Source organism: Astyanax mexicanus, chromosome 19 (genome assembly GCF_023375975.1).
Source record: "Astyanax mexicanus isolate ESR-SI-001 chromosome 19, AstMex3_surface, whole genome shotgun sequence".
Taxonomy (NCBI): domain Eukaryota; kingdom Metazoa; phylum Chordata; class Actinopteri; order Characiformes; family Acestrorhamphidae; genus Astyanax; species Astyanax mexicanus.
This window is the reverse complement of record NC_064426.1, coordinates 12,009,777-12,081,865: the sequence shown is the minus strand read 5'-3', so window position 1 is coordinate 12,081,865 and position 72,089 is coordinate 12,009,777.

Below are 72,089 nucleotides of genomic sequence, written 5' to 3'. Positions count from 1 at the left end.
TTTTTTTTGCCCAAAATGTTTCAAAGTTTTTTTGGGTCAAAATTTTTTTTGACCAAATTTTTTTCAAAATTATTTTGGGTCCCAAATTTTTTCGAAGTTTTTTTGGGTGAAAATTTTTCATTTCTCAAAATTTTTTTAATTTTTTTTGGGTGCTAAAATTTTTTGTTTCCCAAAATTTTTCGAAGATTTTTTGTGTAAAAATGTTTTGGGTCCAAAAATTTTCGAAGATTTTTTGAGGTCAAAATATTTTTGGGTCCCAAAATTTTTCGAAGAATCTTTTGGGTCCCAAAATTTTTCAAGTTTTTTTGGGTCCCAAAATTTTTCGATGTTATTTTAGGTCCTAAAATATTTCGAAGTTGTTTTTGGGTCAAAATTATTTTGTGTCCCAAAATTTTCGAAGATTGTTTTGGGTCCCAAAATTTTTTCGAAGTTTTTTTGGGTCCCAAACTTTTTCAAAGTTATTTTAGGTCCCAAAATATTTCGAAGTTTTTTTGGATCAAAATTTTTTGGGTCCCAAAATATTTTGGGTCCCAAAATTTTTCAAAGATTTTTTTGGGTCTCAAAATTTTTCAGTTTCATGGGTCAAAATTTTCAAGTTTTTTTGGGTCTCAAAATTTTTCAAAGATTTTTTGGGTCAAAATTTTTTAGGGTCTCAAAATTTTTCAAATTTGTTTCGCATCTCAAAATTTTTTTGGGTCCCAAAATTTTTCGAAGTTTTTTGGGTCAAAATTATTTTGGATCCCAAATTTTTTAGAAGTTTTTTTGGGTCAAAATTTTTTTTGGCCAAAGATTTTTCAAAATTATTTTGGGTCCCAAATTTTTTCGAAGTTTTTTTGGGTCAAAATTTTTTCGTTTCTCAAATTTTTTTAATTTTTTTTTGGGTCCCAAAATGTTTTGGGTCTCAAAATTTTTCGAAGATTTTTTGTATAAAATTTTTTTGGGTCCAACAATTTTCGAAGAGTTTTTGAGGTCAAAATATTTTTGGATCCCAAAATTTTTCGAAGTTTTTTTGGGTCAAAATTATTTTAGGTCCCGAAATTTTTCGATGTTTTTTGGGTCAAAATTTTTTAATTGTTGTTCTAAAGCTGAGATAAGAGATCTTTGATATCATTGTTTGCATTCTTTATGCACATTTCTCCCCGTTTAGATAGACTTTTCCACCTAAGAATGTCTTAACAATCTGGACAGACCAAAAGACCCTTACCCAAAAACAAAAAATTTTCGAAGTTTTTTTGGGTCACAAAAATTTTCGAAGTTTTTTTGGGTCAAAATTTTTCTACGTTTTTTCGCATCTCAAAATTTTTTTACGCCTTTTTCAAAGTTTTTTTGGGTCCCAAAATTTTCAAAAAAATTTTCGGTCAAAATTTTTTTGGGTCCCAAAATTTTTCAAAGATTTTTTTGGGTCAAAATTTTTCTACATTTTTTCGCATCTCAAAATTTTTTTACGCCTTTTTCAAAGTTTTTTTGGGTCAAAAATTTTTCGGGTTTCAAAATTTTTCAAAGTTATTTTGGATCCCAAAATTTTTTGGGTCCCAAAATTTTCACGTTTTTTTGGGTCAAAATGTTTTTGGGCATATTTTTTCAGTTTTTTTGGGTCCCAAAATTTTTCAAAGATTTTTGGTGGTCCCGAAAATTTTCAATGTTTTTTTGGGTCAACATTTTTAAAAGTTTTTTGGGTCCTAAAATTTTTTGTTTCCCAAAATTTTTCGAAGATTTTTTGTATAAAAATGTTTTGGGTCCAAAAATTTTCGAAGATTTTTTGAGGTCAAAATATTTTTGGGTCCCAAAATTTTTCGAAGAATCTTTTGGGTCCCAAAATTTTTCAAAGTTTTTTTGCGTCCCAAAGTTTTTCGATGTTATTTTAGGTCCCAAAATATTTCGAAGTTGTTTTTGGGTCAAAATTATTTTGGGTCCCAAATTTTTTCGAAGATTGTTTTGGGTCCCAAAATTTTTTCGATTTTTTTTTGGGTCCCAAAATTTTTCAAAGTTATTTTAGGTCCCAAAATATTTCGAAGTTTTTTTGGATCAAAATTTTTTGGGTCCCAAAATATTTTGGATCCCAATATTTTTCAAAGATTTTTTTGGGTCTCAAAATTTTTCAGTTTCATGGGTCAAAATTTTCAAGTTTTTTTTGGGTCTCAAAATTTTTCAAAGATTTTTTGGGTCAAATTTTTTTAGGGTCTCAAAATTTTTCAAATTTGTTTCGCGTCTCAAAAATTTTTTGGGCCCAAAATTTTTCAAAGATTTTTTGGGTCCCAAAATTTTTCGAAGTTTTTTGGGTCAAAATTATTTTGGGTCCCAAATTTTTTCGAAGTTTTTTTGGGTCAAAATTTTTTCGTTTCTCAAAATTTTTTAAACTTTTTTTGGGTCCTAAAATGTTTTGGGTCTCAAAATTTTTAGAATATTTTTTGTATAAAAACTTTTTGGGTCCAAAAATTTTCGAAGAGTTTTCGAGGTCAAAACATTTTTGGATCCCAAAATTTTTCGAAGATTTTTTTGGGTCCCAAAATTTTTCGAAGTTTTTCTGGGTCAAAATTATTTTAGGTCCCAAATTTTTTCGAAGTTTTTGTTGGTCAAAATTATTTTAGGTCCCGAAATTTTTCGATGTTTTTTGGGTCAAATTTTTTTAATTGTTGTTCTAAAGCTGAGATAAGAGATCTTTGATATCATTGTTTGCATTCTTTATGCACTTTTCTCCCCGTTTAGATAGACTTTTCCACCTAAGAATGTCTTAACAATCTGGACAGACAAAAAAGACCCTTACCCAAAAACAAAAAATGTTCGAAGTTTTTTTGGGTCACAAAATTTTTCGAAGTTTTTTTGGGTCAAAATTTTTTTGGGTCCCAAAATTTTTCAAAGATTTTTTTCGGTCAAAATTTTTCTACATTTTTTCGCATCTCAAAAATTTTTTACGCATTTTTCAAAGTTTTTTTGGGTCAAAAATTTTTCGGGTTTCAAAATTTTTCAAAGTTATTTTGGATCCCAAAATTTTTTGGGTCCCAAAATTTTCACGTTTTTTTTGGGTCAAAATGTTTTTGGGCATAATTTTTCAGTTTTTTTGGGTCCCAACATTTTTCAAAGATTTTTGTGGGTCCCGAAAATTTTCAATGTTTTTTTGGGTCAAAATTTTTTAGGGTCTCAAAATTTTTCTACAATTTTTCAGGTCTCCATTTAGAAGTCGCAATGAATAAAAAAGAAGAAATGAACTCCACTCTAAATTTACGATCATGTAATGATTGTGTTTTTCTGGTGAACTCTACAGGAGGCTGGACTGCGAGCAATTTTTGGCCGACAATGTTTGTTTTTCTGTCTATATACCACTTTTTGCTGTGATTTGGTGAATCCAGCCATATAATCACCGACTGTCGAGTCACATAAAGACAAACACTATGTTGGTGTTCTGGAAAAAAGCCATCAATCATCTAAAACGTTTTTAATCTCATGCCTGAGAACAACTTCTGGTCTTCTGAAAGGATAGGGTCCTTCACCTGTGTGATAGCAAAAATCACACCATTGAATTGTTCACTGTTCTGGTATTATTGGTATTAGTGCAAAAACCTCTGTTGTAAATTCTGAGTTTTTTTGTGTCAAAATTTTTTGGGTCTCAAAATTTTTTTGGCCACAAATTTTTTTGAAGAGTTTTTTGGGTCAAATTTTTTAATTGCTGTTCTAAAAGCTGAGAGAAGAGATCTTTGATATCATTGTTTTAATCCTTTATGCACTTTTCTCCCCGTTTAGATAGACTTTTCCACCTAAGAATGTCTTAACAATCTGGACAGGCACATGTGTAGTTCCATCATATATATGTACAATAGACTTTTTTCTCTTTTGCAACCTGTTGTTGCATCCGAGTGGTAATATACAGGAAACAACTGTAGTGCTCGCACTTTGTTACTGGACCACCATTAAAGGCTTTCAGTGGCTAGGTTGTGCGTATCGCACTTTGTTTAGAAGCAGTGCCAAAGACCCTTACCCACTCAGATATTCAGATTTGGTAGTGATTCATAGTATTTTTGGGCCAAAATTTTTTCAAAGTTTTTCTTGGGTCCCAAAATTAGGTAAATGTGTGTTTTCAGACGGTTTAAGCTGAGAAATGCCGTTTGCTCGTAGTTTTGAGCTCCTCTCTCACTCCTAACAGAGATAAACTGCTTCAAGTGTTGTTTTGAACTGAAAACATCTTTTTCGATCAGAAATGATTTTTTACGTAGGAAAACACATTTTAGCTGTGTAAAAATGCACTAACATCGTGTAATAAACTTTTCTTAGTTGTTTTGGTTCACCTGTGTGTTGAATGTAGTAAAGTGTGTTTTGAGACGGTTTAAGCTGAGAAAAGCCGTTTGCGTATAGTTTTGAGCTCCTCTCTCACTCCTAACAGCGATAAACTGCTTCAAGTGTTGTTTTGAACTGAAAACATCTTTATCGATCAGAAGAAATGAGTTTTTACGAAGGAAAACACATTTTAGCTGTGTAAAATGCACTAACATCGTTTCTGAAGTGGTTAGGTTCACCCGTGTGTTAAATGTAGCAAAGTGTGTTTTCAGACGGTTTAAGCTGAGAAAAGCCGTTTGCGTATAGTTTTGAGCTCCTTTCTCACTCCTAACAGCGATAAACTGCTTCAAGTGTTGTTTTGAACTGAAAACATCTTTTTCAATCAGAAATGAGTTTTTACGAAGGAAAACACATTTTAGCTGTGTAAAATGCACTACCATCGTGTAATAAACCTTTCTTAGTTGTTTTGGTTCACCTGTGTGTTAAATGTAGTAAAGTGTGTTTTCAGACGGTTTAAGCTGAGAAAATTCGTTTTCGTATAGTTTTGAGCTCCTCTCTCACTCCTAACAGAGATAAACTGTTTCAAGTGTTGTTTTGAACTGAAAACATCTTTTTCGATCAGAAATGATTTTTTACGTAGGAAAACACATTTTAGCTGTGTAAAAATGCACTAACATCGTGTAATAAACTTTTCTTAGTTGTTTTGGTTCACCTGTGTGTTGAATGTAGTAAAGTGTGTTTTGAGACGGTTTAAGCTGAGAAAACCCGTTTGCGTATAGTTTTGAGCTCCTCTCTCACTCCTAACAGCGATAAACTGCTTCAAGTGTTGTTTTGAACTGAAAACATCTTTTTCGATCAGAAATGAGTTTTTACGAAGGAAAACACGTTTTAGCTGTGCACAATGCACTAACATCGTTTCTGAAGCGGTTAGGTTCACCCGTGTGTTAAATGTAGCAAAGTGTGTTTTCAGACGGTTTAAGCTGAGAAAAGCCGTTTTCGTATAGTTTTGAGCTCCTCTCTCACTCCCAACACCGATAAACTGCTTCAAGTGTTGTTTTGAACTAAAAACTTCTTTTTCAATCAGCAATAAGTTTTTACGAAGGAAAACACATTTTAGCTGTGTATAATGTACTACCATCGTGTAATAAACTTTTCTTAGTTGTTTTGGTTCACCCGTGTGTTAAATGTAGTAAAGTGTGTTTTCAGACGGTTTAAGCTGAGAAAATTCGTTTGCGTGTAGTTTTGAACTGAAAACATCTTTTTCGATCAGAAATGAGTTTTTACGAAAGAAAACACGTTTTAGCTGTGTAAAATGAACTAAGATCGTTTCTGAAGTGGTTAGGTTCACCCGTGTGTTAAATGTAGCAAAGTGTGTTTTCAGACGGTTTAAGCTGAGAAAATTCGTTTGCGTATAGTTTTGAGCTTCTCTCCGATAAACTGCTTCAAGTGTTGTTTTGAACTGAAAACATCTTTTTCGATCAGAAATTAGTTTTTACGAAGGAAAACACATTTTAGCTGTGTAAAATGCACTGCCATCGTGTAATAATTTTTTCTTAGTTTTTTTGGTTCACCTGTGTGTTGAATTTAGTAAAGTGTGTTTTCAGACGGCTTAAACTGAGAAAAGCCGTTTGCGTATAGTTTTGAGCTCCTCTCTCACTCCTAACAGCGATAAACTGCTTCAAGTGTTGTTTTGAACTGAAAACATCTTTTTCGATCAGAAATGAGTTTTTACGAAGGAAAACATGTTTTAGCTTTGTAAAATGCGCTAACATCGTGTAATAAACGTTTGTGAAGTGTTTTGGTTCACTCTTGTGTTAAAGTGTGTTTTCAGACGGTTTAAACTGAGTACAGTTTTGAGCTCCCATTTTACTTTTTACAGCGATAAACTGCTTAAACTGTGTTAGGAACTGAAAGCATCTTTTTTTTCTTCTGAGTCATTAAATGGCACTTTTGTGAAGTACTTTAATGGAACTACACATGTGCCTGTCCAAAAGTCTATATAAAAGGGGAGAAAAGTGCATAAAGAATGCAAACAATGATATCAAAGATCTCCTCTATCAGTCTTCTCAGCTTTAAAAAAAGCTCCCAAAACAACTTGAAAATAATTTGACTCAAAAAAACATCGAAATATTTTAGGACCCAAAAAAATCGTCAAAAAAATTTGGGCCCAAAAAAACTTTGAAAAATGTTTCGACCCAAACAATTTTGACACAAAATTAGTTTGAAAAATTTGTAGACCCGAAAAAAATTTGACACAAAAAAACATTGAAAAATTTCGGATCCCAAAAAAATCTTCGAAAAATTTTGGGACCCAAATAAATTTTGACCTAAAACAATTTTGACTTCAAAATAACTTTGGAAAATTTTGGGCCCTAAAAAAGTTTGACCCAAAAAAACATCAAAATATTTTGGGACCCAAAAAAATCTTCGAAGAAATTTGGGACCAAAAAAAACTTTGAAAAAGTTTGGGCCCGATAAAATTTTGACACAAAACATTTTTGAAAAATTTTAAACCCAAAAATTTTTGACACAAAAAACTTAGAATAGACAACAGAGGTTTTTGCACTTAAACCAATAATACCCGAACACTGAAAAATTCAATGGGCTGTATGGGTGTGATTTTTGCTATCACACAGGTGAAGAACCCTATCCTTTCAGAAGACCAGAACTTGTTCTCAGGCAAAATCTGAGGGATCTGAGAAAAAACAGTTTGACCACCAGCTACTCCATAACAGCCAGTCATGGGTGTAAAAGGCCAATCTGTATTGATGAGATTAAAAACGTTTTAGATGATTGATGGCTTTTTTTCCAGAGAAAAAAACATCGAAAAATTTCGGATCCCAAAAGAATCTTCGAAAATTTTTGAGACCCAAAGAAATTTTGACCTAGAATAACTTTGACTTCAAAATATCTTCGAAGAAGCTTGGGATCCAAAATAACTTTGAAAAATTTTGGGCCCTAAAAAAGTTTGACCCAAAAAAACTTCAAAAAATTTTGGGACCCAAAAAAACGTTGAAAAATTTTGGGACCCGAAAAACTTTGAAAAATTTTAAGACCAAAAAAAGTTTGACCCAAAAAAACTTCAAAAAAATTTTACACAAAATTACTTCGAAGAAATTTTGACACAAAAAAACTTAGAATAGACAACAGAGGTTTTTGCACTTAAACCAATAATACCCGAACACTGAACAATTCAATGGGCTGTGTGGGTGTGATTTTTGCTATCTCACAGGTGAAGAACCCTATCCTTTCAGAAGACCAGAACTTGTTCTCAGGCAAAATCTGAGGCATCTGAGAAAAAACAGTATGACCACCAGCTACTCCAGAACAGCCAGTCATGGGTGTAAAAGGCCAATCTGTATTGATGAGATTAAAAACGTTTTAGATGATTGATGGCTTTTTTCCAGAGAAAAAAACATAGAAAAATTTCGGATCCCAAAAGAATCTTCGAAAATTTTTGGGACCCAAAAAAATTTTGACCTAGTATAACTTTGACTTCAAAATATCTTCGAAGAAGTTTGGGATCCAAAAAAACTTCAAAAAATTTTGGGACCCAAAAAAACTTTGAAAAATTTTGGGACCCGAAAAACTTTGAAAAATTTTAAGACCAAAAAAAGTTTGACCCAAAAAAACTTCAAAAATTTTTTACACAAAATTACTTCGAAAAAATTTTGACCCAAAAAAACATCGAAATATTTTGGGACCCAAAAAAATCTTCAAAGAAATTTGGGACCAAAAAAAACTTTGAAAAAGTTTGGGCCCGATAAAATTTTGACACAAAACATTTTCGAAAAATTTTGAGACCCGAAAAAATTTTGACACAAAAAAAACATCAAAAAATTTCGGATCCCAAAAAAATCTTCGAAAAATTTTGGGACCCAAAAAAATTTTGACCTAAAATAACTTTGACCTCTAAATATCTTCGAAAAATTTTGGGACCCAATAACTTTGAAAAATTTTGGGCCCAAAAAAAGTTTGACCCAAAAAATTTTGACACAAAATTAGTTCGAAAAAATTTCAAACCCGAAAAAATTTTGACACAAAAAAACATCGAAAAATTTCGGATCCCAAAAAAATCTTCAAAACATTTTGGGACCCAAAAAATTTTTGACCTAAAATAACTTTGACTTCAAAATATCTTCGAAAAAGTTTTAGACCCAAACAAATTTTGACACAAAAAAACATAGAAAAATTTCGGAACCCAAAAAAACTTCGAAAAATTTTAGGTCCCAAAAAAACTTAGAAAAATGTTGATACCCAAAAATACTTTGAAAAATTTTGGGCCCAAAAAAACTTTGAAAAATTTTGGGCTCAAAAAAATTTGGAAAAAAAATTTCACCCAAAACATTTTGACACAAAAATACTCAGAATAGACAACAGAGGTTTTTGCACTAATACCAATAATACCCGAACATTGAACAATTCAATGGGCTGTATGGGTGTGATTTTTGCTATCACACAGGTGAAGGACCCTTTCCTTTCAGAAGACCAGAACTTGTTCTCAGGCAAAATCTGAGGCATCTGAGACAAAACAGTATGACCACCAGCTACTCCAGATCAGCCAGTCATGAGTGTAAAAGGCCAATCTGTATTGGTTAGATTAAAACGTTTTGGATGATTGATGGCTTTTTTTCCAGAGTACCAACATAGTGTTTGTCTTGATGTGTCTTGACAGTCGATGATTATATGGCTGGATTTATCAAATCACAGCAAAAAGTTGTATATAGACAGAAAAACAAACACTGTTGGCCAAAAATTGCTCGCAGTCCAGCCTCCTGTAGAGGTCACCAGAACACCGCAATCGTTACATAATCGTAAATTTAGAGTGGAGGTAATTTCTTCTTTTCTATTCATTGCAACTTCTAAATGGTTTTCTAATGAAGAAGTTCTGTAATCATTTCTTTCTTTCAGTTTTTGCTATGCACATGCTTCTTAAAGAAAATGTGAAACTATTAACATTACATAGTTTCACATTTTCTTGAAGAAGCATGTGCATAGCAAAAACTATTCCAGTACTACAAAAAAGATTCCAGTACTTCTTAATTGGAACACCATTTAGAAGTGGTAATGAATAGAAAAGAAGAACTGACCTCTACTCTGAAGCTTTCCAAAATGTACAATCATGTTATAATCGTGGTGTTCTGGTGAACTCTACAGGAGGCTGGATTGCAAGCAATTTTTGGACAAAAATGTCTTTTTTTCTACCTATATATCACTTTTTGCTGTGATTTGGTGAATCCCGTCATATAATCACCGACCGTCGAGGTAAACACTATGTTGGTACTCTGGAAAAAAGGCATCAATCAACCAAAACGTTTTTAATTTCATCAACACAGATTGGCCTTTTACACTCATGACTGGCTGTTCTGGAGTAGCTGGTGGTAATACTGTTTTGTCTCAGATGCCTCAGATTTTGCCTGAGAACAAGTTCTGGTCTTCTGAAAGGATTTGGGTCCCAAAAATTTTCAGAAGATTTTTTAAGGTCAAAATTTTTTTGGGTCCCAAAATTTGTTGAAGATTTTTTTGGGTCCCGAAATTTTTCGATGTTTTTTGGGTCAAGATTTTTTCGGGGATCAAAATTTTTCAACGTTTTTTTGGGTCCCAAATTTTTTCAAATTTTTTTTGGGTCCCAAAATTTTCCAAAGTTTTTTGGGTCAAAAATTTTTAGGGTCCCAAAATTTTCAAGTTTTTTTGGGTCAAAATGTTTTTGGGCCCAAAATTTTTCAAAGCTTTTTTGGGTCAAAATTTTTTCGAAGTTTTTTTTGGGTCAAAATTATTTTGGGTCCTAATTTTTTTCGAAATTTATTTCGGTCAAAATAGTTTTGGGCCAAATTTTTTTCAAAGTTTTTTTTGGGTCAAAATTTTTCTAAATTTTTTCGCGTCTCAAAATTTTTTTGGGCTCAAAATTTTTTGAAGTTTATTTGGGTCAAAATTATTTTGGGTTCCAAATTTTTTTGAAGTTTTTTGGGTCCCAAAATTTTTCAAAGATTTTTTGGGTCAAAATTTTTTAGGGTCTCAAAATTTTTCTACATTTTTTCGCGTCTCAAAATTTTTTGGGTCCCAAAATTTTTCGAATTTATTCGGGTCTCAAAATTTTTCAGTTTCATGGGTCAAAATTTTCAATTTTTTTGGGTCCCAAAATTTTTCAAAGATTTTTTGGGTCCCAAAATTTTTCAAAGATTTTTTGGGTCAAAATTTTTCAAAATTCATGTCTCAATATTTTTTTTTTGCCCAAAATGTTTCAAAGTTTTTTTGGGTCAAAATTTTTTTTGACCAAATTTTTTTCAAAATTATTTTGGATCCCAAATTTTTTAGAAGTTTTTTTGGGTGAAAATTTTTCATTTCTCAAAATTTTTTAAAGTTTTTTTGGGTGCTAAAAGTTTTTGTTTCCCAAAATTTTTCGAAGATTTTTTGTGTAAAAATGTTTTGGGTCCAAAAATTTTCGAAGATTTTTTGAGGTCAAAATATTTTTGGGTCCCAAAATTTTTCGAAGAATCTTTTGGGTCCCAAAATTTTTCAAGTTTTTTTGGGTCCCAAAAGTTTTCGATGTTATTTTAGGTCCTAAAATATTTCGAAGTTGTTTTTGGGTCAAAAATATTTTGGGTCCCAAAATTTTCGAAGATTGTTTTGGGTCCCAAAATTTTTTCGAAGTTTTTTTGGGTCCCAAACTTTTTCAAAGTTATTTTAGGTGCCAAAATATTTCGAAGTTTTTTTGGATCAAAATTTTTTTGGTCCCAAAATATTTTGGGTCCCAAAATATTTTGGGTCCCAAAATTTTTCAAAGATTTTTTTGGGTCTCAAAATTTTTCAGTTTCATGGGTCAAAATTTTCAAGTTTTTTTTGGGTCTCAAAATTTTTCAAAGATTTTTTGGGTCAAAATTTTTTAGGGTCTCAAAATTTTTCAAATTTGTTTCGCATCTCAAAATTTTTTTGGGTCCCAAAATTTTTCGAAGTTTTTTGGGTCCCAAAATTTTCCAAAGTTTTTTGGGTCAAAAATTTTTCGGGTTTCAAAAATTTTCAAAGTTATTTTGGGTCCCAAAATTTTTAGGGTCCCAAAATGTTCAAGTTTTTTTTGGGTCAAAATGTTTTTGGGCCCAAAATTTTTCAAAGTTTTTTTGGGTCAAAATTTTTCGAAGTTTTTTTTGGGTCAAAATTATTTTGGGTCCTAATTTTTTTCGAAATTTATTTCGGTCAAAATAGTTTTGGGCCAAAATTTTTTCAAATTTTTTTTTGGGTCAAAATTTTTCTAAATTTTTTCGCGTCTCAAAATTTTTTGGGCTCAAAATTTTTTGAAGTTTATTTGGGTCAAAATTATTTTGGGTTCCAAATTTTTTCGAAGTTTTTTGGGTCCCAAAATTTTTCAAAGATTTTTTGGGTCAAAATTTTTTAGGGTCTCAAAATTTTTCTACATTTTTTCGCGTCTCAAAATTTTTTGGGTCCCAAAATTTTTCGAATTTTTTTGGGTCAAAATTTTTTCGTTTCTCAAAATTTTTTTACTTTTTTTTTGGGTCCCAAAATTTTCAATGTTTTTTGGGGTCGAAATTTATTCGGGTCTCAAAATTTTTCAGTTTCATGGGTCAAAATTTTCAATTTTTTTTGGGTCCCAAAATTTTTCAAAGATTTTTTGGGTCCCAAAATTTTTCAAAGATTTTTTGGGTCAAAATTTTTCAAAATTGTTTCACGTCTCAATATTTTTTTTTTGCCCAAAATGTTTCAAAGTTTTTTTGGGTCAACATTTTTTTTGACCAAATTTTTTTCAAAATTATTTTGGGTCCCAAATTTTTTAGAAGTTTTTTTGGGTGAAAATTTTTCATTTCTCAAAATTTTTTAAGGTTTTTTGGGTGCTAAAATTTTTTGTTTCCCAAAATTTTTCGAAGATTTTTTGTGTAAAAATGTTTTGGGTCCAAAAATTTTCTAAGATTTTTTGAGGTCAAAATATTTTTGGGTCCCAAAATTTTTCGAAGAATCTTTTGGGTCCCAAAATTTTTCAAGTTTTTTTGGGTCCCAAAAGTTTTCGATGTTATTTTAGGTCCTAAAATATTTCGAAGTTGTTTTTGGGTCAAAATTATTTTGGGTCCCAAAATTTTCGAAGATTGTTTTGGGTCCCAAAATTTTTTCGAAGTTTTTTTGGGTCCCAAACTTTTTCAAAGTTATTTTAGGTGCCAAAATATTTCGAAGTTTTTTTGGATCAAAATTTTTTGGGTCCCAAAATATTTTGGGTCCCAAAATTTTTCAAAGATTTTTTTGGGTCTCAAAATTTTTCAGTTTCATGGGTCAAAATTTTCAAGTTTTTTTTGGGTCTCAAAATTTTTCAAAGATTTTTTGGGTCAAAATTTTTTAGGGTCTCAAAATTTTTAAAATTTGTTTCGCATCTCAAAATTTTTTTGGGTCCCAAAATTTTTCGAAGTTTTTTGGGTCCCAAAATTTTCCAAAGTTTTTTGGGTCAAAAATTTTTCGGGTTTCAAAAATTTTCAAAGTTATTTTGGGTCCCAAAATTTTTAGGGTCCCAAAATGTTCAAGTTTTTTTTGGGTCAAAATGTTTTTGGGCCCAAAATTTTTCAAAGTTTTTTTGGGTCAAAATTTTTCGAAGTTTTTTTTGGGTCAAAATTATTTTGGGTCCTAATTTTTTTCGAAATTTATTTCGGTCAAAATTGTTTTGGGCCAAAATTTTTTCAAATTTTTTTTTGGGTCAAAATTTTTCTAAATTTTTTCGCGTCTCAAAATTTTTTTGGGCTCAAAATTTTTTGAAGTTTATTTGGGTCAAAATTATTTTGGGTTCCAAATTTTTTCGAAGTTTTTTGGGTCCCAAAATTTTTCAAAGATTTTTTGGGTCAAAATTTTTTAGGGTCTCAAAATTTTTCTACATTTTTTCGCGTCTCAAAATTTTTTGGGTCCCAAAATTTTTCGAATTTTTTTGGGTCAAAATTTTTTCGTTTCTCAAAATTTTTTTACTTTTTTTTTGGGTCCCAAAATTTTCAATGTTTTTTGGGGTCGAAATTTATTCGGGTCTCAAAATTTTTCAGTTTCATGGGTCAAAATTTTCAATTTTTTTTGGGTCCCAAAATTTTTCAAAGATTTTTTGGGTCCCAAAATTTTTCAAAGATTTTTTGGGTCCCAAAATTTTTCAAAATTGTTTCACGTCTCAATATTTTTTTTTTGCCCAAAATGTTTCAAAGTTTTTTTGGGTCAAAAATTTTTTTGACCAAATTTTTTTCAAAATTATTTTGGGTCCCAAATTTTTTCGAAGTTTTTTTGGGTGAAAATTTTTCATTTCTCAAAATTTTTTAAATTTTTTTTGGGTGCTAAAATTTTTTGTTTCCCAAAATTTTTCTAAGATTTTTTGTGTAAAAATGTTTTGGGTCCAAAAATTTTCGAAGATTTTTTGAGGTCAAAATATTTTTGGGTCCCAAAATTTTTCGAAGAATCTTTTGGGTCCCAAAATTTTTCAAGTTTTTTTGGGTCCCAAAATTTTTCGATGTTATTTTAGGTCCTAAAATATTTCGAAGTTGTTTTTGGGTCAAAATTATTTTGGGTCCCAAAATTTTCAAAGATTGTTTTGGGTCCCAAAATTTTTTCGAAGTTTTTTTGGGTCCCAAACTTTTTCAAAGTTATTTTAGGTCCCAAAATATTTCGAAGTTTTTTTGGATCAAAATTTTTTGGGTCCCAAAATATTTTGGGTCCCAAAATTTTTCAAAGATTTTTTTGGGTCTCAAAATTTTTCAGTTTCATGGGTCAAAATTTTCAAGTTTTTTTTGGGTCTCAAAATTTTTAAAAGATTTTTTGGGTCAAAATTTTTTAGGGTCTCAAAATTTTTCAAATTTGTTTCGCATCTCAAAATTTTTTTGGGTCCCAAAATTTTTCGAAGTTTTTTGGGTCAAAATTATTTTGGATCCCAAATTTTTTAGAAGTTTTTTTGGGTCAAAATTTTTTTTGGCCAAAGATTTTTCAAAATTATTTTGGGTCCCAAATTTTTTCGAAGTTTTTTTGGGTCAAAATTTTTTCGTTTCTCAAATTTTTTTAATTTTTTTTTGGGTCCCAAAATGTTTTGGGTCTCAAAATTTTTCGAAGATTTTTTGTATAAAATTTTTTTGGGTCCAACAATTTTCGAAGAGTTTTTGAGGTCAAAATATTTTTGGATCCCAAAATTTTTCGAAGTTTTTTTGGGTCAAAATTATTTTAGGTCCCGAAATTTTTCGATGTTTTTTGGGTCAAAATTTTTTAATTGTTGTTCTAAAGCTGAGATAAGAGATCTTTGATATCATTGTTTGCATTCTTTATGCACATTTCTCCCCGTTTAGATAGACTTTTCCACCTAAGAATGTCTTAACAATCTGGACAGACCAAAAGACCCTTACCCAAAAACAAAAAATTTTCGAAGTTTTTTTGGGTCACAAAAATTTTCGAAGTTTTTTTGGGTCAAAATTTTTCTACGTTTTTTCGCATCTCAAAATTTTTTTACGCCTTTTTCAAAGTTTTTTTGGGTCCCAAAATTTTCAAAAAAAATTTCGGTCAAAATTTTTTTGGGTCCCAAAATTTTTCAAAGATTTTTTTGGGTCAAAATTTTTCTACATTTTTTCGCATCTCAAAATTTTTTTACGCCTTTTTCAAAGTTTTTTTGGGTCAAAAATTTTTCGGGTTTCAAAATTTTTCAAAGTTATTTTGGATCCCAAAATTTTTTGGGTCCCAAAATTTTCACGTTTTTTTTGGGTCAAAATGTTTTTGGGCATATTTTTTCAGTTTTTTTGGGTCCCAAAATTTTTCAAAGATTTTTGGTGGTCCCGAAAATTTTCAATGTTTTTTTTGGGTCAACATTTTTAAAAGTTTTTTGGGTCCTAAAATTTTTTGTTTCCCAAAATTTTTCGAAGATTTTTTGTATAAAAATGTTTTGGGTCCAAAAATTTTCGAAGATTTTTTGAGGTCAAAATATTTTTGGGTCCCAAAATTTTTCGAAGAATCTTTTGGGTCCCAAAATTTTTCAAAGTTTTTTTGCGTCCCAACGTTTTTCGATGTTATTTTAGGTCCCAAAATATTTCGAAGTTGTTTTTGGGTCAAAATTATTTTGGGTCCCAAATTTTTTCGAAGATTGTTTTGGGTCCCAAAATTTTTTCGATTTTTTTTTGGGTCCCAAAATTTTTCAAAGTTATTTTAGGTCCCAAAATATTTCGAAGTTTTTTTGGATCAAAATTTTTTGGGTCCCAAAATATTTTGGATCCCAAAATTTTTCAAAGATTTTTTTGGGTCTCAAAATTTTTCAGTTTCATGGGTCAAAATTTTCAAGTTTTTTTTGGGTCTCAAAATTTTTCAAAGATTTTTTGGGTCAAATTTTTTTAGGGTCTCAAAATTTTTCAAATTTGTTTCGCGTCTCAAAAATTTTTTGGGCCCAAAATTTTTCAAAGATTTTTTGGGTCCCAAAATTTTTCGAAGTTTTTTGGGTCAAAATTAATTTGGATCCCAAATTTTTTCGAAGTTTTTTTGGGTCAAAATTTTTTTGGGCCAAAGATTTTTCAAAATTATTTTGGGTCCCAAATTTTTTCGAAGTTTTTTTGGGTCAAAATTTTTTCGTTTCTCAAAATTTTTTAAACTTTTTTTGGGTCCTAAAATGTTTTGGGTCTCAAAATTTTTAGAATATTTTTTGTATAAAAACTTTTTGGGTCCAAAAATTTTCGAAGAGTTTTCGAGGTCAAAACATTTTTGGATCCCAAAATTTTTCGAAGATTTTTTTGGGTCCCAAAATTTTTCGAAGTTTTTCTGGGTCAAAATTATTTTAGGTCCCAAATTTTTTCGAAGTTTTTGTTGGTCAAAATTATTTTAGGTCCCGAAATTTTTCGATGTTTTTTGGGTCAAATTTTTTTAATTGTTGTTCTAAAGCTGAGATAAGAGATCTTTGATATCATTGTTTGCATTCTTTATGCACTTTTCTCCCCGTTTAGATAGACTTTTCCACCTAAGAATGTCTTAACAATCTGGACAGACAAAAAAGACCCTTACCCAAAAACAAAAAATGTTCGAAGTTTTTTTGGGTCACAAAATTTTTCGAAGTTTTTTTGGGTCAAAATTTTTTTGGGTCCCAAAATTTTTCAAAGATTTTTTTCGGTCAAAAATTTTCTACATTTTTTCGCATCTCAAAAATTTTTTACGCATTTTTCAAAGTTTTTTTGGGTCAAAAATTTTTCGGGTTTCAAAATTTTTCAAAGTTATTTTGGATCCCAAAATTTTTTGGGTCCCAAAATTTTCACGTTTTTTTTGGGTCAAAATGTTTTTGGGCATAATTTTTCAGTTTTTTTGGGTCCCAACATTTTTCAAAGATTTTTGTGGGTCCCGAAAATTTTCAATGTTTTTTTGGGTCAAAATTTTTTAGGGTCTCAAAATTTTTCTACAATTTTTCAGGTCTCCATTTAGAAGTCGCAATGAATAAAAAAGAAGAAATGAACTCCACTCTAAATTTACGATCATGTAATGATTGTGTTTTTCTGGTGAACTCTACAGGAGGCTGGACTGCGAGCAATTTTTGGCCAACAATGTTTGTTTTTCTGTCTATATACCACTTTTTGCTGTGATTTGGTGAATCCAGCCATATAATCACCGACTGTCGAGTCACATAAAGACAAACACTATGTTGGTGTTCTGGAAAAAAGCCATCAATCATCTAAAACGTTTTTAATCTCATGCCTGAGAACAACTTCTGGTCTTCTGAAAGGATAGGGTCCTTCACCTGTGTGATAGCAAAAATCACACCTATACAGCACATTGAATTGTTCACTGTTATGGTATTATTGGTATTAGTGCAAAAACCTCTGTTGTAAATTCTGAGTTTTTTTGTGTCAAAATTTTTTGGGTCTCAAAATATTTTTGGGCACAAATTTTTTTGAAGAGTTTTTTGGGTCAAATGTTTTAATTGCTGTTCTAAACGCTGAGAGAAGAGATCTTTGATATCATTGTTTTAATCCTTTATGCACTTTTCTCCCCGTTTAGATAGACTTTTCTACCTAAGAATGTCTTAACAATCTGGACAGGCACATGTGTAGTTCCATCATATATATGTACAATAGACTTTTTTCTCTTTTGCAACCTGTTGTTGCATCCGAGTGGTAATATACAGGAAACAACTGTAGTGCTCGCACTTTGTTACTGGACCACCATTAAAGGCTTTCAGTGGCTAGGTTGTGCGTATCGCACTCTGTTTAGAAGCAGTGCCAAAGACCCTTACCCACTCAGATATTCAGATTTGGTAGTGATTCATAGTATTTTTGGGCCAAAATTTTTTTTTGGGTCCCAAAATTAGGTAAATGTTCAGACGGTTTAAGCTAAGAAATGCCGTTTGCTCGTAGTTTTGAGCTCCTCTCTCACTCCTAACAGAGATAAACTGCTTCAAGTGTTGTTTTGAACTGAAAACATCTTTTTCGATCAGAAATGATTTTTTACGTAGGAAAACACATTTTAGCTGTGTAAAAATGCACTAACATCGTGTAATAAACTTTTCTTAGTTGTTTTGGTTCACCCGTGTGTTAAATGTAGTAAAGTGTGTTTTCAGACGGTTTAAGCTGAGAAAATTCGTTTGCGTGTAGTTTTGAACTGAAAACGTCTTTTTCGATCAGAAATGAGTTTTTATGAAGGAAAACACGTTTTAGCTGTGCAAAATGCACTAACATCGTTTCTGAAGCGGTTAGGTTCACCCGTGTGTTAAATGTAGCAAAGTGTGTTATCAGACGGTTTAAGCTGAGAAAAGCAGTTTGCGTATAGTTTTGAGCTCCTTTCTCACTCCTAACAGCGATAAACTGCTTCAAGTGTTGTTTTGAACTGAAAACATCTTTTTCAATCAGAAATGAGTTTTTACGAAGGAAAACACATTTTATCTGTGTAAAATGCACTACCATCGTGTAATAAACCTTTCTTAGTTGTTTTGGTTCACCTGTGTGTTAAATGTAGTAAAGTGTGTTTTCAGACGGTTTAAGCTGAGAAAATTCGTTTGCGTGTAGTTTTGAACTGAAAACATCTTTTTCGATCAGAAATGAGTTTTTACGAAAGAAAACACGTTTTAGCTGTGTAAAATGAACTAAGATCGTTTCTGAAGTGGTTAGGTTCACCCGTGTGTTAAATGTAGCAAAGTGTGTTTTCAGACGGTTTAAGCTGAAAAAAGCAGTTTGCGTGTAGTTTTGAACTGAAAACATCTTTTTCGATCAGAAATGAGTTTTTACGAAAGAAAACACGTTTTAGCTGTGTAAAATGAACTAAGATCGTTTCTGAAGTGGTTAGGTTCACCCGTGTGTTAAATGTAGCAAAGTGTGTTTTCAGACGGTTTAAGCTGAAAAAAGCAGTTTGCGTATAGTTTTGAGCTCCTTTCTCACTCCTAACAGCGATAAACTGCTTCAAGTGTTGTTTTGAACTGAAAACATCTTTTTCAATCAGAAATGAGTTTTTACGAAGGAAAACACATTTTATCTGTGTAAAATGCACTACCATCGTGTAATAAACCTTTCTTAGTTGTTTTGGTTCACCTGTGTGTTAAATGTAGTAAAGTGTGTTTTCAGACGGTTTAAACTGAGAAAATTCGTTTGCGTGTAGTTTTGAACTGAAAACATCTTTTTCGATCAGAAATGAGTTTTTACGAAGGAAAACACGTTTTAGCTGTGCAAAATGCACTAACATCGTTTCTGAAGCGGTTTGGTTCACCCGTGTGTTAAATGTAGCAAAGTGTGTTTTCAGATGGTTTAAGCTGAGAAAAGCCGTTTTCGTATAGTTTTGAGCTCCTCTCTCACTCCCAACACCGATAAACTGCTTCAAATGTTGTTTTGAACTAAAAGCATCTTTTTCAATCAGAAATGAGTTTTTACGAAGGAAAACACATTTTAGCTGTGTAAAATGCACTAACATCGTTTCTGAAGCGGTTAGGTTCACCCCTGTGTTAAATGTAGCAAAGTGTGTGTTCAGACGGTTTAAGCTGAGAAAATTCGTTTGCGTATAGTTTTGAGCTTCTCTCCGATAAACTGCTTCAAGTGTTGTTTTGAACTGAAAACATCTTTTTCGATCAGAAATGAGTTTTTACGAAGGAAAACACATTTTAGCTGTGTAAAATGCACTGTCATCGTGTAATAATTTTTTCTTAGTTTTTTTGGTTCACCTGTGTGTTGAATGTAGTAAAGTGTGTTTTCAGACGGCTTAAACTGAGAAAAGCCGTTTGCGTGTAGTTTTGAACTGAAAACATCTTTTTCGATCAGAAATGAGTTTTTACGAAGGAAAACACGTTTTAGCTGTGCAAAATGCACTAACATCGTTTCTGAAGCGGTTAGGTTCACCCGTGTGTTAAATGTAGCAAAGTGTGTTTTCAGACGGTTTAAGCTGAGAAAAGCCGTTTTCGTATAGTTTTGAGCTCCTCTCTCACTCCCAACACCGATAAACTGCTTCAAGTGTTGTTTTGAACTAAAAACTTCTTTTTCAATCAGCAATGAGTTTTAACGAAGGAAAACACATTTTAGGTGTGTAAAATGTACTACCATCGTGTAATAAACGTTTCTTAGTTGTTTTGGTTCACCCGTGTGTTAAATGTAGTAAAGTGTGTTTTCAGACGGTTTAAGCTGAGAAAATTCGTTTGCGTGTAGTTTTGAACTGAAAACATCTTTTTCGATCAGAAATGAGTTTTTACGAAGGAAAACAAATTTTAGCTGTGTAAAATGCACTAACATCGTTTCTGAAGCGGTTAGGTTCACCCGTGTGTTAAATGTAGCAAAGTGTGTGTTCAGACGGTTTAAGCTGAGAAAATTCGTTTGCGTATAGTTTTGAGCTTCTCTCCGATAAACTGCTTCAAGTGTTGTTTTGAACTGAAAACATCTTTTTCGATCAGAAATGAGTTTTTACGAAGGAAAACACGTTTTAGCTGTGCAAAATGCACTAACATCGTTTCTGAAGCGGTTAGGTTCACCCGTGTGTTAAATGTAGCAAAGTGTGTTTTCAGACGGTTTAAGCTGAGAAAAGCCGTTTTCGTATAGTTTTGAGCTCCTCTCTCACTCCCAACACCGATAAACTGCTTCAAGTGTTGTTTTGAACTAAAAACTTCTTTTTCAATCAGCAATGAGTTTTAACGAAGGAAAACACATTTTAGGTGTGTAAAATGTACTACCATCGTGTAATAAACGTTTCTTAGTTGTTTTGGTTCACCCGTGTGTTAAATGTAGTAAAGTGTGTTTTCAGACGGTTTAAGCTGAGAAAATTCGTTTGCGTGTAGTTTTGAACTGAAAACATCTTTTTCGATCAGAAATGAGTTTTTACGAAGGAAAACAAATTTTAGCTGTGTAAAATGCACTAACATCGTTTCTGAAGCGGTTAGGTTCACCCGTGTGTTAAATGTAGCAAAGTGTGTGTTCAGACGGTTTAAGCTGAGAAAATTCGTTTGCGTATAGTTTTGAGCTTCTCTCCGATAAACTGCTTCAAGTGTTGTTTTGAACTGAAAACATCTTTTTCGATCAGAAATGAGTTTTTACGAAGGAAAACACGTTTTAGCTGTGCAAAATGCACTAACATCGTTTCTGAAGCGGTTAGGTTCACCCGTGTGTTAAATGTAGCAAAGTGTGTTTTCAGACGGTTTAAGCTGAGAAAAGCCGTTTTCGTATAGTTTTGAGCTCCTCTCTCACTCCCAACACCGATAAACTGCTTCAAGTGTTGTTTTGAACTATAAAACTTCTTTTTCAATCAGCAATGAGTTTTTACGAAGGAAAACTCATTTTATCTGTGTAAAATGCACTACCATCGTGTAATAAACTTTTCTTAGTTGTTTTGGTTCACCCGTGTGTTAAATGTAGTAAAGTGTGTTTTCAGACGGTTTAAGCTGAGAAAATTCCTTTGCGTGTAGTTTTGAACTGAAAACATCTTTTTCGATCAGAAATGAGTTTTTACGAAGGAAAAAACGTTTTAGCTGTGTAAAATGCACTAACATCGTTTCTGAAGCGGTTAGGTTCACCCGTGTGTTAAATGTAGCAAAGTGTGTGTTCAGACGGTTTAAGCTGAGAAAATTCGTTTGCGTATAGTTTTGAGCTTCTCTCCGATAAACTGCTTCAAGTGTTGTTTTGAACTGAAAACATCTTTTTCGATCAGAAATGAGTTTTTACGAAGGAAAACACATTTTAGCTGTGTAAAATGCACTGTCATCGTGTAATAAATTTTTCTTAATTTTTTTGGTTCACCTGTGTGTTGAATGTAGTAAAGTGTGTTTTCAGACGGCTTAAACTGAGAAAAGCCGTTTGCGTATAGTTTTGAGCTCCTCTCTCACTCCTAACAGCGATAAACTGCTTCAAGTGTTGTTTTGAACTGAAAACATCTTTTTCGATCAGAAATGAGTTTTTACGAAGGAAAACACGTTTTAGCTTTGTAAAATGCGCTAACATCGTGTAATAAACGTTTGTGAAGTGTTTTGGTTCACTCTTGTGTTAAAGTGTGTTTTCAGACGGTTTAAACTGAGTACAGTTTTGAGCTCCCATTTTACTTTTTACAGCGATAAACTGCTTAAACTGTGTTAGGAACTGAAAGCATCTTTTTTTTCTTCTGAGTCATTAAATGGCACTTTTGTGAAGTACTTTAATGGAACTACACATGTGCCTGTCCAAAAGTCTATATAAAAGGGGAGAAAAGTGCATAAAGAATGCAAACAATGATATCAAAGACCTCCTCTATCAGTCTTCTCAGCTTTAAAAAAAGCTCCCAAAACAACTTGAAAAAATTTTGACTCAAAAAAACATCGAAATATTTTGGGACCCAAAAAAATCGTCGAAAAAATTTGGGCCCAAAAAAACTTTGAAAAATGTTTCGACCCAAACAATTTTGACACAAAATTAGTTTGAAAAATTTGTAGACCCGAAAAAAATTTGACACAAAAAAACATTGAAAAATTTCGGATCCCAAAAAAATCTTCGAAAAATTTTGGGACCCAAATAAATTTTGACCTAAAACAATTTTGACCTCAAAATAACTTTGAAAGATTTTGGGCCCAAAAAAAGTTTGACCCAAAAAAACTTCAAAAAATTTTGGGACCCAAAAAAAACTTTGAAAAATTTTGGGACCCAAAAAAACTTTGAAAAATTTTGACACAAAATTACATCGTAAAAAAGTTTGACCCAAAAAAACATCAAAATATTTTGGGACCCAAAAAAATCTTCGAAGAAATTTGGGACCAAAAAAAAGTTTGGGCCCGATAAAATTTTGACACCAAAAAAACTTAGAATAGACAACAGAGGTTTTTGCACTTAAACCAATAATACCCGAACACTGAACAATTCAATGGGCTGTGTGGGTGTGATTTTTGCTATCACACAGGTGAAGAACCCTATCCTTTCAGAAGACCAGAACTTGTTCTCAGGCAAAATCTGAGGCATCTGAGAAAAAACAGTATGACCACCAGCTACTCCAGAACAGCCAGTCATGGGTGTAAAAGGCCAATCTGTATTGATGAGATTAAAAACGTTTTAGATGATTGATGGCTTTTTTCCAGAGAAAAAAACATCGAAAAATTTCGGATCCAAAAAGAATCTTCGAAAATTTTTGGGACCCAAAGAAATTTTGACCTAGAATAACTTTGACTTCAAAATATCTTCGAAGAAGTTTGGGATCCAAAAAAACTTTGAAAAATTTTGGGACCCGAAAAACTTTGAAAAATTTTAAGACCAAAAAAAGTTTGACCCAAAAAAACTTCAAAAATTTTTTACACAAAATTACTTCGAAAAAATTTTGACCCAAAAAAACATCGAAATATTTTGGGACCCAAAAAAATCTTCAACGAAATTTGGGACCAAAAAAAACTTTGAAAATGTTTGGGCCCGATAAAATTTTGACACAAAACATTTTCGAAAAATTTTGAGACCCGAAAAAATTTTGACACAAAAAAAACATCAAAAAATTTCGGATCCCAAAAAAATCTTCGAAAAATTTTGGGACCCAAAAAAATTTTGACCTAAAATAACTTTGACCTCTAAATATCTTCGAAAAAATTTGGGCCCAAAAAAAGTTTGACCCAAAAAATTTTGACACAAAATTAGTTCGAAAAAATTTTAAACCCGAAAAAATTTTGACACAAAAAAACATCGAAAAATTTCGGATCCCAAAAAAATCTTCGAAACATTTTGGGACCCAAACATTTTTTGACCTAAAATAATTTTGATCTCAAAATAACTTTGAAAAATTTTGGGCCCTAAAAAAGTTTGACCCAAAAAAACTTCAAAAAATTTTGGGACCCAAAAAAACTTCAAAAAATGTTGGGACCCGAAAAAGTTTGAAAAATTTTAAGACCAAAAAAAGTTTGACCCTTAAAAACTTCAAAATTTTTTACACAAAATTACTTCGAAAAAATTCTGACCCAAAAAAACATCGAAATATTTTGGGACCCAAAAAAATCTTCGAAGAAATTTGGGACCAAAAAAAACGTTGAAAAAGTTTGGGCCCGATAAAATTTTGACACAAAACATTTTCGAAAAATTTTTATACTCAAAAATTTTTGACACAAAAAACTTAGAATAGACAACAGAGGTTTTTGCACTTAAACCAATAATACCCGAACACTGAACAATTCAATGGGCTGTATGGGTGTGATTTTTGCTATCACACAGGTGAAGAACCCTATCCTTTCAGAAAACCAGAACTTGTTCTCAGGCAAAATCTGAGGCATCTGAGAAAAAACAGTATGACCACCAGCTACTCCAGAACAGCCAGTCATGGGTGTAAAAGGCCAATCTGTATTGATGAGATTAAAAACGTTTTAGATGATTGATGGCTTTTTTCCAGAGAAAAAAACATCGAAAAATTTTGGATCCCAAAAAAATCTTCGAAAATATTTCGGGACCCAAAAAACTCTTCGAAGAAATTTGGGACCAAAAAAAACTTTGAAAAAGTTTGGGCCCGATAAAATTTTGACACAAAACATTTTTGAAAAATTTTGAGACCGGAAAAAATTTTGACACAAAAAAACATAAAAATATTTCGGATCCCAAAAAAATCTTCGAAAAATTTTGGGACCCAAAAAAATTTTGACCTAAAATTACTTTGACCTCTAAATATCTTCGAAAAATTTTGGGACCCAATAACTTTGAAAAATTTTGGGCCAAAAAAAAGTTTGACCCAAAAAACTTTGACACAAAATTACTTCGAAAACTTTTTAGACCTGAAAAAATTTTGACACAAAAAAACATCGAAAAATTTTGGGACCCAAAAAAATTTTGACCTAAAATAACTTTGACCTCAAAATATCTTCGAAAAATTTTGGGACCCAAAATAACTTTGAAAAATTTTGGGCCCAAAAAAAGTTTGACTCAAAAAAAATTAAAAAAATTTTGACACAAAATTACTTCGAAGAATTTTTAGACCCGAAAAAATTTTGACACAAAAAAAACATCGAAAAATTTCGGATCCCAAAAAAATCTTTGAAAAATTTTAGGACCCAAAAAAATTTTGACCTAAAATAATTTTGACCTCAATATAAAAATTTTGACACAAAAAAACTTAGAATAGACAACAGAGGTTTTTGCACTTAAACCAATAATACCCGAACACTGAACAATTCAATGGGCTGTGTGGGTGTGATTTTTGCTATCACACAGGTGAAGAACCCTATCCTTTCAGAAGACCAGAACTTGTTCTCAGGCAAAATCTGAGGCATCTGAGAAAAAACAGTATGACCACCAGCTACTCCAGAACAGCCAGTCATGGGTGTGAAAGGCCAATCTGTATTGATGAGATTAAAAACGTTTTAGATGATTGATGGCTTTTTTCCAGAGAAAAAAACATCGAAAAAGTTCGGATCCCAAAAGAATCTTCGAAAATTTTTGGGACCCAAAGAAATTTTGACCTAGAATAACTTTGACATCAAAATATCTTCGAAGAAGTTTGGGATCCAAAATAACTTTGAAAAATTTTGGGCCCTAAAAAAGTTTGACCCAAAAAACTTCAAAAAATTTTGGGACCCAAAAAAACTTTGAAAAATTTTGGGACCCGAAAAACTTTGAAAAATTTTAAGACCAAAAAAAGTTTGACCCAAAAAAACTTCAAAAAATTTTTACACAAAATTACTTCGAAAAAATTTTGACCCAAAAAAACATCGAAATATTTTGGGACCCAAAAAAATCTTCAAAGAAATTTGGGACCAAAAAAAACTTTGAAAAAGTTTGGGCCCGATAAAATTTTGACACAAAACATTTTCGAAAAATTTTGAGACCCGAAAAAATTTTGACACAAAAAAAACATCAAAAAATTTCGGATCCCAAAAAAATCTTCGAAAAATTTTGGGACCCAAAAAAATTTTGACCTAAAATAACTTTGACCTCTAAATATCTTCGAAAAATTTTGGGACCCAATAACTTTGAAAAATTTTGGGCCCAAAAAAAGTTTGACCCAAAAAATTTTGACACAAAATTAGTTCGAAAAAATTTTAAACCCGAAAAAATTTTGACACAAAAAAACATCGAAAAATTTCGGATCCCAAAAAAATCTTCGAAACATTTTGGGACCCAAAAAATTTTTGACCTAAAATAATTTTGATCTCAAAATAACTTTGAAAAATTTTGGGCCCTAAAAAAGTTTGACCCAAAAAAACTTCTAAAAATTTTGGGACCCAAAAAAACTTCAAAAAATTTTGGGACCCGAAAAAGTTTGAAAAATTTTAAGACCAAAAAAAGTTTGACCCATAAAAACTTCAAAAATTTTTTACACAAAATTACTTCGAAAAAATTTTGACCCAAAAAAACATCGAAATATTTTGGGACCCAAAAAAATCTTCGAAGAAATTTGGGACCAAAAAAAAACGTTGAAAAAGTTTGAGCCCGATAAAATTTTGACACAAAACATTTTCGAAAATTTTTTATACTCAAAAATTTTTGACACAAAAAACTTAGAATAGACAACAGAGGTTTTTGCACTTAAACCAATAATACCCGAACACTGAACAATTCAATGGGCTGTATGGGTGTGATTTTTGCTATCACACAGGTGATGAACCCTATCCTTTCAGAAAACCAGAACTTGTTCTCAGGCAAAATCTGAGGCATCTGAGAAAAAACAGTATGACCACCAGCTACTCCAGAACAGCCAGTCATGGGTGTAAAAGGCCAATCTGTATTGATGAGATTAAAAACGTTTTAGATGATTGATGGCTTTTTTCCAGAGAAAAAAACATCGAAAAATTTCGGATCCCAAAAAAATCTTCGAAAATATTTTGGGACCCAAAAAAATCTTCGAAGAAATTTGGGACCAAAAAAAACTTTGAAAAAGTTTGGGCCCGATAAAATTTTGACACAAAACATTTTTGAAAAATTTTCAGACCGGAAAAAATTTTGACACAAAAAAACATAAAAATATTTCGGATCCCAAAAAAATCTTCGAAAAATTTTGGGACCCAAAAAAATTTTGACCTAAAATAACTTTGACCTCAAAATATCTTCGAAAAATTTTGGGACCCAAAATAACTTTGAAAAATTTTGGTCCCAAAAAAAGTTTGACTCAAAAAAAATTAAAAAAATTTTGACACAAAATTACTTCGAAGAATTTTTAGACCCGAAAAAATTTTGACACAAAAAAAACATCGAAAAATTTCGGATCCTAAAAAAAATCTTCGAAAAATTTTAGGACCCAAAAAAATTTTGACCTAAAATAATTTTGACCTCAATATAAAAATTTTGACACAAAAAAACTTAGAATAGACAACAGAGGTTTTTGCACTTAAACCAATAATACCCGAACACTGAACAATTCAATGGGCTGTGTGGGTGTGATTTTTGCTATCACACAGGTGAAGAACCCTATCCTTTCAGAAGACCAGAACTTGTTCTCAGGCAAAATCTGAGGCATCTGAGAAAAAACAGTATGACCACCAGCTACTCCAGAACAGCCAGTCATGGGTGTAAAAGGCCAATCTGTATTGATGAGATTAAAAACGTTTTAGATGATTGATGGCTTTTTTCCAGAGAAAAAAACATCGAAAAATTTCGGATCCCAAAAGAATCTTCGAAAATTTTTGGGACCCAAAGAAATTTTGACCTAGAATAACTTTGACTTCAAAATATCTTCGAAGAAGTTTGGGATCCAAAATAACTTTGAAAAATTTTGGGCCCTAAAAAAGTTTGACCAAAAAAAACTTCAAAAAATTTTGGGACCCAAAAAAACTTTGAAAAATTTTGGGACCTGAAAAACTTTGAAAAATTTTAAGACCAAAAAAAGTTTGACCCAAAAAAACTTCAAAATTTTTTTACACAAAATTACTTCGAAAACATTTTGACCCAAAAAAACATCGAAATATTTTGGGACCCAAAAAAATCTTCAAAGAAATTTGGGACCAAAAAAAACTTTGAAAAAGTTTGGGCCCGATAAAATTTTGACACAAAACATTTTCGAAAAATTTTGAGACCCGAAAAAATTTTGACACAAAAAAAACATCAAAAAATTTCGGATCCCAAAAAAATCTTCGAAAAATTTTGGGACCCAAAAAAATTTTGACCTAAAATAACTTTGACCTCTAAATATCTTCGAAAAATTTTGGGACCCAATAACTTTGAAAAATTTTGGACCCAAAAAAAGTTTGACCCAAAAAATTTTGACACAAAATTAGTTCGAAAAAATTTTAAACCCGAAAAAATTTTGACACAAAAAAACATCGAAAAATTTCGGATCCCAAAAAAATCTTCGAAACATTTTGGGACCCAAAAAATTTTTGACCTAAAATAATTTTGATCTCAAAATAACTTTGAAAAATTTTGGGCCCTAAAAAAGTTTGACCAAAAAAAACTTCAAAAAATTTTGGGACCCAAAAAAACTTTGAAAAATTTTGGGACCCGAAAAAGTTTGAAAAATTTTAAGACCAAAAAAAGTTTGACCCATAAAAACTTCAAAAAATTTTTACACAAAATTACTTCGAAAAAATTTTGACCCAAAAAAACATCGAAATATTTTGGGACCCAAAAAAATCTTCGAAGAAATTTGGGACCAAAAAAAAACGTTGAAAAAGTTTGAGCCCGATAAAATTTTGACACAAAACATTTTCGAAAATTTTTTATACTCAAAAATTTTTGACACAAAAAACTTAGAATAGACAACAGAGATTTTTGCACTTAAACCAATAATACCCGAACACTGAACAATTCAATGGGCTGTATGGGTGTGATTTTTGCTATCACACAGGTGATGAACCCTATCCTTTCAGAAAACCAGAACTTGTTCTCAGGCAAAATCTGAGGCATCTGAGAAAAAACAGTATGACCACCAGCTACTCCAGAACAGCCAGTCATGGGTGTAAAAGGCCAATCTGTATTGATGAGATTAAAAACGTTTTAGATGATTGATGGCTTTTTTCCAGAGAAAAAAACATCGAAAAATTTCGGATCCCAAAAAAATCTTCGAAAATATTTTGGGACCCAAAAAAATCTTCGAAGAAATTTGGGACCAAAAAAAACTTTGAAAAAGTTTGGGCCCGATAAAATTTTGACACAAAACATTTTTGAAAAATTTTCAGACCGGAAAAAATTTTGACACAAAAAAACATAAAAATATTTCGGATCCCAAAAAAATCTTCGAAAAATTTTGGGACCCAAAAAAATTTTGACCTAAAATAACTTTGACCTCAAAATATCTTCGAAAAATTTTGGGACCCAAAATAACTTTGAAAAATTTTGGTCCCAAAAAAAGTTTGACTCAAAAAAAATTAAAAAAATTTTGACACAAAATTACTTCGAAGAATTTTTAGACCCGAAAAAATTTTGACACAAAAAAAACATCGAAAAATTTCGGATCCCAAAAAAATCTTCGAAAAATTTTAGGACCCAAAAAAATTTTGACCTAAAATAATTTTGACCTCAATATAAAAATTTTGACACAAAAAAACTTAGAATAGACAACAGAGGTTTTTGCACTTAAACCAATAATACCCGAACACTGAACAATTCAATGGGCTGTGTGGGTGTGATTTTTGCTATCACACAGGTGAAGAACCCTATCCTTTCAGAAGACCAGAACTTGTTCTCAGGCAAAATCTGAGGCATCTGAGAAAAAACAGTATGACCACCAGCTACTCCAGAACAGCCAGTCATGGGTGTAAAAGGCCAATCTGTATTGATGAGATTAAAAACGTTTTAGATGATTGATGGCTTTTTTCCAGAGAAAAAAACATCGAAAAATTTCGGATCCCAAAAGAATCTTCGAAAATTTTTGGGACCCAAAGAAATTTTGACCTAGAATAACTTTGACTTCAAAATATCTTCGAAGAAGTTTGGGATCCAAAATAACTTTGAAAAATTTTGGGCCCTAAAAAAGTTTGACCAAAAAAAACTTCAAAAAATTTTGGGACCCAAAAAAACTTTGAAAAATTTTGGGACCTGAAAAACTTTGAAAAATTTTAAGACCAAAAAAAGTTTGACCCAAAAAAACTTCAAAAATTTTTTACACAAAATTACTTCGAAAAAATTTTGACCCAAAAAAACATCGAAATATTTTGGGACCCAAAAAAATCTTCAAAGAAATTTGGGACCAAAAAAAACTTTGAAAAAGTTTGGGCCCGATAAAATTTTGACACAAAACATTTTCGAAAAATTTTGAGACCCGAAAAAATTTTGACACAAAAAAAACATCAAAAAATTTCGGATCCCAAAAAAATCTTCGAAAAATTTTGGGACCCAAAAAAATTTTGACCTAAAATAACTTTGACCTCTAAATATCTTCGAAAAATTTTGGGACCCAATAACTTTGAAAAATTTTGGACCCAAAAAAAGTTTGACCCAAAAAATTTTGACACAAAATTAGTTCGAAAAAATTTTAAACCCGAAAAAATTTTGACACAAAAAAACATCGAAAAATTTCGGATCCCAAAAAAATCTTCGAAACATTTTGGGACCCAAAAAATTTTTGACCTAAAATAATTTTGATCTCAAAATAACTTTGAAAAATTTTGGGCCCTAAAAAAGTTTGACCAAAAAAAACTTCAAAAAATTTTGGGACCCAAAAAAACTTTGAAAAATTTTGGGACCCGAAAAAGTTTGAAAAATTTTAAGACCAAAAAAAGTTTGACCCATAAAAACTTCAAAAAATTTTTACACAAAATTACTTCGAAAAACTTTTGACCCAAAAAAACATCGAAATATTTTGGGACCCAAAAAAATCTTCGAAGAAATTTGGGACCAAAAAAAACGTTGAAAAAGTTTGGGCCCGATAAAATTTTGACACAAAACATTTTCGAAAAATTTTTATACTCAAAAATTTTTGACACAAAAAACTTAGAATAGACAACAGAGGTTTTTGCACTTAAACCAATAATACCCGAACACTGAACAATTCAATGGGCTGTATGGGTGTGATTTTTGCTATCACACAGGTGAAGAACCCTATCCTTTCAGAAAACCAGAACTTGTTCTCAGGCAAAATCTGAGGCATCTGAGAAAAAACAGTATGACCACCAGCTACACCAGAACAGCCAGTCATGGGTGTAAAAGGCCAATCTGTATTGATGAGATTAAAAACGTTTTAGATGATTGATGGCTTTTTTCCAGAGAAAAAACATCGAAAAATTTCGGATCCCAAAAAAATCGTTGAAAATATTTTGGGACCCAAAAAAATCTTCTAAGAAATTTGGGACCAAAAAAAACTTTGAAAAAGTTTGGGCCCGATAAAATTTTGACACAAAACATTTTTGAAAAATTTTGAGACCCGAAAAAATTTTGACACAAAAAAACATAAAAATATTTCGGATCCCAAAAAAATCTTCGAAAAATTTTGGGACCTAAAAAAATTTTGGCCTAAAATAACTTTGACCTCTAAATATCTTCGAAAAATTTTGGGACCCAATAACTTTGAAAAATTTGGGCCAAAAAAAAGGTTTGACCCAAAAAACTTTGACACAAAATTACTTCGAAAAAATTTTGACCCAAAAAAACATCGAAATATTTTGGGACCCAAAAAAATCTTCAAAGAAATTTGGGACCAAAAAAAACTTTGAAAAAGTTTGGGCCTGATAAAATTTTGACACAAAACATTTTCGAAAAATTTTGAGACCCGAAAAAATTTTGACACAAAAAAAACATCAAAAAATTTCGGATCCCAAAAAAATCTTCGAAAAATTTTGGGACCCAAAAAAATTTTGACCTAAAATAACTTTGACCTCTAAATATCTTCGAAAAATTTTGGGACCCAATAACTTTGAAACATTTTGGGCCCAAAAAAAGTTTGACCCAAAAAAAATTTAAAAAATTTTGACACAAAATTACTTCGAAGAATTTTTAGACCCGAAAAAATTTTGACACAAAAAAAACATCGAAAAATTTCGGATCCCAAAAAAATCTTCGAAAAATGTTAGGACCCAAAAAAATTTTGACCTAAAATAATTTTGACCTCAATATAAAAATTTTGACACAAAAAAACTTAGAATAGACAACAGAGGTTTTTGCACTTAAACCAATAATACCCGAACACTGAACAATTCAATGGGCTGTGTGGGTGTGATTTTTGCTATCACACAGGTGAAGAACCCTATCCTTTCAGAAGACCAGAACTTGTTCTCAGGCAAAATCTGAGGCATCTGAGAAAAAACAGTATGACCACCAGCTACTCCAGAACAGCCAGTCATGGGTGTAAAAGGCCAATCTGTATTGATGAGATTAAAAACGTTTTAGATGATTGATGGCTTTTTTCCAGAGAAAAAAACATCGAAAAATTTCGGATCCCAAAAGAATCTTCGAAATTTTTTGGGACCCAAAGAAATTTTGACCTAGAATAACTTTGACTTCAAAATATCTTCGAAGAAGTTTGGGATCCAAAATAACTTTGAAAAATTTTGGGCCCTAAAAAAGTTTGACCCAAAAAAACTTCAAAAAATTTTGGGACCCAAAAAAACTTTGAAAAATTTTGGGACCCGAAAAACTTTGAAAAATTTTAAGACCAAAAAAAGTTTGACCCAAAAAAACTTCAAAAATTTTTTACACAAAATTACTTCGAAAAAATTTTGACCCAAAAAAACATCGAAATATTTTGGGACCCAAAAAAATCTTCAAAGAAATTTGGGACCAAAAAAAACTTTGAAAAAGTTTGGGCCCGATAAAATTTTGACACAAAACATTTTCGAAAAATTTTGAGACCCGAAAAAATTTTGACACAAAAAAAACATCAAAAAATTTCGGATCCCAAAAAAATCTTCGAAAAATTTTGGGACCCAAAAAAATTTTGACCTAAAATAACTTTGACCTCTAAATATCTTCGAAAAATTTTGGGACCCAATAACTTTGAAAAATTTTGGGCCCAAAAAAAGTTTGACCCAAAAAATTTTGACACAAAATTAGTTCGAAAAAATTTTAAACCCGAAAAAATTTTGACACAAAAAAACATCGAAAAATTTCGGATCCCAAAAAAATCTTCGAAACATTTTGGGACCCAAAACATTTTTGACCTAAAATAACTTTGACTTCAAAATATCTTCGAAAAAGTTTTAGACCCAAACAAATTTTGACACAAAAAAACATAGAAAAATTTCGGAACCCAAAAAAACTTCGAAAAATTTTGGGTCCCAAAAAAACTTAGAAAAATGTTGATACCCAAAAATACTTTGAAAAATTTTGGGCCCAAAAAAACTTTGAAAAATTTTGGGCTCAAAAAAATTTGGAAAAAAAATTTCACCCAAAACATTTTGACACAAAAATACTCAGAATAGACAACAGAGGTTTTTGCACTAATACCAATAATACCCGAACATTGAACAATTCAATGGGCTGTATGGGTGTGATTTTTGCTATCACACAGGTGAAGGACCCTTTCCTTTCAGAAGACCAGAACTTGTTCTCAGGCAAAATCTGAGGCATCTGAGACAAAACAGTATGACCACCAGCTACTCCAGATCAGCCAGTCATGAGTGTAAAAGGCCAATCTGTATTGGTTAGATTAAAACGTTTTGGATGATTGATGGCTTTTTTTTCCAGAGTACCAACATAGTGTTTGTCTTGATGTGTCTTGACAGTCGATGATTATATGGCTGGATTTATCAAATCACAGCAAAAAGTTGTATATAGACAGAAAAACAAACACTGTTGGCCAAAAATTGCTCGCAGTCCAGCCTCCTGTAGAGGTCACCAGAACACCGCAATCGTTACATAATCGTAAATTTAGAGTGGAGGTAATTTCTTCTTTTCTATTCATTGCAACTTCTAAATGGTTTTCTAATGAAGAAGTTCTGTAATCATTTCTTTCTTTCAGTTTTTGCTATGCACATGCTTCTTAAAGAAAATGTGAAACTATTAACATTACATAGTTTCACATTTTCTTGAAGAAGCATGTGCATAGCAAAAACTATTCCAGTACTACAAAAAAGATTCCAGTACTTCTTAATTGGAACACCATTTAGAAGTGGTAATGAATAGAAAAGAAGAACTGACCTCTACTCTGAAGCTTTCCAAAATGTACAATCATGTTATAATCGTGGTGTTCTGGTGAACTCTACAGGAGGCTGGATTGCAAGCAATTTTTGGACAAAAATGTCTTTTTTTCTACCTATATATCACTTTTTGCTGTGATTTGGTGAATCCCGTCATATAATCACCGACCGTCGAGGTAAACACTATGTTGGTACTCTGGAAAAAAGGCATCAATCAACCAAAACGTTTTTAATTTCATCAACACAGATTGGCCTTTTACACTCATGACTGGCTGTTCTGGAGTTAGCTGGTGGTAATACTGTTTTGTCTCAGATGCCTCAGATTTTGCCTGAGAACAAGTTCTGGTCTTCTGAAAGGATTTGGGTCCCAAAATTTTTAAAAGTTTTTTTGGGTCTCAAAATTTTCGAAGATTTTTTGAGGTCAAATTTTTTTGGGTCCCAAAAATTTTCAGAAGATTTTTTAAGGTCAAAATTTTTTTGGGTCCCAAAATTTGTTGAAGATTTTTTTGGGTCCCGAAATTTTTCGATGTTTTTTGGGTCAAGATTTTTTCGGGCATCAAAATTTTTCAACGGTTTTTTGGGTCCCAAAATTTTTCAAAGTTTTTTTGGGTCCCAAAATTTTCCAAAGTTTTTTGGGTCAAAAATTTTTAGGGTCCCAAAATTTTCAAGTTTTTTTGGGTCAAAATGTTTTTGGGCCCAAAATTTTTCAAAGCTTTTTTGGGTCAAAATTTTTTCGAAGTTTTTTTTGGGTCAAAATTATTTTGGGTCCTAATTTTTTTCGAAATTTATTTCGGTCAAAATTGTTTTGGGCCAAAATTTTTTCAAAGTTTTTTTTGGGTCAAAATTTTTCTAAATTTTTTCGCGTCTCAAAATTTTTTTGGGCTCAAAATTTTTTAAAGTTTATTTGGGTCAAAATTATTTTGGGTTCCAAATTTTTTCGAAGTTTTTTGGGTCCCAAAATTTTTCAAAGATTTTTTGGGTCAAAATTTTTTAGGGTCTCAAAATTTTTCTACATTTTTTCGCGTCTCAAAATTTTTTGGGTCCCAAAATTTTTCGAATTTTTTTGGGTCAAAATTTTTTTACTTTTTTTTTGGGTCCCAAAATTTTCAATGTTTTTTGGGGTCGAAATTTATTCGGGTCTCAAAATTTTTCAGTTTCATGGGTCAAAATTTTCAATTTTTTTTGGGTCCCAAAATTTTTCAAAGATTTTTTGGGTCCCAAAATTTTTCAAAGATTTTTTGGGTCAAAATTTTTCAAAATTCATGTCTCAATATTTTTTTTTTGCCCAAAATGTTTCAAAGTTTTTTTGGGTCAAAATTTTTTTTGAACAAATTTTTTTCAAAATTATTTTGGATCCCAAATTTTTTAGACGTTTTTTTGGGTGAAAATTTTTCATTTCTCAAAATTTTTTAAAGTTTTTTTGGGTGCTAAAATTTTTTGTTTCCCAAAATTTTTCGAAGATTTTTTGTGTAAAAATGTTTTGGGTCCAAAAATTTTCGAAGATTTTTTGAGGTCAAAATATTTTTGGGTCCCAAAATTTTTCGAAGAATCTTTTGGGTCCCAAAATTTTTCAAGTTTTTTTGGGTCCCAAAATTTTTCGATGTTATTTTAGGTCCTAAAATATTTCGAAGTTGTTTTTGGGTCAAAATTATTTTGGGTCCCAAAATTTTCGAAGATTGTTTTGGGTGCCAAAATATTTCGAAGTTTTTTTGGGTTTCAAAATTTTTCAGTTTCATGGGTCAAAATTTTCAAGTTTTTTTGGGGTCTCAAAATTTTTCAAAGATTTTTTGGGTCAAAATTTTTTAGGGTCTCAAAATTTTTCAAATTTGTTTCGCATCTCAAAATTTTTTTGGGTCCCAAAATTTTTCGAAGTTTTTTGGGTCAAAATTATTTTGGATCCCAAATTTTTTAGAAGTTTTTTTAGATCAAAATTTTTTTTGGCCAAAGATTTTTCAAAATTATTTTGGGTCCCAAATTTTTTCGAAGTTTTTTTGGGTCAAAATTTTTTCGTTTCTCAAAATTTTTAAATTTTTTTTTGGGTCCCAAAATGTTTTGGGTCTCAAAATTTTTCGAAGATTTTTTGTATAAAATTTTTTTGGGTCCAACAATTTTCGAAGAGTTTTTGAGGTCAATATATTTTTGGATCCCAAAATTTTTCGAAGTTTTTTTGGGTCAAAATTATTTTAGGTCCCGAAATTTTTCGATGTTTTTTGGGTAAAATTTTTTTAATTGTTGTTCTAAAGCTGAGAGAAGAGATCTTTGATATCATTGTTTGCATTCTTTATGCACTTTTCTCCCCGTTTAGATAGACTTTTCCACCTAAGAATGTCTTAACAATCTGGACAGACCAAAAGACCCTTACCCAAAAACAAAAAAATTTCGAAGTTTTTTTGGGTCACAAAATTTTTCGAAGTTTTTTTGGGTCAAAATTTTTCTACGTTTTTTCGCATCTCAAAATTTTTTTACGCCTTTTTCAAAGTTTTTTTGGGTCCCAAAATTTTCAAAAATTTTTCGGTCAAAATTTTTTTGGGTCCCAAAATTTTTCAAAGATTTTTTTGGGTCAAAATTTTTCTACATTTTTTCGCATCTCAAATTTTTTTTAAGCCTTTTTCAAAGTTTTTTTGGGTCAAAAATTTTTCGGGTTTCAAAATTTTTCAAAGTTATTTTGGATCCCAAAATTTTTTGGGTCCCAAAATTTTCACGTTTTTTTGGGTCAAAATGTTTTTGGGCATATTTTTTCAGTTTTTTTGGGTCCCAAAATTTTTCAAAGATTTTTGGTGGTCCCGAAAATTTTCAATGTTTTTTTGGGTCAACATTTTTAAAAGTTTTTTGGGTCCTAAAATTTTTTGTTTCCCAAAATTTTTCGAAGATTTTTTGTATAAAAATGTTTTGGGTCCAAAAATTTTCGAAGATTTTTTGAGGTCAAAATATTTTTGGGTCCCAAAATTTTTCGAAGAATCTTTTGGGTCCCAAAATTTTTCAAAGTTTTTTTGCGTCCCAAAGTTTTTCGATGTTATTTTAGGTCCCAAAATATTTCGAAGTTGTTTTTGGGTCAAAATTATTTTGGGTCCCAAATTTTTTCGAAGATTGTTTTGGGTCCCAAAATTTTTTCGATTTTTTTTTGGGTCCCAAAATTTTTCAAAGTTATTTTAGGTCCCAAAATATTTCGAAGTTTTTTTGGATCAAAATTTTTTGGGTCCCAAAATATTTTGGATCCCAAAATTTTTCAAAGATTTTTTTGGGTCACAAAATTTTTCAGTTTCATGGGTCAAAATTTTCAAGTTTTTTTTGGGTCTCAAAATTTTTCAAAGATTTTTTGGGTCAAATTTTTTTAGGGTCTCAAAATTTTTCAAATTTGTTTCGCGTCTCAAAAATTTTTTGGGCCCAAAATTTTTCAAAGTTTTTTTGGGTCCCAAAATTTTTCGAAGTTTTTTGGGTCAAAATTATTTTGGATCCCAAATTTTTTCGAAGTTTTTTTGGGTCAAAATTTTTTTTGGCCAAAGATTTTTCAAAATTATTTTGGGTCCCAAATTTTTTCGAAGTTTTTTTGGGTCAAAATTTTTTCGTTTCTCAAAATTTTTAAAACTTTTTTTGGGTCCTAAAATGTTTTGGGTCTCAAAATTTTTAGAATTTTTTTGTATAAAAACTTTTTGGGTCCAAAAATTTTCGAAGAGTTTTCGAGGTCAAAACATTTTTGGATCCCAAAATTTTTCGAAGATTTTTTTGGGTCCCAAAATTTTTCGAAGTTTTTCTGGGTCAAAATTATTTTAGGTCCCAAATTTTTTCGAAGTTTTTGTGGGTCAAAATTATTTTAGGTCCCGAAATTTTTCGATGTTTTTTGGGTCAAATTTTTTAAATTGTTGTTCTAAAGCTGAGATAAGAGATCTTTGATATCATTGTTTGCATTCTTTATGCACTTTTCTCCCCGTTAAATAGACTTTTCCACCTAAGAATGTCTTAACAATCTGGACAGACAAAAAAGACCCTTACCCAAAAACAAAAAATGTTCGAAGTTTTTTTGGGTCACAAAATTTTTCGAAGTTTTTTTGGGTCAAAATTTTTTTGGGTCCCAAAATTTTTCAAAGATTTTTTTCGGTCAAAAATTTTCTACATTTTTTCGCATCTCAAAAATTTTTTACGCATTTTTCAAAGTTTTTTTGGGTCAAAAATTTTTCGGGTTTCAAAATTTTTCAAAGTTATTTTGGATCCCAAATTTTTTTGGGTGCCAAAATTTTCACGTTTTTTTTGGGTCAAAATGTTTTTGGGCATAATTTTTCAGTTTTTTTGGGTCCCAACATTTTTCAAAGATTTTTGTGGGTCCCGAAAATTTTCAATGTTTTTTTGGGTCAAAATTTTTTAGGGTCTCAAAATTTTTCTACAATTTTTCAGGTCTCCATTTAGAAGTCGCAATGAATAAAAAAGAAGAAATGACCTCCACTCTAAATTTACGATCATGTAATGATTGTGTTTTTCTGGTGAACTCTACAGGAGGCTGGACTCCGAGCAATTTTTGGCCAACAATGTTTGTTTTTCTGTCTATATACCACTTTTTGCTGTGATTTGGTGAATCCAGCCATATAATCACCGACTGTCGAGTCACATAAAGACAAACACTATGTTGGTGTTCTGGAAAAAAGCCATCAATCATCTAAAACGTTTTTAATCTCATGCCTGAGAACAACTTCTGTTCTTCTGAAAGGATAGGGTCCTTCACCTGTGTGATAGCAAAAATCACACCTATACAGCACATTGAATTGTTCACTGTTATGGTATTATTGGTATTAGTGCAAAAACCTCTGTTGTAAATTCTGAGTTTTTTTGTGTCAAAATTTTTTGGGTCTCAAATTTTTTTTGGGCACAAATTTTTTTGAAGAGTTTTTTGGGTCAAATTTTTTAATTGCTGTTCTAAAGCTGGGAGAAGAGATCTTTGATATCATTGTTTTAATCCTTTATGCACTTTTCTCCCCATTTAGATAGACTTTTCCACCTAAGAATGTCTTAACAATCTGGACAGGCACATGTGTAGTTCCATCATATATATGTACAATAGACTTTTTTCTCTTTTGCAACCTGTTGTTGCATCCGAGTGGTAATATACAGGAAACAACTGTAGTGCTCGCACTTTGTTACTGGACCACCATTAAAGGCTTTCAGTGGCTAGGTTGTGCGTATCGCACTCTGTTTAGAAGCAGTGCCAAAGACCCTTACCCACTCAGATATTCAGATTTGGTAGTGATTCATAGTATTTTTGGGCCAAAATTTTTTCAAAGTTTTTCTTGGGTCCCAAAATTAGGTAAATGTGTGTTTTCAGACGGTTTAAGCTGAGAAATGCCGTTTGCTCGTAGTTTTGAGCTCCTCTCTCACTCCTAACAGAGATAAACTGCTTCAAGTGTTGTTTTGAACTGAAAACATCTTTTTCGATCAGAAATGATTTTTTACGTAGGAAAACACATTTTAGCTGTGTAAAAATGCACTAACATCGTGTAATAAACTTTTCTTAGTTGTTTTGGTTCACCTGTGTGTTGAATGTAGTAAAGTGTGTTTTGAGACGGTTTAATCTGAGAAAAGCCGTTTGCGTATAGTTTTGAGCTTCTCTCTCACTCCTAACAGCGATAAACTGCTTCAAGTGTTGTTTTGAACTGAAAACATCTTTATCGATCAGAAGAAATGAGTTTTTACGAAGGAAAACACATTTTAGCTGTGTAAAATGCACTAACATCGTTTCTGAAGTGGTTAGGTTCACCCGTGTGTTAAATGTAGTAAAGTGTGTTTTCAGACGGTTTAAGCTGAGAAAAGCCGTTTGCGTATAGTTTTGAGCTCCTTTCTCACTCCTAACAGCGATAAACTGCTTCAAGTGTTGTTTTGAACTGAAAACATCTTTTTCGATCAGAAATGAGTTTTTACGAAAGAAAACACGTTTTAGCTCTGTAAAATGAACTAAGATCGTTTCTGAAGTGGTTAGGTTCACCCGTGTGTTAAATGTAGCAAAGTGTGTTTTCAGACGGTTTAAGCTGAGAAAAGCCGTTTGCGTATAGTTTTGAGCTCCTTTCTCACTCCTAACAGCGATAAACTGCTTCAAGTGTTGTTTTGAACTGAAAACATCTTTTTCAATCAGAAATGAGTTTTTACGAAGGAAAACACATTTTATCTGTGTAAAATGCACTACCATCGTGTAATAAACCTTTCTTAGTTGTTTTGGTTCACCTGTGTGTTAAATGTAGTAAAGTGTGTTTTCAGACGGTTTAAGCTGAGAAAATTCGTTTTCGTATAGTTTTGAGCTCCTCTCTCACTCCCAACACCGATAAACTGCTTCAAGTGTTGTTTTGAACTTAAAGCATCTTTTTCAATCAGAAATGAGTTTTTACAAAGGAAAACACATTTTAGCTGTGTAAAATGCACTACCATCGTGTAATAAACTTTTCTTAGTTGTTTTGGTTCACCCGTGTGTTAAATGTAGTAAAGTGTGTTTTCAGACGGTTTAAACTGAGAAAATTCGTTTGCGTGTAGTTTTGAACTGAAAACATCTTTTTCGATCAGAAATGAGTTTTTACGAAGGAAAAAACGTTTTAGCTGTGCAAAATGCCCTAACATCGTTTCTGAAGCGGTTAGGTTCACCCGTGTGTTAAATGTAGCAAAATGTGTTTTCAGACGGTTTAAGCTGAGAAAAGCCGTTTTCGTATAGTTTTGAGCTCCTCTCTCACTCCCAACACGGATAAACTGCTTCAAGTGTTGTTTTGAACTAAAAGCATCTTTTTCAATCAGAAATGAGTTTTTAAGAAGGAAAACACATTTTAGCTGTGTAAAATGCACTACCATCGTGTAATAAACTTTTCTTAGTTGTTTTGGTTCACCCGTGTGTTAAATGTAGCAAAATGTGTTTTCAGACGGTATAAGCTGAGAAAAGCCGTTTTCGTATAGTTTTGAGCTCCTCTCTCACTCCCAACACCGATAAACTGCTTCAAGTGTTGTTTTGAACTAAAAGCATCTTTTTCAATCAGAAATGAGTTTTTACGAAGGAAAACACATTTTATCTGTGTAAAATGCACTACCATCGTGTAATAAACTTTTCTTAGTTGTTTTGGTTCACCCGTGTGTTAAATGTAGTAAAGTGTGTTTTGAGACGGTTTAAGCTGAGAAAAGCCGTTTGCGTATAGTTTTGAGCTCCTCTCTCACTCCTAACAGCGATAAACTGCTTCAAGTGTTGTTTTGAACTGAAAACATCTTTATCGATCATAAGAAATGAGTTTTTACGAAGGAAAACACATTTTAGCTGTGTAAAATGCACTAACATCGTTTCTGAAGTGGTTAGGTTCACCCGTGTGTTAAATGTAGTAAAGTGTGTTTTCAGACGGTTTAAGCTGAGAAAATTCGTTTGCGTGTAGTTTTGAACTGAAAACATCTTTTTCGATCAGAAATGAGTTTTTACGAAAGAAAACACGTTTTAGCTCTGTAAAATGAACTAAGATCGTTTCTGAAGTGGTTAGGTTCACCCGTGTGTTAAATGTAGCAAAGTGTGTTTTCAGACGGTTTAAGCTGAGAAAAGCCGTTTGCGTATAGTTTTGAGCTCCTTTCTCACTCCTAACAGCGATAAACTGCTTCAAGTGTTGTTTTGAACTGAAAACATCTTTTTCAATCAGAAATGAGTTTTTACGAAGGAAAACACATTTTATCTGTGTAAAATGCACTACCATCGTGTAATAAACCTTTCTTAGTTGTTTTGGTTCACCTGTGTGTTAAATGTAGTAAAGTGTGTTTTCAGACGGTTTAAGCTGAGAAAATTCGTTTTCGTATAGTTTTGAGCTCCTCTCTCACTCCCAACACCGATAAACTGCTTCAAGTGTTGTTTTGAACTTAAAGCATCTTTTTCAATCAGAAATGAGTTTTTACAAAGGAAAACACATTTTAGCTGTGTAAAATGCACTACCATCGTGTAATAAACTTTTCTTAGTTGTTTTGGTTCACCCGTGTGTTAAATGTAGTAAAGTGTGTTTTCAGACGGTTTAAGCTGAGAAAATTCGTTTGCGTGTAGTTTTGAACTGAAAACATCTTTTTCGATCAGAAATGAGTTTTTACGAAGGAAAACACGTTTTAGCTGTGCAAAATGCCCTAACATCGTTTCTGAAGCGGTTAGGTTCACCCGTGTGTTAAATGTAGCAAAATGTGTTTTCAGACGGTTTAAGCTGAGAAAAGCCGTTTTCGTATAGTTTTGAGCTCCTCTCTCACTCCCAACACGGATAAACTGCTTCAAGTGTTGTTTTGAACTAAAAGCATCTTTTTCAATCAGAAATGAGTTTTTACGAAGGAAAACACATTTTAGCTGTGTAAAATGCACTACCATCGTGTAATAAACTTTTCTTAGTTGTTTTGGTTCACCCTTGTGTTAAATGTAGTAAAGTGTGTTTTCAGACGGTTTAAGCTGAGAAAATTCGTTTGCGTGTAGTTTTGAACTGAAAACATCTTTTTCGATCAGAAATGAGTTTTTACGAAAGAAAACACGTTTTAGCTCTGTAAAATGAACTAAGATCGTTTCTGAAGTGGTTAGGTTCACCCGTGTGTTAAATGTAGCAAAGTGTGTTTTCAGACGGTTTAAGCTGAGAAAAGCCGTTTGCGTATAGTTTTGAGCTCCTTTCTCACTCCTAACAGCGATAAACTGCTTCAAGTGTTGTTTTGAACTGAAAACATCTTTTTCAATCAGAAATGAGTTTTTACGAAGGAAAACACATTTTATCTGTGTAAAATGCACTACCATCGTGTAATAAACCTTTCTTAGTTGTTTTGGTTCACCTGTGTGTTAAATGTAGTAAAGTGTGTTTTCAGACGGTTTAAGCTGAGAAAATTCGTTTTCGTATAGTTTTGAGCTCCTCTCTCACTCCCAACACCGATAAACTGCTTCAAGTGTTGTTTTGAACTTAAAGCATCTTTTTCAATCAGAAGTAAAGTAAAGAAAACACACTTTACTACATTTAACACAAGGGTGAACCAAAACAACTAAGAAAAGTTTATTACACGATGGTAGTGCATTTTACACAGCTAAAATGTGTTTTCCTTCGTAAAAACTCATTTCTGATTGAAAAAGATGCTTTTAGTTCAAAACAACACTTGAAGCAGTTTATCCGTGTTGGGAGTGAGAGAGGAGCTCAAAACTATACGAAAACGGCTTTTCTCAGCTTAAACCGTCTGAAAACACATTTTGCTACATTTAACACACGGGTGAACCTAACCGCTTCAGAAACGATGTTAGGGCATTTTGCACAGCTAAAACGTGTTTTCCTTCGTAAAAACTCATTTCTGATCGAAAAAGATGTTTTCAGTTCAAAACTACACGCAAACGAATTTTCTCAGCTTAAACCGTCTGAAAACACACTTTACTACATTTAACACACGGGTGAACCAAAACAACTAAGAAAAGTTTATTACACGATGGTAGTGCATTTTACACAGCTAAAATGTGTTTTCCTTTGTAAAAACTCAGACGGTTTCTCAGACGGTTTAAGCTGAGAAAATTCGTTTGCGTGTAGTTTTGAACTGAAAACATCTTTTTCGATCAGAAATGAGTTTTTACGAAAGAAAACACGTTTTAGCTCTGTAAAATGAACTAAGATCGTTTCTGAAGTGGTTAGGTTCACCCGTGTGTTAAATGTAGCAAAGTGTGTTTTCAGACGGTTTAAGCTGAGAAAAGCCGTTTGCGTATAGTTTTGAGCTCCTTTCTCACTCCTAACAGCGATAAACTGCTTCAAGTGTTGTTTTGAACTGAAAACATCTTTTTCAATCAGAAATGAGTTTTTACGAAGGAAAACACATTTTAGCTGTGTAAAATGCACTACCATCGTGTAATAAACTTTTCTTAGTTGTTTTGGTTCACCCGTGTGTTAAATGTAGCAAAATGTGTTTTCAGACGGTTTAAGCTGAGAAAAGCCGTTTTCGTATAGTTTTGAGCTCCTCTCTCACTCCCAACACGGATAAACTGCTTCAAGTGTTGTTTTGAACTAAAAGCATCTTTTTCGATCAGAAATGAGTTTTTACGAAGGAAAACACATTTTATCTGTGTAAAATGCACTACCATCGTGTAATAAACTTTTCTTAGTTGTTTTGGTTCACCCTTGTGTTAAATGTAGTAAAGTGTGTTTTCAGACGGTTTAAGCTGAGAAAATTCGTTTGCGTGTAGTTTTGAACTGAAAACATCTTTTTCGATCAGAAATGAGTTTTTACGAAAGAAAACACGTTTTAGCTCTGTAAAATGAACTAAGATCGTTTCTGAAGTGGTTAGGTTCACCCGTGTGTTAAATGTAGCAAAGTGTGTTTTCAGACGGTTTAAGCTGAGAAAAGCCGTTTGCGTATAGTTTTGAGCTCCTTTCTCACTCCTAACAGCGATAAACTGCTTCAAGTGTTGTTTTGAACTGAAAACATCTTTTTCAATCAGAAATGAGTTTTTACGAAGGAAAACACATTTTAGCTGTGTAAAATGCACTACCATCGTGTAATAAACTTTTCTTAGTTGTTTTGGTTCACCCGTGTGTTAAATGTAGTAAAGTGTGTTTTCAGACGGTTTAAGCTGAGAAAATTCCTTTGCGTGTAGTTTTGAACTGAAAACATCTTTTTCGATCAGAAATGAGTTTTTACGAAGGAAAACAAATTTTAGCTGTGTAAAATGCACTAACATCGTTTCTGAAGCGGTTAGGTTCACCCGTGTGTTAAATGTAGCAAAGTGTGTGTTCAGACGGTTTAAGCTGAGAAAATTCGTTTGCGTATAGTTTTGAGCTTCTCTCCGATAAACTGCTTCAAGTGTTGTTTTGAACTGAAAACATCTTTTTCGATCAGAAATGAGTTTTTACGAAGGAAAACACATTTTAGCTGTGTAAAATGCACTGTCATCGTGTAATAAATTTTTCTTAATTTTTTTGGTTCACCTGTGTGTTGAATGTAGTAAAGTGTGTTTTCAGACGGCTTAAACTGAGAAAAGCCGTTTGCGTATAGTTTTGAGCTCCTCTCTCACTCCTAACAGCGATAAACTGCTTCAAGTGTTGTTTTGAACTGAAAACATCTTTTTCGATCAGAAATGAGTTTTTACGAAGGAAAACACGTTTTAGCTTTGTAAAATGCGCTAACATCGTGTAATAAACGTTTGTGAAGTGTTTTGGTTCACTCTTGTGTTAAAGTGTGTTTTCAGACGGTTTAAACTGAGCTCCCATTTTACTTTTTTTCTTCTGAGTCATTAAATGGCACTTTTGTGAAGTACTTTAATGGAACTACACATGTGCCTGTCCAAAAGTCTATATAAAAGGGGAGAAAAGTGCATAAAGAATTCAAACAATGATATCAAAGACCTCCTCTATCAGTCTTCTCAGCTTTAAAAAAAGCTCCCAAAACAACTTGAAAAAATTTTGACTCAAAAAAACATCGAAATATTTTGGGACCCAAAAAAATCGTCGAAAAAATTTGGGCCCAAAAAAACTTGTTTCGACCCAAACAATTTTGACACAAAATTAGTTTGAAAAATTTGTAGACCCGAAAAAAATTTGACACAAAAAAAATTGAAAAATTTCGGATCCCAAAAAAATCTTCGAAAAATTTTGGGACCCAAATAAATTTTGACCTAAAACAATTTTGACCTCAAAATAACTTTGAAAGATTTTGGGCCCAAAAAAAGTTTGACCCAAAAAAACTTCAAAAAATTTTGGGACCCAAAAAAACTTTGAAAAATTTTGGGACCCAAAAAAACTTTGAAAAATTTTGACACAAAATTACTTCGTAAAAAAGTTTGACCCAAAAAAACATCAAAATATTTTGGGACCCAAAAAAATCTTCGAAGAAATTTGGGACCAAAAAAAAGTTTGGGCCCGATAAAATTTTGACACAAAACATTTTCGAAAAATTTTTAGACCCAAAAATTTTTGACACAAAAAACTTAGAATAGACAACAGAGGTTTTTGCACTTAAACCAATAATACCCGAACACTGAAAAATTCAATGGGCTGTATGGGTGTGATTTTTGCTATCACACAGGTGAAGAACCCTATCCTTTCAGAAGACCAGAACTTGTTCTCAGGCAAAATCTGAGGCATCTGAGAAAAAACAGTTTGACCACCAGCTACTCCAGAACAGCCAGTCATGGGTGTAAAAGGCCAATCTGTATTGATGAGATTAAAAACGTTTAAGATGATTGATGGCTTTTTTCCAGAGAAAAAAACATCGAAAAATTTTGGATCCAAAAAAAATCTTCAAATCACAAAAAAAACATCAAAAAATTTCGGATCCCAAAAAAACTTAGAAAAATTTTGGGACCCAAAAAAATTTTGAAAAAATTTTAGACCCAAAAAATGTTGACACAAAAATACTCAGAATAGACAACAGAGGTTTTTGCACTAATACCAATAATACCAGAACACTGAACAATTCAATGGGCTGTAAGGGTGTGATTTTTGCTATCACACAGGTGAAGAACCCTATCCTTTCAGAAGACCAGAACTTGTTCTCAGGCAAAATCTGAGGCATCTGAGACAAAACAGTATGACCACCAGCTACTCCAGAACAGCCAGTCATGGGTGTAAAAGGCCAATCTGTATTGATGAGATTAAAAACGTTGTAGATGATTGATGGCTTTTTTCCAGAGAAAAAAACTTCGAAAAATTTTGGGACCCAAAAAAACTTCGAAAAATTTTGGGACCCAAAAATACTTTGAAAAATTTTGCGACCCAAAAAAATGTTGACCTAAAATAATTTTGACCTCAAAATAACTTTGAAAAATTTTGGGCCCAAAAAAAGTTTGACCCAAAAAAACTTAAAAAAAGTTTGAGACCCAAAAAAACTTTGAAAAATTTTGGGACCCAAAAAAAATTTAAAAAATTTTGGGACCCAAAAAAAATTTGAAAAATTTTAAGACCAAAAAAATGTTGAGACACGAAAAAATTTAGAAAAAATTTGGGACCCAAAAAACTTTGAAAAATTTTGGGCCCTAAAAAATTTAGAAAAATGTTTAAACCCAAACAATGTTGACACAAAAAAACTCAGAATAGACAACAGAGGTTTTTGCACTTAAACCAATAATACCCGAACACTGAACAATTCAATGGGCTGTGTGGGTGTGATTTTTGCTATCACACAGGTGAAGAACCCTATCCTTTCAGAAGACCAGAACTTGTTCTCAGGCAAAATCTGAGGCATCTGAGAAAAAACAGTATGACCACCAGCTACTCCAGAACAGCCAGTCATGGGTGTAAAAGGCCAATCTGTATTGATGAGATTAAAAACGTTTTAGATGATTGATGGCTTTTTTCCAGAGAAAAAAACATCGAAAAATTTCGGATCCCAAAAGAATCTTCGAAATTTTTTGGGACCCAAAGAAATTTTGACCTAGAATAACTTTGACTTCAAAATATCTTCGAAGAAGTTTGGGATCCAAAATAACTTTGAAAAATTTTGGGCCCTAAAAAAGTTTGACCCAAAAAAACTTCAAAAAATTTTGGGACCCAAAAAAACTTTGAAAAATTTTGGGACCCGAAAAACTTTGAAAAATTTTAAGACCAAAAAAAGTTTGACCCAAAAAAACTTTGAAAATTTTTTACACAAAATTACTTCGAAAAAATTTTGACACAAAAAAACTTAGAATAGACAACAGAGGTTTTTGCACTTAAACCAATAATACCCGAACACTGAACAATTCAATGGGCTGTGTGGGTGTGATTTTTGCTATCACACAGGTGAAGAACCCTATCCTTTCAGAAGACCAGAACTTGTTCTCAGGCAAAATCTGAGGCATCTGAAGAAAAACATTATGACCACCAGCTACTCCAGAACAGCCAGTCATGGGTGTAAAAGGCCAATCTGTATTGATGAGATTAAAAACGTTTTAGATGATTGATGGCTTTTTTCCAGAGAAAAAAACATCGAAAAATTTCGGATCCCAAAAGAATCTTCGAAAATTTTTGGGACCCAAAGAAATTTTGACCTAGAATAACTTTGACTTCAAAATATCTTCGAAGAAGTTTGGGATCCAAAATAACTTTGAAAAATTTTGGGCCCTAAAAAAGTTTGACCCAAAAAAACTTCAAAAAATTTTGGGACCCAAAAAAACTTTGAAAAATTTTGGGACCCGAAAAACTTTGAAAAATTTTAAGACCAAAAAAAGTTTGACCCAAAAAAACTTCAAAAATTTTTTACACAAAATTACTTCGAAAAAATTTTGACCCAAAAAAACATCGAAATATTTTGGGACCCAAAAAAATCTTCAAAGAAATTTGGGACCAAAAAAAACTTTGAAAAAGTTTGGGCCAGATAAAATTTTGACACAAAACATTTTCGAAAAATTTTGAGACCCGAAAAAATTTTGACACAAAAAAAACATCAAAAAATTTCGGATCCCAAAAAAATCTTCGAAAAATTTTGGGACCCAAAAAAATTTTGACCTAAAATAACTTTGACCTCTAAATATCTTCGAAAAATTTTGGGACCCAATAACTTTGAAAAATTTTGGGCCCAAAAAAAGTTTGACCCAAAAAATTTTGACACAAAATTAGTTCGAAAAAATTTTAAACCCGAAAAAATTTTGACACAAAAAAACATAGAAAAATTTCGGAACCCAAAAAAACTTCGAAAAATTTTGGGTCCCAAAAAAACTTAGAAAAATGTTGATACCCAAAAATACTTTGAAAAATTTTGGGCCCAAAAAAACTTTGAAAAATTTTGGGCTCAAACAAATTTGGAAAAAAAATTTCACCCAAAACATTTTGACACAAAAATACTCAGAATAGACAACAGAGGTTTTTGCACTAATACCAATAATACCCGAACATTGAACAATTCAATGGGCTGTATGGGTGTGATTTTTGCTATCACACAGGTGAAGGACCCTTTCCTTTCAGAAGACCAGAACTTGTTCTCAGGCAAAATCTGAGGCATCTGAGACAAAACAGTATGACCACCAGCTACTCCAGATCAGCCAGTCATGAGTGTAAAAGGCCAATCTGTATTGGTTAGATTAAAACGTTTTGGATGATTGATGGCTTTTTTTCCAGAGTACCAACATAGTGTTTGTCTTGATGTGTCTTGACAGTCGATGATTATATGGCTGGATTTATCAAATCACAGCAAAAAGTTGTATATAGACAGAAAAACAAACACTGTTGGCCAAAAATTGCTCGCAGTCCAGCCTCCTGTAGAGGTCACCAGAACACCGCAATCGTTACATAATCGTAAATTTAGAGTGGAGGTAATTTCTTCTTTTCTATTCATTGCAACTTCTAAATGGTTTTCTAATGAAGAAGTTCTGTAATCATTTCTTTCTTTCAGTTTTTGCTATGCACATGCTTCTTAAAGAAAATGTGAAACTATTAACATTACATAGTTTCACATTTTCTTGAAGAAGCATGTGCATAGCAAAAACTATTCCAGTACTACAAAAAAGATTCCAGTACTTCTTAATTGGAACACCATTTAGAAGTGGTAATGAATAGAAAAGAAGAACTGACCTCTACTCTGAAGCTTTCCAAAATGTACAATCATGTTATAATCGTGGTGTTCTGGTGAACTCTACAGGAGGCTGGATTGCAAGCAATTTTTGGACAAAAATGTCTTTTTTTCTACCTATATATCACTTTTTGCTGTGATTTGGTGAATCCCGTCATATAATCACCGACCGTCGAGGCAAACACTATGTTGGTACTCTGGAAAAAAGGCATCAATCATCCAAAACGTTTTTAATTTCATCAACACAGATTGGCCTTTTACACTCATGACTGGCTGTTCTGGAGTTAGCTGGTGGTAATACTGTTTTGTCTCAGATGCCTCAGATTTTGCCTGAGAACAAGTTCTGGTCTTCTGAAAGGATTTGGGTCCCAAAATTTTTAAAAGTTTTTTTGGGTCTCAAAATTTTCGAAGATTTTTTGAGGTCAAATTTTTTTGGGTCCCAAAAATTTTCAGAAGATTTTTTAAGGTCAAAATTTTTTTGGGTCCCAAAATTTGTTGAAGATTTTTTTGGGTCCCGAAATTTTTCGATGTTTTTTGGGTCAAGATTTTTTCGGGGATCAAAATTTTTCAACGGTTTTTTGGGTCCCAAAATTTTTCAAAGTTTTTTTGGGTCCCAAAATTTTCCAAAGTTTTTTGGGTCAAAAATTTTTAGGGTCCCAAAATTTTCAAGTTTTTTTGGGTCAAAATGTTTTTGGGCCCAAAATTTTTCAAAGCTTTTTTGGGTCAAAATTTTTTCGAAGTTTTTTTTGGGTCAAAATTATTTTGGGTCCTAATTTTTTTCGAAATTTATTTCGGTCAAAATTGTTTTGGGCCAAAATTTTTTCAAAGTTTTTTTTGGGTCAAAATTTTTCTAAATTTTTTCGCGTCTCAAAATTGTTTTGGGCTCAAAATTTTTTGAAGTTTATTTGGGTCAAAATTATTTTGGGTTCCAAATTTTTTCGAAGTTTTTTGGGTCCCAAAATTTTTCAAAGATTTTTTGGGTCAAAATTTTTTAGGGTCTCAAAATTTTTCTACATTTTTTCGCGTCTCAAAATTTTTTGGGTCCCAAAATTTTTCGAATTTTTTTGGGTCAAAATTTTTTTACTTTTTTTTGGGGTCCCAAAATTTTCAATGTTTTTTGGGGTCGAAATTTATTCGGGTCTCAAAATTTTTCAGTTTCATGGGTCAAAATTTTCAATTTTTTTTGGGTCCCAAAATTTTTCAAAGATTTTTTGGGTCCCAAAATTTTTCAAAGATTTTTTGGGTCAAAATTTTTCAAAATTCATGTCTCAATATTTTTTTTTTGCCCAAAATGTTTCAAAGTTTTTTTGGGTCAAAAATTTTTTTGACCAAATTTTTTTCAAAATTATTTTGGATCCCAAATTTTTTAGACGTTTTTTTGGGTGAAAATTTTTCATTTCTCAAAATGTTTTAAAGTTTTTTTGGGTGCTAAAATTTTTTGTTTCCCAAAATTTTTCGAAGATTTTTTGTGTAAAAATGTTTTGGGTCCAAAAATTTTCGAAGATTTTTTGAGGTCAAAATATTTTTGGGTCCCAAAATTTTTCGAAGAATCTTTTGGGTCCCAAAATTTTTCAAGTTTTTTTGGGTCCCAAAATTTTTCGATGTTATTTTAGGTCCTAAAATATTTCGAAGTTGTTTTTGGGTCAAAATTATTTTGGGTCCCAAAATTTTCGAAGATTGTTTTGGGTCCCAAAATTTTTTCGAAGTTTTTTTGGGTCCCAAACTTTTTCAAAGTTATTTTAGGTGCCAAAATATTTCGAAGTTTTTTCGGGTCTCAAAATTTTTCAGTTTCATGGGTCAAAATTTTCAAGTTTTTTTGGGGTCTCAAAATTTTTCAAAAATTTTTTGGGTCAAAATTTTTTAGGGTCTCAAAATTTTTCAAATTTGTTTCGCATCTCAAAATTTTTTTGGGTCCCAAAATTTTTCGAAGTTTTTTGGGTCAAAATTATTTTGGATCCCAAATTTTTTAGAAGTTTTTTTAGATCAAAATTTTTTTTGGCCAAAGATTTTTCAAAATTATTTTGGGTCCCAAATTTTTTCGAAGTTTTTTTGGGTCAAAATTTTTTCGTTTCTCAAAATTTTTAAAATTTTTTTTGGGTCCCAAAATGTTTTGGGTCTCAAAATTTTTCGAAGATTTTTTGTATAAAATTTTTTTGGGTCCAACAATTTTCGAAGAGTTTTTGAGGTCAATATATTTTTGGATCCCAAAATTTTTCGAAGTTTTTTTGGGTCAAAATTATTTTAGGTCCCGAAATTTTTCGATGTTTTTTGGGTCAAAATTTTTTAATTGTTGTTCTAAAGCTGAGATAAGAGATCTTTGATATCATTGTTTGCATTCTTTATGCACTTTTCTCCCCGTTTAGATAGACTTTTCCACCTAAGAATGTCTTAACAATCTGGACAGACCAAAAGACCCTTACCCAAAAACAAAAAAATTTCGAAGTTTTTTTGGGTCACAAAATTTTTCGAAGTTTTTTTGGGTCAAAATTTTTCTACGTTTTTTCGCATCTCAAAATTTTTTTACGCCTTTTTTAAAGTTTTTTTGGGTCCCAAAATTTTCAAAAATTTTTCGGTCAAAATTTTTTTGGGTCCCAAAATTTTTCAAAGATTTTTTTGGGTCAAAATTTTTCTACATTTTTTCGCATCTCAAAATTTTTTTACGCCTTTTTCAAAGTTTTTTTGGGTCAAAAATTTTTCGGGTTTCAAAATTTTTCAAAGTTATTTTGGATCCCAAAATTTTTTGGGTCCCAAAATTTTCACGTTTTTTTGGGTCAAAATGTTTTTGGGCATATTTTTTCAGTTTTTTTGGGTCCCAAAATTTTTCAAAGATTTTTGGTGGTCCCGAAAATTTTCAATGTTTTTTTGGGTCAACATTTTTAAAAGTTTTTTGGGTCCTAAAATTTTTTGTTTCCCAAAATTTTTCGAAGATTTTTTGTATAAAAATGTTTTGGGTCCAAAAATTTTCGAAGATTTTTTGAGGTCAAAATATTTTTGGGTCCCAAAATTTTTCGAAGAATCTTTTGGGTCCCAAAATTTTTCAAAGTTTTTTTGCGTCCCAAAGTTTTTCGATGTTATTTTAGGTCCCAAAATATTTCGATGTTGTTTTTGGGTCAAAATTATTTTGGGTCCCAATTTTTTTCGAAGATTGTTTTGGGTCCCAAAATTTTTTCGATTTTTTTTTGGGTCCCAAAATTTTTCAAAGTTATTTTAGGTCCCAAAATATTTCGAAGTTTTTTTGGATCAAAATTTTTTGGGTCCCAAAATATTTTGGATCCCAAAATTTTTCAAAGATTTTTTTGGGTCACAAAATTTTTCAGTTTCATGGGTCAAAATTTTCAAGTTTTTTTTGGGTCTCAAAATTTTTCAAAGATTTTTTGGGTCAAATTTTTTTAGGGTCTCAAAATTTTTCAAATTTGTTTCGCGTCTCAAAAATTTTTTGGGCCCAAAATTTTTCAAAGTTTTTTTGGGTCCCAAAATTTTTCGAAGTTTTTTGGGTCAAAATTATTTTGGATCCCAAATTTTTTCGAAGTTTTTTTGGGTCAAAATTTTTTTTAGCCAAAGATTTTTCAAAATTATTTCGGGTCCCAAATTTTTTCGAAGTTTTTTTGGGTCAAAATTTTTTCGTTTCTCAAAATTTTTAAAACTTTTTTTGGGTCCTAAAATGTTTTGGGTCTCAAAATTTTTAGAATTTTTTTGTATAAAAACTTTTTGGGTCCAAAAATTTTCGAAGAGTTTTCGAGGTCAAAACATTTTTGGATCCCAAAATTTTTCGAAGATTTTTTTGGGTCCCAAAATTTTTCGAAGTTTTTCTGGGTCAAAATTATTTTAGGTCCCAAATTTTTTCGAAGTTTTTGTGGGTCAAAATTATTTTAGGTCCCGAAATTTTTCGATGTTTTTTGGGTCAAATTTTTTAAATTGTTCTAAAGCTGAGATAAGAGATCTTTGATATCATTGTTTGCATCCTTTATGCACTTTTCTCCCCGTTAAATAGACTTTTCCACCTAAGAATGTCTTAACAATCTGGACAGACAAAAAAGACCCTTACCCAAAAACAAAAAATGTTCGAAGTTTTTTTGGGTCACAAAATTTTTCGAAGTTTTTTTGGGTCAAAATTTTTTTGGGTCCCAAAATTTTTCAAAGATTTTTTTCGGTCAAAAATTTTCTACATTTTTTCGCATCTCAAAAATTTTTTACGCATTTTTCAAAATTTTTTCTGGTCAAAAATTTTTCGGGTTTCAAAAATTTTCAAAGTTATTTTGGATCCCAAAATTTTTTGGGTCCCAAAATTTTCACGTTTTTTTTGGGTCAAAATGTTTTTGGGCATAATTTTTCAGTTTTTTTGGGTCCCAACATTTTTCAAAGATTTTTGTGGGTCCCGAAAATTTTCAATGTTTTTTTGGGTCAAAATTTTTTAGGGTCTCAAAATTTTTCTACAATTTTTCAGGTCTCCATTTAGAAGTCGCAATGAATAAAAAAGAAGAAATGACCTCCACTCTAAATTTACGATCATGTAATGATTGTGTTTTTCTGGTGAACTCTACAGGAGGCTGGACTGCGAGCAATTTTTGGCCAACAATGTTTGTTTTTCTGTCTATATACCACTTTTTGCTGTGATTTGGTGAATCCAGCCATATAATCACCGACTGTCGAGTCACATAAAGACAAACACTATGTTGGTGTTCTGGAAAAAAGCCATCAATCATCTAAAACGTTTTTAATCTCATGCCTGAGAACAACTTCTGTTCTTCTGAAAGGATAGGGTCCTTCACCTGTGTGATAGCAAAAATCACACCTATACAGCACATTGAATTGTTCACTGTTCTGGTATTATTGGTATTAGTGCAAAAACCTCTGTTGTAAATTCTGAGTTTTTTTGTGTCAAAATTTTTTGGGTCTCAAAATTTTTTTGGGCACAAATTTTTTTGAAGAGTTTTTTGGGTCAAATTTTTTAATTGCTGTTCTAAAGCTGGGAGAAGAGATCTTTGATATCATTGTTTTAATCCTTTATGCACTTTTCTCCCCGTTTAGATAGACTTTTCCACCTAAGAATGTCTTAACAATCTGGACAGGCACATGTGTAGTTCCATCATATATATGTACAATAGACTTTTTTCTCTTTTGCAACCTGTTGTTGCATCCGAGTGGTAATATACAGGAAACAACTGTAGTGCTCGCACTTTGTTACTGGACCACCATTAAAGGCTTTCAGTGGCTAGGTTGTGCGTATCGCACTCTGTTTAGAAGCAGTGCCAAAGACCCTTACCCACTCAGATATTCAGATTTGGTAGTGATTCATAGTATTTTTGGGCCAAAATTTTTTCAAAGTTTTTCTTGGGTCCCAAAATTAGGTAAATGTGTGTTTTCAGACGGTTTAAGCTGAGAAATGCCGTTTGCTCGTAGTTTTGAGCTCCTCTCTCACTCCTAACAGAGATAAACTGCTTCAAGTGTTGTTTTGAACTGAAAACATCTTTTTCAATCAGAAATGATTTTTTACGTAGGAAAACACATTTTAGCTGTGTAAAATGCACTACCATCGTGTAATAAACTTTTCTTAGTTGTTTTGGTTCACCCGTGTGTTAAATGTAGTAAAGTGTGTTTTCAGACGGTTTAAGCTGAGAAAATTCGTTTGCGTGTAGTTTTGAACTGAAAACATCTTTTTCGATCAGAAATGAGTTTTTACGAAGGAAAACACGTTTTAGCTGTGCAAAATGCCCTAACATCGTTTCTGAAGCGGTTAGGTTCACCCGTGTGTTAAATGTAGCAAAATGTGTTTTCAGACGGTTTAAGCTGAGAAAAGCCGTTTTCGTATAGTTTTGAGCTCCTCTCTCACTCCCAACACGGATAAACTGCTTCAAGTGTTGTTTTGAACTAAAAGCATCTTTTTCAATCAGAAATGAGTTTTTACGAAGGAAAACACATTTTAGCTGTGTAAAATGCACTACCATCGTGTAATAAACTTTTCTTAGTTGTTTTGGTTCACCCTTGTGTTAAATGTAGTAAAGTGTGTTTTCAGACGGTTTAAGCTGAGAAAATTCGTTTGCGTGTAGTTTTGAACTGAAAACATCTTTTTCGATCAGAAATGAGTTTTTACGAAGGAAAACACGTTTTAGCTGTGCAAAATGCACTAACATCGTGTAATAAACTTTTCTTAGTTGTTTTGGTTCACCCGTGTGTTAAATGTAGTAAAGTGTGTTTTCAGACGGTTTAAGCTGAGAAAATTCGTTTGCGTGTAGTTTTGAACTGAAAACATCTTTTTCGATCAGAAATGAGTTTTTACGAAGGAAAACACATTTTAGCTGTGTAAAATGCACTAAGATCGTGTAATAAACTTTTCTTAGTTGTTTTGGTTCACCTGTGTGTTGAACGTAGTAAAGTGTGTTTTCAGACGGCTTAAGCTGAGAAAAGCCGTTTGCGTATAGTTTTGAACTGAAAACATCTTTTTCGATCAGAAATGAGTTTTTACGAAGGAAAACACGTTTTAGCTGTGTAAAATGAACTAACATCGTGTAATAAACGTTTGTGAAGTGTTTTGGTTCACTCTTGTGTTAAAGTGCGTTTTCAGACGGTTTAAACTGAGTACAGTTTTGAGCTCCTATTTTACTTTTTACAGCGATAAACTGCTTAAACTGTGTTAGGAACTGAAAGCATCTTTTTTTTCTTCTGAGTCATTAAATGGCACTTTTGTGAAGTACTTTAATAGAACTACACATGTGCCTGTCCAAAAGTCTATATAAAAGGGGAGAAAAGTGCATAAAGAATGCAAAAATGATATGAAAGATCTCCTCTCTCAGTCTCTCTCAGCTTTAAAAATATTTGTCCCAAAAAAACTTGAAAAAATTTTGACTCAAAAAAACATCGAAATATTTTGGGACCCAAAAAAATCGTCGAAAAAATTTGGGCCCAAAAAAACTTTGAAAAATGTTTCGACCCAAACAATTTTGACACAAAATTAGTTTGAAAAATTTGTAGACCCGAAAAAAATTTGACACAAAAAATCATCGAAAAATTTCGGATCCCAAAAAAATCTTCGAAAAATTTTGGGACCCAAATAAATTTTGACCTAAAACAATTTTGACCTCAAAATAACTTTGAAAGATTTTGGGCCCAAAAAAAGTTTGACCCAAAAAAACTTCGAAAAATTTTGGAACCCAAAAAAGCTTCGAAAAATTTTGACACCCGAAAAAATTTTGACAAAAAAAAAAAACATCGAAAAATTTCGGAACCCAAAAAAACTTTGAAAAATTTTGGGACCCAAAAAAACTTTGAAAAATTTTGACACAAAATTACTTCGAAAAAGTTTTAGATCCGAACAAATTTTGACACAAAAAAACATCAAAAAATTTCGGATCGCAAAAAAATCTTCGAAACATTTTAGGACCCAACAAATTTTTGACCTAAAATAATTTTGATCTCAAAATAATTTTGAAAAATTTTGGGCCCTAAAAAAGTTTGACCCAAAAAAACTTCAAAAAATTTTGGGACCCAAAAAAACTTTGAAAAATTTTGGGACCCGAAAAAGTTTGAAAAATTTTAAGACCAAAAAAAGTTTGACCCGTAAAAACTTCAAAAATTTTTTACCCAAAATTACTTCGAAAAAATTTGACCCAAAAAAAACATCGAAATATTTTGGGGCCCAAAAAAATCTTCGAAGAAATTTGGGACCAAAAAAAACGTTGAAAAAGTTTGGGCCCGATAAAATTTTGACACAAAACATTTTCGAAAAATTTTTATACTCAAAAATTTTTGACACAAAAAACTTAGAATAGACAACAGAGGTTTTTGCACTTAAACCAATAATACCCGAACACTGAACAATTCAATGGGCTGTATGGGTGTGATTTTTGCTATCACACAGGTGAAGAACCCTATCCTTTCAGAAAACCAGAACTTGTTCTCAGGCAAAATCTGAGGCATCTGAGAAAAAACAGTATGACCACCAGCTACTCCAGAACAGCCAGTCATGGGTGTAAAAGGCCAATCTGTATTGATGAGATTAAACACGTTTTAGATGATTGATGGCTTTTTTCCAGAGAAAAAAACATCGAAAAATTTCGGATCCCAAAAAAATCTTCGAAAATATTTTGGGACCCAAAAAAATCTTCGAAGAACTTTGGGACCAAAAAAAACTTTGAAAAAGTTTGGGCCCGATAAAATTTTGACACAAAACATTTTTGAAAAATTTTGAGACCCGAAAAAATTTTGACACAAAAAAACATAAAAATATTTCGGATCCCAAAAAAATCTTTGAAAAATTTTGGGACCCAAAAAAATTTTGACCTAAAATAACTTTGACCTCAAAATATCTTCGAAAAATTTTGGGACCCAATAACTTTGAAAAATTTTGGGCCAAAAAAAATTTTGACCTAAAATAACTTTGACCTCTAAATTACTTCGAAAAATTTTTAGACCTGAAAAAATTTTGACACAAAAAAACATCGAAAAATTTCGGATCCCAAAAAAATCTTCGAAAAATTTTGGGACCCAAAAAAATTTTGACCTAAAATAACTTTGACTTCAAAATATCTTCGAAAAAGTTTTAGACCCAAACAAATTTTGACACAAAAAAACATCCCAAAAATTTTCAGAAGATTTTTTAAGGTCAAAATTTTTTTGGGTCCCAAAATTTGTTGAAGATTCTTTTGGGTCCCGAAATTTTTCGATGTTTTTTGGGTCAAAATTTTTTCGGGGATCAAAATTTTTCAACGGTTTTTTGGGTCCCAAAATTTTTCAAAGTTTTTTTGGGTCCCAAAATTTTTCAAAGTTTTTTTGGGTCCCAAAATTTTCCAAAGTTTTTTGGGTCAAAATGTTTTTGGGCCCAAAATTTTTCAAAGCTTTTTTGGGTCAAAATTTTTTCGAAGTTTTTTTTGGGTCAAAATTATTTTGGGTCCTAATTTTTTTCGAAATTTATTTCGGTCAAAATTGTTTTGGGCCAAAATTTTTTCAAAGTTTTTTTTGGGTCAAAATTTTTCTAAATTTTTTCGCGTCTCAAAATTTTTTTGGGCTCAAAATTTTTTGAAGTTTATTTGGGTCAAAATTATTTTGGGTTCCAAATTTTTTCGAAGTTTTTTGGGTCCCAAAATTTTTCAAAGATTTTTTGGGTCAAAATTTTTTAGGGTCTCAAAATTTTTCTACATTTTTTCGCGTCTCAAAATTTTTTGGGTCCCAAAATTTTTCGAATTTTTTTGGGTCAAAATTTTTTCGTTTCTCAAAATTTTTTTACTTTTTTTTGGGTCCCAAAATTTTCAATGTTTTTTTGGGTCGAAATTTATTCGCGTCTCAAAATTTTTCAGTTTCATGGGTCAAAATTTTCAAGTTTTTTTGGGTCCCAAAATTTTTCAAAGATTTTTTGGGTCAAAATTTTTCAAAATTGTTTCACGTCTCAATAATTTTTTTTTGCCCAAAATGTTTCAAAGTTTTTTTGTGTCAAAATTTTTTTTGACCAAATTTTTTTCAAAATTATTTTGGGTCCCAAATTTTTTCGAAGTTTTTTTGGGTGAAAATTTTTAATTTCTCAAAATTTTTTAAAGTTTTTTTGGGTGCTAAAATTTTTTGTTTCCCAAAATTTTTCGAAGATTTTTTGAGTAAAAATGTTTTGGGTCCAAAAATTTTCGAAGATTTTTTGAAGTCAAAATATTTTTGGGTCCCAAAATTTTTCGAAGAATCTTTTGGGTCCCAAAATTCTTCAAGTTTTTTTGGGTCCCAAAATTTTTCTATGTTATTTTAGGTCCTAAAATATTTCGAAGTTGTTTTTGGGTCAAAATTATTTTGGGTCCCAAAATTTTCGAAGATTGTTTTGGGTCCCAAAATTTTTTCGAAGTTTTTTGGGTCCCAAACTTTTTCAAAGTTATTTTAGGTCCCAAAAAAAAAGTTTTTTTGGATCAAAATTTTTTGGGTCCCAAAATATTTTGGGTCCCAAAATTTTTCAAAGATTTTTTTGGGTCTCAAAATTTTTCAGTTTCATGGGTCAAAATTTTCAAGTTTTTTTTGGGTCTCAAAATTTTTCAAAGATTTTTTGGGTCAAAATTTTTTAGGGTCTCAAAATTTTTCAAATTTGTTTCGCATCTCAAAATTTTTTTGGGTCCCAAAATTTTTCGAAGTTTTTTGGGTCAAAATTATTTTGGATCCCAAATTTTTTAGAAGTTTTTTTGGGTCAAAATTTTTTTTGGCCAAAGATTTTTCAAAATTATTTTGGGTCCCAAATTTTTTCGAAGTTTTTTTGGGTCAAAATTTTTTCGTTTCTCAAAATTTTTAAAAACTTTTTTGGGTCCCAAAATGTTTTGGGTCTCAAAATTTTTCGAAGATTTTTTGTATAAAAACTTTTTGGGTCCAACAATTTTCGAAGAGTTTTTAAGGTCAAAACATTTTTGGATCCCAAAATGTTTCGAAGATTTTTTTGGGTCCCAAAATTTTTCGAAGTTTTTCTGGGTCAAAATTATTTTAGGTCCCAAATTTTTTCGAAGTTTTTGTGGGTCAAAATTATTTTAGGTCCCGAAATTTTTCGATGTTTTTTGGGTCAAAATTTTTTAATTGTTGTTCTAAAGCTGAGATAAGAGATCTTTGATATCATTGTTTGCATTCTTTATGCACTTTTCTCCCCGTTTAGATAGACTTTTCCACCTAAGAATGTCTTAACAATCTGGACAGACCAAAAGACCCTTACCCAAAAACAAAAAATTTTCGAAGTTTTTTTGGGTCACAAAATTTTTCGAAGTTTTTTTGGGTCAAAATTTTTTTGGGTCCCAAAATGTTTCAAAGATTTTTTTCGGTCAAAATTTTTCTACATTTTTTCGCATCTCAAAATTTTTTTACGCCTTTTTCAAAGTTTTTTTGGGTCAAAAATTTTTCGGGTCCCAAAATTTTCACGTTTTTTTGGGTCAAAATGTTTTAGGGCATAATTTTTCAGTTTTTTTGGGTCCCAACATTTTTCAAAGATTTTTGTGGGTCCCGAAAATTTTCAATGTTTTTTTGGGTCAAAATTTTTTAGGGTCTCAAAATTTTTCTACAATTTTTCAGGTCTCCATTTAAAAGTCGCAATGAATAAAAAAGAAGAAATGACCTCCACTCTAAATTTACGATCATGTAATGATTGTGTTTTTCTGGTGAACTCTACAGGAGGCTGGACTGCGAGCAATTTTTGGCCAACAATGTTTGTTTTTCTGTCTATATACCACTTTTTGCTGTGATTTGGTGAATCCAGCCATATAATCACCGACTGTCGAGTCACATAAAGACAAACACTATGTTGGTATTCTGGAAAAAAGCCATCAATCATCTAAAACGTTTTTAATCTCATTCCTGAGAACAACTTCTGGTCTTCTGAAAGGATAGGGTCCTTCACCTGAGTGATAGCAAAAATCACACCTATACAGCACATTGAATTGTTCACTGTTCTGGTATTATTGGTATTAGTGCAAAAACCTCTGTTGTATATTCTGAGTTTTTTTGTGTCAAAATTTTTTGGGTCTAAATATTTTTCTAAATTTTATCGGGTCTCAAAATTTTTTTGGGCACAAATTTTTTTGAAGAGTTTTTTGGGTCAAATTTTTTAATTGCTGTTCTAAAGCTGAGAGAAGAGATCTTTGATATCATTGTTTTAATCCTTTATGCACTTTTCTCCCCGTTTAGATAGACTTTTCCACCTAAGAATGTCTTAACAATCTGGACAGGCACATGTGTAGTTCCATCATATATATGTACAATAGACTTTTTTCTCTTTTGCAACCTGTTGTTGCATCTGAGTGGTAATATACAGGAAACAACTGTAGTGCTCGCACTTTGTTACTGGACCACCATTAAAGGCTTTCAGTGGCTAGGTTGTACGTATCGCACTCTGTTTAGAAGCAGTGCCAAAGACCCTTACCCACTCAGATATTCAGATTTGGTAGTGATTCATAGTATTTTTGGGCCAAAATTTAGTAAAGTGTGTTTTTAGACGGTTTAAGCTGAGAAATGCCGTTTGCTCGTAGTTTTGAGCTCCTCTCTCACTCCTAACAGAGATAAACTGCTTCAAGTGTTGTTTTGAGCTGAAAACATCTTTTTCGATCAGAAATGATTTTTTACGTAGGAAAACACATTTTAGCTGTGTAAAAATGCACTAACATCGTGTAATAAACTTTTCTTAGTTGTTTTGGTTCACCTGTGTGTTTGAATGTAGTAAAGTGTGTTTTGAGACGGTTTAAGCTGAGAAAAGCCGTTTGCGTATAGTTTTGAGCTCCTCTCTCACTCCTAACAGCGATAAACTGCTTCAACATCTTTATCGATCAGAAGAAATGAGTTTTTACGAAGGAAAACACACTTTAGCTGTTTAAAATGAACTAACATCGTTTCTGGAGTGTTTAGGTTCACCCGTGTGTTAAATGTAGTAAAGTGTGTTTTCAGACGGTTTAAGCTGAGAAAACCGTTTGCGTATAGTTTTGAGCTCCTCTCGTGTAATAAACTTTTCTTAGTTGTTTTGGTTCACCTGTGTGTTAAATGTAGTAAAGTGTGTTTTCAGACGGTTTAAGCTGAGAAAATTCGTTTTCGTATAGATTTGAGCTCCTCTCTCACTCCCAACACCGATAAACTGCTTCAAGTCTTGTTTTGAACTAAAAACTTCTTTTTCAATCAGCAATGAGTTTTTACGAAGGAAACCACATTTTAGCTGTGTAAAATGCTCTAACATCGTGTAATAAACTTAAAATTCGTTTGCGTGTAGTTTTGAACTGAAAACATCTTTTTCGATCAGAAATGAGTTTATACGAAGGAAAACACATTTTAGCTGTGTAAAATGCACTACCATCGTGTAATAAACTTTTCTTAGTTGTTTTGGTTCACCTGTGTGTTAAATGTAGTAAAGTGTGTTTTCAGACGGTTTAAACTGAGAAAATTCGTTTTCGTATATTTTTGAGCTGAAAACATCTTTTTCGATCAGAAATGAGTTTTTACGAAGGAAAACACGTTTTAGCTGTGTAAAATGAACTAACATCGTTTCTGAAGTGGTTAGGTTCACCCTTGTGTTAAATGTAGTAAAGTGTGTTTTCAGACGGTTTAAGCTGAGAAAAGCCGTTTGTGTATAGTTTTGAGCTCCTCTCTCACTCCTAACAGCGATAAACTGCTTCAAGTGTTGTTTTGAACTGAAAACATCTTTTTCGACCAGAAATGAGTTTTTACGAAGGAAAACACATTTTACCTGTGTAAAAATGCACTGCCATTGTGTAATAAACTTTTCTTGGTTGTTTTGGTTCACCTGTGTGTTAAATGTAGTAAAGTGTGTTTTCAGACGGTTTAAGCTGAGAAAATTCGTTTTCGTATGGTTTTGAGCTCCTCTCTCACTCCTAACACCGATAAACTGCTTCAAGTCTTGTTTTGAACTGAAAACATCTTTTTCGACCAGAAATGAGTTTTTACGAAGCAAAACAAATTTTAGCTGTGTAAAATGCACTACCATCATGTAATAAACTTTTCTTAGTTGTTTTGGTACACCCGTGTGTTAAATGTAGTAAAGTGTGTTTTCAGACGGTTTAAGCTGAGAAAATTCGTTTGCTTATAGTTTTGAACTGAAAACATCTTTTTCGATCAGAAATGAGTTTTTACGAAGCTTTGTAAAATGCGCTAACATCGTGTAATAAACGTTTGTGAAGTGTTTTGGTTCACTCTTGTGTTAAAGTGTGTTTTCAGACGGTTTAAACTGAGTACAGTTTTGAGCTCCCATTTTACTTTTTACAGCGATAAACTGCTTAAACTGTGTTAGGAACTGAAAGCATCTTTTTTTTCTTCTGAGTCATTAAAAGGCACTTTTGTGAAGTATTTTAATATTTTAAGTATTTTAATGTGCCTGTCCAAAAGTCTATATAAAAGGGGAGAAAAGTGCATGAAGAATGCAAACAATGATATCAAAGATCTCCTCTATCAGTCTCTCTCAGCTTTAAAAAAAGCTCCCAAAAAAACTTGAAAAAATTTTGACTCAAAAAAACATCGAAATATTTTGGGACCCAAAAAAATCGTCGAAAAAATTTGGGCCCAAAAAAACTTTGAAAAATGTTTCGACCCAAACAATGTTGACACAAAATTAGTTTGAAAAATTTGTAGACCCGAAAAAAATTTGACACAAAAAAACATCGCAAAATTTCGGATCCCAAAAAATTCTTCGAAAAATTTTGGGCCCAAAAAAAGTTTGACCTAAAATAATTTTGACCTCAAAATAACTTTGAAAAATTTTGGGCCCAAAAAGTTTGACCCAAAAAAACATCAAAATATTTTGGGACCCAAAAAAATCTTCGAAGAAATTTGGGACCAAAAAAAACTTTGAAAAAGTTTGGGCCCGATAAAATTTTGACACAAAACATTTTCGAAAAATTTTTAGACCCAAAAATTTTTGACACAAAAAACTTAGAATAGACAACAGAGGTTTTTGCACTTAAACCAATAATACCCGAACACTGAACAATTCAATGGGCTGTGTGGGTGTGATTTTTCCTATCACACAGGTGAAGAACCCTATCCTTTCAGAAAACCAGAACTTGTTCTCAGGCAAAATCAGAGGCATCTGAGAAAAAACAGTATGACCACCAGTCATGGGTGTAAAAGGCCAATCTGTATTGATGAGATTAAAAACGTTTTAGATGATTAATGGCTTTTTTCCAGAGAAAAAAACTTCGAAAAATTTTGGGACCCAAAAAAACTTTGAAAAATTTTGCGACCCAAAAAATTTTGACACAAAATTAGTTCGAAAAATATTTAGACCCAAAAATGTTTTGACACAAAAAAACATCGGAAAATTTCGGATCCCAAAAAAATCTTCTAAAATTTTTGGTACCCAAAAAAATTTTGACCTAAAATATCTTCGAAAAATTTTGGGACCCAAAAAAAGTTTGACCCAAAAAAACTTCAAAAACTTTTGGGACCCGAAAAAATGTAGAAAAATTTTAGGACCCCAAAAAATTTTGGAAAATTTTTAGACCCAAAAAATTTTGACACAAAAAAACTCAGAATAGACAACAGAGGTTTCCCGAAAAACTTTGAAAAATTTTAAGACCAAAAAAAGTTTGACCCGTAAAAACTTCAAAAAATTTTGACACAAAATTACTTCGAAAAATTTTTAGACCTGAAAAAATTTTGACACAAAAAAACATCGAAAAATTTCGGATCCCAAAAAAATCTTCGAAAAATTTTGGGACCCAAAAAAATTTTGACCTAAAATAACTTTGACCTCAAAATATCTTCGAAAAATTTTGGGACCCAAAATAACTTTGAAAAATTTTGGGACCCAAAATAACTTTGAAAAATTTTGGGCCCAAAAAAAGTTTGACCCAAAAAAACTTAAAAAAATTTTGACTCAAAATTACTTCGAAGAATTTTTAGACCCGAAAAAATTTTGACACAAAAAAAACATAGAAAAATTTCGGATCCCAAAAAAATCTTCGAAAAATTTTAGGACCCAAAAAAATGTTGACCTAAAATAATTTTGACCTCAATATAAAAATTTTGACACAAAAAAACTTAGAATAGACAACAGAGGTTTTTGCACTTAAACCAATAATACCCGAACACTGAACAATTCAATGGGCTGTGTGGGTGTGATTTTTGCTATCACACAGGTGAAGAACCCTATCCTTTCAGAAGACCAGAACTTGTTCTCAGGCAAAATCTGAGGCATCTGAGAAAAAACATTATGACCACCAGCTACTCCAGAACAGCCAGTCATGGGTGTAAAAAAGAAATTTGGGACCAAAAAAAACTTTGAAAAAGTTTGGGCCCGATAAAATTTTGACACAAAACATTTTCGAAAAATTTTGAGACCCGAAAAAATTTTGACACAAAAAAAACATCAAAAAATTTCGGATCCAAAAAAAATCTTCGAAAAATTTTGGGACCCAAAAAAATTTTGACCTAAAATAACTTTGACCTCTAAATATCTTCGAAAAATTTTGGGACCCAATAACTTTGAAAAATTTTGGGCCCAAAAAAAGTTTGACCCAAAAAATTTTGACACAAAATTAGTTCGAAAAAATTTTAAACCCGAAAAAATTTTGACACAAAAAAACATCGAAAAATTTCGGATCCCAAAAAAATCTTCAAAACATTTTGGGACCCAAAAAATTTTTGACCTAAAATAACTTTGACGTCAAAATATCTTCGAAAAAGTTTTAGACCCAAACAAATTTTGACACAAAAAAACATTGAAAAATTTCGGAACCCAAAAAAACTTCGAAAACTTTTGGGTCCCAAAAAAAATTAGAAAAATTTTGATACCCAAAAATACTTCGAAAAATTTTGGGCCCAAAAAAACTTTGAAAAATTTTGCGCTCAAAAAAATTTGGAAAAAAAATTTCACCCAAAACATTTTGACACAAAAATACTCAGAATAGACAACAGAGGTTTTTGCACTAATACCAATAATACCCTAACACTGAACAATTCAATGGGCTGTATGGGTGTGATTTTTGCTATCACACAGGTGAAGGACCCTTTCCTTTCAGAAGACCAGAACTTGTTCTCAGGCAAAATCTGAGGCATCTGAGACAAAACAGTATGACCACCAGCTACTCCAGATCAGCCAGTCATGAGTGTAAAAGGCCAATCTGTATTGATTAGATTAAAACGTTTTGGATGATTGATGGCTTTTTTTTCCAGAGTACCAACATAGTGTTTGTCTGGATGTGTCTTGACAGTCGGTGATTATATGGCTGGATTTATCAAATCACAGCAAAAAGTTGTATATAGACAGAAAAACAAACACTGTTGGCCAAAAATTGCTCGCAGTCCAGCCTCCTGTAGAGGTAACCAGAACACCGCTATCATTACATGATTGTAAATGTAGAGTGGAGGTAATTTCTTCTTTTCTATTCATTGCAACTTCTAAATGGTTTTCTAATGAAGAAGTTCTGTAATCATTTCTTTCTTTCAGTTTTTGCTATGCACATGCTTCTTAAAGAAAATGTGAAACTATTAACATTACATAGTTTCACATTTTCTTGAAGAAGCATGTGCATAGCAAAAACTATTCCAGTACTACAAAAAAGATTCCAGTACTTCTTAATTGGAACACCATTTAGAAGTGGTAATGAATAGAAAAGAAGAACTGACCTCTACTCTGAAGCTTTCCAAAATGTACAATCATGTTATAATCGTGGTGTTCTGGTGAACTCTACAGGAGGCTGGATTGCAAGCAATTTTTGGACAAAAATGTCTTTTTTTCTACCTATATATCACTTTTTGCTGTGATTTGGTGAATCCCGTCATATAATCACCGACCGTCGAGGCAAACACTATGTTGGTACTCTGGAAAAAAGCCATCAATCATCCAAAACGTTTTTAATTTCATCAACACAGATTGGCCTTTTACACTCATGACTGGCTGTTCTGGAGTAGCTGGTGGTAATACTGTTTTGTCTCAGATGCCTCAGATTTTGCCTGAGAACAAGTTCTGGTCTTCTGAAAGGATTTGGGTCCCAAAATTTTTAAAAGTTTTTTTGGGTCTCAAAATTTTCGAAGATTTTTTGAGGTCAAATTTTTTTGGGTCCCAAAAATTTTCAGAAGATTTTTTAAGGTCAAAATTTTTTTGGGTCCCAAAATTTGTTGAAGATTTTTTTGGGTCCCGAAATTTTTCGATGTTTTTTGGGTCAAAATTTTTTCGGGGATCAAAATTTTTCAACGGTTTTTTGGGTCCCAAATTTTTTCAAAGTTTTTTTGGGTCCCAAAATTTTCCAAAGTTTTTTGGGTCAAAAATTTTTCGGGTTTCAAAATTTTTCAAAGTTATTTTGGGTCCCAAAATTTTCACGTTTTTTTGGGTCTAAATGTTTTTGGGCCCAAAATTTTTCAAAGTTTTTTTGGGTCAACATTTTTTCGAAGTTTTTTTTGGGTCAAAATTATTTTGGGTCCTAATTTTTTTCGAAATTTATTTCGGTCAAAATTGTTTTGGGCCAAAATTTTTTCAAAGTTTTTTTTGGGTCAAAATTTTTCTAAATTTTTTCGTGTCTCAAAATTTTTTTGGGCTCTTATTTTTTTGAAGTTTATTTGGGTCAAAATTATTTTGGGTTCCAAATTTTTTCGAAGTTTTTTGGGTCCCAAAATTTTTCAAAGATTTTTTGGGTCAAAATTTTTTAGGGTCTCAAAATTTTTCTACATTTTTTAGGGTCTCAAAATTTTTTGGGTCCCAAAATTTTTCGAATTTTTTTGGGTCAAAAGTTTTTCGTTTCTCAAAATTTTTTTACTTTTTTTTGGGTCCCAAAATTTTCAATGTTTTTTTGGGTCAAAATTTATTCGGGTCTCAGTTTCATGGGTCAAATTTTTCAAGTTTTTTTGGGTCCCAAAATTTTTCAAAGATTTTTTGGGTCAAAATTTTTCAAAATTGTTTCACGTCTCAATATTTTTTTTTTGCCCAAAATGTTTCAAAGTTTTTTTGGGTCAAAATTTTTTTTGACCAATTTTTTTTCAAAATTATTTTGGGTCCCAAATTTTTTCGAAGTTTTTTTGGGTCAAAATTTTTCATTTCTCAAAATTTTTAAAAGTTTTTTTGGGTCCTAAAATTTTTTGTTTCCCAAAATTTTTCGAAGATTTTTTGTGTAAAAATGTTTTGGGTCCAAAAATTTTCGAAGATTTTTTGAGGTCAAAATATTTTTGGGTCCCAAAATTTTTCGAAGAATCTTTTGGGTCCCAAAATTTTTCAAGTTTTTTGGGTCCCAAAATGTTTCGATGTTATTTTAGGTCCTAAAATATTTCAAAGTTGTTTTTGGGTCAAAATTATTTTGGGTCCCAAAATTTTCGAAGATTGTTTTGGGTCCCAAAATTTTTTCGAAGTTTTTTTGGGTCCCAAACTTTTTCAAGTTATTTTAGGTCTCAAAATATTTCGAAGTTTTTTTGGATCAAAATTTTTTGGGTCCCAAAATATTTTGGGTCCCAAAATTTTTCAAAGATTTTTTTGGGTCTCAAAATTTTTCAGTTTCATGGGTCAAAATTTTCAAGTTTTTTTTGGGTCTCAAAATTTTTCAAAGATTTTTTGGGTCAAAATTTTTTAGGGTCTCAAAATTTTTCAAATTTGTTTCGCATCTCAAAATTTTTTTGGGTCCCAAAATTTTTCGAAGTTTTTTGGGTCAAAATTATTTTGGATCCCAAATTTTTTCGAAGTTTTTTTGGGTCAAAATTTTTTTTGGCCAAAGATTTTTCAAAATTATTTTGGGTCCCAAATTTTTTCGAAGTTTTTTTGGGTCAAAATTTTTTCGTTTCTCAAAATTTTTTAAACTTTTTTTGGGTACTAAAATGTTTTGGGTCTCAAAATTTTTTGAAGATTTTTTGTATAAAAACTTTTTGGGTCCAAAAATTTTCGAAGAGTTTTTGAGGTCAAAACATTTTTGGGTCCCAAAATTTTTCGAAGTTTTTCTGGGTCAAAATTATTTTAGGTCCCAAATTTTTTCAAAGTTTTTGTGGGTCAAAATTATTTTAGGTCCCGAAATTTTTCGATGTTTTTTGGGTCAAAATTTTTTAATTGTTGTTCTAAAGCTGAGATAAGAGATCTTTGATATCATTGTTTGCATTCTTTATGCACTTTTCTCCCCGTTTAGATAGACTTTTCCACCTAAGAATGTCTTAACAATCTGGACAGACCAAAAGACCCTTACTCAAAAACAAAAAATTTTCGAAGTTTTTTTGGGTCACAAAATTTTTCGAAGTTTTTTTGGGTCAAAATTTTTTTGGGTCCCAAAATTTTTCAAAGATTTTTTTCGGTCAAAATTTTTCTACATTTTTTCGCATCTCAAAATTTTTTTACGCCTTTTTCAAAGTTTTTTTGGGTCAAAAATTTTTCGGGTTTCAAAATTTTTCAAAGCTATTTTGGATCCCAAACTTTTTTGGGTCCCAAAATTTTCACGTTTTTTTGGGTCAAAATGTTTTTGGGCATAATTTTTCAGTTTTTTTGGGTCCCAACATTTTTCAAAGATTTTTGTGGGTCCCGAAAATTTTCAATGTTTTTTTTGGTCAAAATTTTTACGGTCTCAAAATTTTTCTACAATTTTTCAGGTCTCCATTTAGAAGTCGCAATGAATAAAAAAGAAGAAATGACCTACACTCTAAATTTACGATCATGTAATGATTGTGTTTTTCTGGTGAACTCTACAGGAGGCTGGACAAACAATGTTTGTTTTTCTGTCTATATACCACTTTTTGCTGTGATTTGGTGAATCCAGCCATATAATCACCGACTGTCACATAAAGACAAACACTATGTTGGTATTCTGGAAAAAAGCCATCAATCATCTAAAACGTTTTTAATCTCATGCCTGTGAACAACTTCTGGTCTTCTGAAAGGATAGGGTCCTTCACCTGTGTGATAGCAAAAATCACACCTATACAGCACATTGAATTGTTCACTGTTCTGGTATTATTGGTATTAGTGCAAAAACCTCTGTTGTATATTCTGAGTTTTTTGTGTCAAAATTTTTTGGGTTTAAATATTTTTCTAAATTTTTTCGGGTCTCAAAATTTTTTTGGGCACAAATTTTTTTGAAGAGTTTTTTGGGTCAAATTTTTTAATTGCTGTTCTAAAGCTGAGAGAAGAGATCTTTGATATCATTGTTTTAATCCTTTATGCACTTTTGTCCCCGTTTAGATAGACTTTTCCACCTAAGAATGTCTTAACAATCTGGACAGGCACATGTGTAGTTCCATCTTATATATGTACAATAGACTTTTTTCTCTTTTGCAACCTGTTGTTGCATCCGAGTGGTAATATACAGGAAACAACTGTAGTGCTCGCACTTTGTTACTGGACCACCATTAAAGGCTTTCAGTGGCTAGGTTGTGCGTATCGCACTCTGTTTAGAAGCAGTGCCAAAGACCCTTACCCACTCAGATATTCAGATTTGGTAGTGATTCATAGTATTTTTGGGCCAAAATTTTTTCAAAGTTTTTCTTGGGTCCCAAAATTAGGTAAATGTAGTAAAGTGTGTTTTCAGATGGTTTAAGCTGAGAAATGCCGTTTGCTCGTAGTTTTGAGCTCCTCTCTCACTCCTAACAGAGATAAACTCCTTCAAGTGTTGTTTTGAGCTGAAAACATCTTTTTCAATCAGAAATGATTTTTTACATAGGAAAACACATCGTGTAATAAACTTTTCTTAGTTGTTTTTTGGTTCACCTGTGTGTTGAATGTAGTAAAGTGTGTTTTGAGACGGTTTAAGCTGAGAAAAGCCGTTTGCGTATAGTTTTGAGCTCCTCTCTCACTCCTAACAGCGATAAACTGCTTCAAGTGTTGTTTTGAACTGAAAACATCTTTATCGATCAGAAGAAATGAGTTTTTACGAAGGAAAACACATTTTAGCTGTGTAAAATGCACTAACATCGTTTCTGAAGTGGTTAGGTTCACCCGTGTGTTAAATGTAGTAAAGTGTGTTTTCAGACGGTTTAAACTGAGAAAAGCCGTTTGCGTATAGTTTTGAGCTCCTCTCTCACTCCCAACACCGATAAACTGCTTCAAGTGTTGTTTTGAACTGAAAACATCTTTTTCGATCAGAAATGAGCTTTTACGAAGGAAAACACATTTTAGCTGTGTAAAATGCACTAAGATCGTGTAATAAACTTTTCTTAGTTGTTTTGGTTCACCTGTGTGTAGAATGTAGTAAAGTGTGTTTTCAGACGGTTTAAGATGAGAAAATTCGTTTGCGTGTAGTGGTAACACTTTATAATACTGTTCCATAGTTAATAGGTAACTAAGCAGTAACTAAGCAGTAACTAATTAATAATGCTGCATTAACACCTAAATATTTTCTATTAACTACCAGGGAGTACTGAATAATTACTCAGTAGATAGTACTGAACTAATGATTATAGTAGTTCACTATTAACTCCACAATAATTACTGAGACTTACATATCTCCCAGAGAACTACGTACTAATGATGTCTTCTTTATAATAACTACTTATTAATTACTGCTCAAATCAACATTAACTACTGAAAACCCTTACATGCCACCTGGGGAACTATAGATCTAAATCAGTCTACACAAACAATTATTCTATCAGTGGTGATATTAAAGGCATATTTGAGTGACACCATTTGTAGTAGTAGTAACCTTAATTACCTTATCATCATTATATTCCAAATATTAGCAACATATAGTAAAATACTACAGTGTGTCGTAATCTGCTTAAACCCCATTTTTAAAAGAAAAAAATAATAAAAAATAACGTAATATTATTACATAGTAGACATTATTTATGTTCTCCAGAAGACTCTAAGACTGACTGTACTCAATTTTGTTTTAATGGTCACTGCTTTAATTTTTAGCACCAACCTTATAAACGTTCATCTTTAGCCTTGCAGTCTCACAGTCTTTTAGTGCCCATTATTAGGGTAATTACGGTAATTCCACAGCGCCTGACCGCTAGCCTCTATCAGTGTGTTTATCTGCTGCTGCAGGTTATTCTATCAGTGGTGATATTAAAGTCAGTGACACCACTTATCATATATTAACCTTACTTACCTTAGTATGCTCAATATCTTCCAAATGTTAGACACACTGAAATGTGCAGTAGTCTGTTTAACCCCCATTTTTGAAATGTTCTGTCAGTGTGTTACAGGTGTTTATTCTAAACCTGTGCTCTTCTTCAGTCCTCCTGGAGATGTGCTCAGTAGAAGTGATGGCTCACATACAGCTTTACTCTAGGCTGTGTCCAACATCCTTATTATGGGGGAAATCATGTTTAAATGAATAAATATTTGTGTTAGATAACGAACTAGGCATCCCTGTGTTCTTCATAGATAATTAATAAGGGGTCCCTGTCTTCTTTTTTCGGGAGTTAACAGCAGCACATGGTAACCCATTACTAATGACTGAGCAGTTACTGTGTTCTTCTTTAGGAGTTACTGTAGATCATGTCACAGTATTATAAAGTGAGAAACATGATAACTAATTACTAATTACTGAGGAGTTACTGCAGATCATGTCACAGTATTATAAAGTGAGAAACATGTTTACTAATTACTGAGGAGTTACTGTGTTCTTCTTTAGGAGTTACTGCAAAT